Source organism: Vigna unguiculata, chromosome 1 (assembly GCF_004118075.2).
Source record: "Vigna unguiculata cultivar IT97K-499-35 chromosome 1, ASM411807v1, whole genome shotgun sequence".
Lineage (NCBI taxonomy): Eukaryota > Viridiplantae > Streptophyta > Magnoliopsida > Fabales > Fabaceae > Vigna > Vigna unguiculata.
In genome coordinates, this window is record NC_040279.1 from 20,548,437 (window position 1) to 20,609,106 (window position 60,670).

Below are 60,670 nucleotides of genomic sequence, written 5' to 3' on the forward strand. Positions count from 1 at the left end.
GGTGGCACGGTTTGTATTAGGGTGTGTTATGTGTACTATACAGGTGGCTGATTAACGTTAATTTTTAAACTTAGGGGAAATTTTGCAATTAGGGAAATTTCTTCATCTTCGTCTTTCTTGAGCTCGGATTTGCAAAGGAAGCAGCTAATACTTGCCATTTCATCATTGGATTGTAGTTGCGCTTTTCATTTCAATTTTCCAATTAATCATCATCAACAAGGTAAGTGGATTTAGGGTTTTATGGGTTGTGTTTGCTCGTGGGTTAAGGTTTTCGTAATTCTATTTTGGGGTTTGTTTATCTTTCGATTGTTGTGATGTTCTGCATGGTTTCTAAATTACCTGTTGAGACTGCACCAAATGCCCAAACTGCTGAGAATGCACCAACTACTGAAACTCAAACAACTCAACCACCAAGGAATGAAGTGGAGAGTCAAGCAGCACCACTACCAACACCAGAAGAACCATCTCAGTAATTTAGGATGAAATTACAGATTAGGAGGAGGCCATGATAGCAGCTACAAACGTCTTAGTTATTTTTTGGAATTTCTGATGTAGAATTCATTATTGATGTACTGCATTTTGACTTTCCTTAAATTTCGTTCAATTTCACTTTTGTCAAACATTGATGTAGTGCATTTTGATAAGGATGAATTAACATTATGAATTTAACTTCTTCCAATCTTAGGTCAATTTAATTTTTCCCAAGCTTAGATCAATATCACTTACTTCAATGCTCAGATTAAGATGTCCTTTTGAACATGTTGGGACTAATATCAACATAATCAAACTAATTCATTTCTTCATGTAACAATAGTACAAAATAGATTGGACTTTAAAAGATTACACACAATAACATTACAAATAATACAATAACAACACAAGTGAACCCTATTACTAATTGCAGCCTCTTCTCAGCAACCTTCAGTGACTTCTCCAAATCATTAATCTACCTCATTTGTGTCATGATGATGACATCTTTTTCATCAGCACCACCATTTGAAAAAGTTGCAGCCCACATTATTGGAACCACCACTCTGTAAATCAATAAACCAAGAATTAAAACCAATTTATTATTAACACAAAAATAAAAACAGATTGTACCCAAAATTTTCTACCAATATTCTTTGAAGTTCTTGTCATCCTCAAAGTTGTCATCTCTCCGCAGCACCAACTCGGGGTTAATCCATTTCTCGTTGAACCACCAATAGTGCATGAAGATTGGGATCGTAACATACCTATATAATGGGATTGCAGGAAGAAGATTGCAGCAACACCAATTGGAAATGGAGGAACAAGATTGTCAAAACTAACCAACTGCCAAAACATTCCTTACCAAAACCCTTGCTCACTTATTTATCCCCAAATATCTAAATACCACATGTACAATACATGTAACACACCCTAATACAAACCGTGCCACATGTACAATGCTTCGTTAATGATTTAAACGGCGTTACAGAAAAGGACCAAATAAAACACGAATGGCAAAAATGAGGACCATTTTAAACATTCGGTAAAAATGAGGACCATTTTAAACATTCTGTCAAAATAAGGACCATCTGCAACAAACACTACGAAAATGAGGACCAAAAAGGTATTTAAGCCTTATAATAATAATTTAAATAATAATAATAATAGTACTACTCTCAATATTTATAATACCAATATAAAAACAATTTTGTTGTATGATTAAAGTTTATAATTAAACTTTGAAATTATGTATTGTATTAAAATAAAATGCATGTATACAAATTATTGTCAAAATAAAATGTTGGTATATTGTGCATTACGGATCATGTGCAAAATAAAAATACAAAAACGGAGTTGATGGTGTTAAAATATGCTAATAGAAGCAAAGATATAAAAACTTAAATCAATATTTAAAATTGATTAGACATATGGAACCAATATTAATCACCACACACACACATATATATATATATATATATATATATATATATATATATATAAAGGGTTTAGAATAACATAAAATGCATATACACTGATTATAGCTAAAATAAGTACAAAATAATAACAATAATCATAATAATAATAATAATAGTATTACTCTCAATATTTATAATACCAGTATTAAAACAATTTTGTTGTATGATTAAAGTTTATAATTAAACTTTGAAATTATATATTATATTAAAATAAAATGCATGAACACAGATTATTGTCAAAATAAAATGTTGATATATTGTGCATTATGGATCATGTACAAAATAAAAATACAAAACGGAGTTAATGATGTACCTCAAAAATTGAAGTTAGATTAAACAAAGTTGCATTATAAAATAAGTAACCTTGAATAAAATGTTCACCAAATAAGAAGCAGAAAAACACTTTGCATAATAGAAACAAAGTTGGGTTAAACAAAGTAGGAGAAGAAAAAAAAAATAAAGAATGAAGACTTATATCATCAAAAAATTATAGCACTTAAGAACCCAATGAACCACATAACAGGAAATAATAGGTGTCCAAACTTCATCAACAATATGACAACCAACATACCAACATAAGTAAAAAAAATCTTTTTGTGCCCGAAAATAAGTACAAAAACAATAATATTCTTCAACCTTCTACCTTGAATAACAACAATAGGTTGCTAGTGTTAAACTATAGAGAGAAAGGCTAATAGTAATTTAGTCCCTTGATGAAAAAGAACAATAAGCACACAAAATGTCAACAACAACGGATTGAAAATCTGCAACTATAGGAGCATTTCCCCTTGAACATTTAAAGAAATTGATTAAATTATGATTCTAGAAATTGATCATAGTGTATCAACAACAATTACAACTTCTACAGTAAATCTAGATATATAAAGCTTCAATCTTCAATCAATGTCTTTTCTTTCAAAGGACAGTTCTAAACACATAAAATAACTGACAAAAGAAAATATTCTTTTCAAGCTAAATATTGGACAATATTTAAAACAATTATATATTATATATAGTGATAAAATGAGCATGGGGTTAAAACATATATAAATTTATCCCAACACTAATTACATGCTTTCATGTTCAAAAATGTAGTTCACAAATTGCTGGACATTGTCATACCTTGAGTTCACAAATATTAATAATAATACTAATAGAAAAAAATAATAATATGAAAGGTTTTAAAGATTTAACTATATGAAAGGTTTCAAAGGTAAAACTTTATTGTGTTTAATGTCACACAACTATTGAAAATTCAAACAGGAACTTAATGATACATTTATTTAGCACCTGTTGATTCAAATTCAATTGCTAACTATGTAACTGTACAATTAACCAAGTCCAAACATTAAAAATAGCCTTATATATAATTGTGCAGTCATCAATTTTATTCTAAGTGATTCTTTGCTTCAACCTTACTTCACTACACTTAAAGATATGTATTACACAATAGCTATAACCACAACAACAGTAGTGTTGAATGGGAAGCGATAAATTAAATAGGAAACTAAAGATGAATCAAAATCAAGTGAATGATAGTGGAGTAGTGATCAATGTAAGCAAGGAATAAATTCGAGAAAGACATCTAATAGCAACACGAGCTAAATGTAAAAATAATTTAGTTTTAGTTCTAGTTTGGGTGCATGCATCAATCCCAATCCATCAAAATGCCTTTACCAGTTTCCACATAACTCAAGATGTTTGATGCATTCATTTCTGATAGAGGAGAATATACTTGATAGAGAGATTGAACCATTGCATTTTTTTTCCTATTGTAATGCCAGCTTCTTCTAGCTCAAAAATGGCATTCCTTATTAAAACAACTTATCCTTATTATTAGCAAGTTAGGCTATTAATTAATGAAGCATATGAAAATAAAGGTATCATTTTGAGAAGTGCATAACGCTTGCTTGCAGCAGCTCCAAGAGAAAACCACTCATCATTAACATGTATGATGAGATTATGTACTTTTATAAAAGTTACTTTATAAGTTATGCTTAAAATTATCTTTGATTACTAAGAATAAAAAATCTTTACTTTGACCATCCTTGAAAATCAAAAGTCTAATCCATGTTTAAGAAGAAATAATTAATGCACACAAAAAACAACCAATGGATAATTAATGGAAAATTTCTTACTAACAGCCAGTGGATACTACTCCAATTGTGCCAAAGACAAAGCCTAAAACATTTTTAACTACAACAATAACATTGGATTATATATGAGAAAAAATATGGACAATTAGCTCTACATCAAGGATAACAACTTTGACATGTGGATTTGTGAACTGCTTTCGCTCTGCATCATCAGCCAAAGAATGGATGGAATTCAACTTTGTTTCCAACTTGCTAAGCAACATCTAATCAAGCTTTCTTGAAATGATTTTTTAGGAGAATCTACCTTTTTAAATGCCACCTAAAGGAAAGCAGAAAGAATAGCACACTATAATCAAATATCATTTAAATTAATGTACAATTATAAATAACAATCTTCCAGGCGTACTTGATAAAAAAGTAAATGTATCCATTACTTAGGATGAATTTTAAATTAGATGGATCCATAAAATAGTACAACAAAATGATAAAAAAACTACAGCTCTTGTGAAAACTATAACATGAAGTGAAAAGGCCAATCTTACAAAAGTTTATAAATTTCACTATAGAAAAAGATAAACATGGAATTTTCAATTACTACTAACCATCAAAGTAGGAAAGGTAGTGGAATACTAAATCTTCAGATTCTCATGGCGTTTGAAAGTAGTTTATATAAATACATCAAGTGCACATTATATATAGACAAATAGATAATTAATTACAGGAAAAAGATTACCTTCTTACATGAAATTGTTTGTCTAGAATTAACTTAAATCAGGTAAAAAGCATCATCAATTTAATTCATAAACCCTAAAATCACATAAACACAAAGAACTAAAACATAAGAGATAAATTAGCTTCAATAAATATATGTTTAAATTTATATCCCTTGTTCTATTCGTCCTGCTTTTGCTCTCCATTCTCGATATCCTTCTCATCTCATTGCACACTATAACAAAAAAAGAACATTTAATGGATATAAAAAAATTTAATGTATAACAGAACATAAAAAATAGTTTTAGAACAAACAAAAAAAGTATTAAACTGATATCGTCATGTACATACCTGGGCTAAAAGTTCCTCATCAGCCTGTATGTTGGCATCCAAGTTCTTGGTTGCGACTCCCTGCTCACTTTTATGAACATCATAATATACTCTTCCATAGGATCCCTCCCAAATCAGAGTATCTAGATCAAAGTTATATGTAACTTGTTGAGCTTTAACCGACTGAGTGCTCTCCTTTGCATAATTGAACTTATCACACTTTGTCAAATTCAATTTTTGTTTAAAATAAAATAAAAATTAAAACAATAAGGTATTTATATTGAAACTTTTCAATAACATATTACGTAATCAATCCAATTGACATGGAATTATCACTCAAACAATGCTTAAAGTGTAAGGACATTGGAGCCAACATAACATTAAAAAAAAAATTGCATGAATTTTGAACATAAGCAACAGGAAAAGATTATCATCTTAAAGTGAATATGTCACAACATATCTCATGAAATTGATATATCCTTTATTGGTCTATATTTGCTAAAAGAAAGCCTTTAAATTATGCATATCTTTGCATAAGTTTCATTCTTATCTGTTTTTATTTATTTTTTTCATCAAAAAATTAGTAAGATAGATAAAGATTACTAAAACATATATTACCTTTTGTTCAACCCATAATCATATGTTTACAAAACAATGGAAAAAAAAATAAGTTTATAAAAAGATAAACAAAATTACAACACCCAAATCAAGAAATGCATACAATCCAATAACTAAAATATAACAATAGAACAAACAACATTTAAGGAACGAACATTCAAGGAAGAGAAAAAAAATCCAAGTAAAAAATCATCTCCTTGATTCAAGTCTTCCAAGAGCATTTAGGTAATAGAAAAAAAATGTGGTAGGAAGTAATTTGGTATTGGTTTCTTCAAAGCGCATGTGTCCCTCTTGATTCTTACATTTCATCAAAATGTGAAAGTCAATTTTAAAAAAAGATTAGCACAAATAAATTTTCATGTCGACACACTATTTGCAGCAAGCAAAAGTAAAAGAAGCAAGCAAAAGTAAAAGAAGAATGAAAAATCATGTAAAAGTAGAGTTAGAAGAAGAATAAAAAAAACACTTAAAAACCATAAATAGCAAACATATCCTTGAATGCTTACCTCTCCATACAAAAGAAAATTAAACTTTAAAAAAATCCTCTTAAAAATTATTTTCGTCATGTTAGCTTCAAGATCGACTTTGGTCTTCAAAATTCTTGGATCTTCTCTTCAAAATCTCCTAAAAACTTTAGAAGAAAAAAAAAATCAAAGAACATGTCTTCAATCAATTTATTCAAACAAAAAAAAAACGTAAACACCTTTTTCGCTGTCGATCAAATAGAACAACATACCTATCAATCAAAAATTCTCTTCCGCCATCGCGGTAATGGTGGAGGTTCGAATGTGAACAGCTGGTCCATGCTTGATTTCTCTCTATATAGAAATGAAAAGGGACCAAGAGAACTTAGAGGAAAGAAGAAAGAAAGTGTATCTTGAAAAGACTCCAAACTCTTCTTCTACTGTAAAATACACAGACATCAATCAATCAGTCAAATGTTATTCGACAGAAATGAGCGGGAAACACACGCTCAAATTCAATTTACTGATACATACTTCAGTATTGACAGGGTAGAAAGAGAAAGGTAAAAACGTAGATTTTAACAAAAATCTAGACAGTAATGATAAAAACGTAAACTTTAACAAAGATCATCAAATAATGGTGAAGAAAGAAGAGAACTTTAACATCAAAACCCAAAACAAATAAACTAAATTGGACTTACAATAAAGCAAACGAAAACAACGACCAATGAAAAATAAAACAAAAAAATTACCTCATAATGCAGACAAAACCCAAACAGGCAAATAACAACGATAAAATTCAGTGGTACACTTTCAGGAAGACGATAATGTAGACTTTAACAAAAATCATCAAACAATGGTTAAGAAAGAAGACAACTTTAACATCAAAACCCAAAACAAATAAACTAAAGCAGGACTTACAATAAAGCAAAGGAAAACAACGGCCAAGGAAAAATAAAACATAAAAATCACCTGATGAAGCAAAGAAAACCCAAACAGCTAGGTCACAACAATAAAATTCAGTGGTACACTTTGAGGAAGACGACAACATAGACTTTAACAAAGATCATCAAACAATGGTCAAGAAAAAAGAAAACTTTAAGATGAAAAGCCAAAACAAATAAAGTAAAGATGGACTTACGATGAACCAAACCAAAACAACGACCAAGGAAAAATAAAACAAAGATATCACCTGATGAACCAAAAAAAACCCAAACAGCCAAATCACAACAAAAATATTCAGTGCTAGACTTTGAGGAAGATGACCATTGTATGCTTTGAACGTTGAGAGAGATAACCATGTGAAAGAATGCAGTGAAAATAGGAACGGGATATCACAAACACAAAACAAAATGTATCAATTCAGTGGAGTGTAATGGAAGCTGGCTGAAAAGTTGATTTAACTTCGAAAAGAAAGGTTTCAATCAAGCTACAGGAATAGGTGACACTGCAGTGGTACGTGAAAAAAAAAGAAATTGAAGATGAATCTGTAAAATGTCAAAAAAACCAACATAATGGACAGCTGTCGAGAATTTAAATATGGTATAAGGGTAATATTCCTATTAGTTTGGGTTCTTATATTTATAGTAGATGGGATGGCTTGGTCATAAAAAAATTATTTATATATTTATTTTTAAGTATTTAAATATTTAAATAATTTTTTAAGCAATTTATGAGATGACAATCACAGTAAAATCAAGAACTAATGTTTTTATCATGTTTACCACCAATATATGATGAATTATTTTCAAGAAAGTGTTCATATAGTCCAAGAAAACATGGCCAATATTACATTTTCTGTCATGCTATTCAACAAAATATAAATAAAAAAACTACATATTTTTGTAATGCTAATTTAGAAAAAATTGTTTATAAGACGGTTGCTTGAGTAATTTACTATAAAGATTATAATTAAATATAACTTTACAATCAAATTAATTAAACATTCAAACTATTTAAATATTATTGAGTAACATTCTAGCATTTAAAAATATGAAATTGTGAATATATATAATTAGTATTAGTAAATAATTATTAAAAAAATTGTAAAAAAAATATTGATGGGTTAAATGAGTCACCCACTTTTAAAAAAAATCATGTTGGCTTAGGAATTGAAATCTATTTTGACATTTTTAATTTTTGAAAATATTGAAGGGTTAAAAAGGTTAAATAAATAGGCTGATGAATAATGATTGTGGTTGAAAACATTTTTATTATTTTGTGTTTTCTCTAATCTCGTCGGTAATAAAATAAGGTATTTGGTGATAACACTTTCTTATACTGTTTGAAGGTTATTTTATGTGAAATTAAAATGATTTATTATGGTAAAATTTCGTTGTATACATGAGGGTCTTTTGTGTGTTGTATTGCTTCATTTTCTTTAGTCAATCCCTCTATCCGATTTTGAAACAATATTTAAACTGGTTGGAAAATCAAGTCAAAATGTTGTCATTATTATAATTAAAGAAAACAATTTTATATACTATATTTAATTTAAAAATTTTAGTGATTCTAAAAATGTAAAATATATTTTTATTTTAACTACAGATTACTTTTTATAATATTTTAAAAAGATTAATATTGTATAATAATTCGCTATTTTATAAAATTATGACTCAATATAGTCTATATATGTTAATTATTAGAATTTTGTTAATAAGAAGAGTTGAACAATCCATCACTCTTACCCTGCCTCATGTTATAACAATGTTATAACTCTTCTTTCTTTTTTATAACATTTTAAAAATTAAAAAATTGTAATCTTTTCAATTTTCTATGTCTTTCACTTTATTTCTTAAACTTCCAGTATAGATAAGAAAAAACTAAAAATAAATGTTGTTTTTCTATCGAATTCTGCAGAATTTAAAAAATAAAAAGTACGTTAAAAAAAACTGTGATAAAATATCTAAAAGAAAGGTAAAATGGTGACATTTGAATGATAAATGTATCATTAATTTATCTAGGCTTCATTCGTTCACTGGTCCTTCAATTTTCTTTCATCTTAATTTAATCTTAATTTTCTCAATTTGATTCAATTTGGTTCTGATTTTCTTTTCATCTTAATTTAGTTTTTATTTTCTCAATTTAATTCAATTTGGTTCTAATTTTCTTAAAAGTGATTCAATTTTGTCTTTACAGTTAGTTTTTCACAAACAGTGCTAAAATTATTGTCACATGTCAATTTATAATTTTTTTTAATTTCTTTTTAATTATTTCTTTAGATGTGTCATTTCACATTTGTGCTACGTGACATTGTTACATCATATTTTGCTACTATCACGTTACATTAAGTGTGTAACGTGACACAACTGTGAAGTGACATGTGTCAAAAAATAAAAATTCAAAAAGAAATTAAAAAAAATACAAATAGACATGTGACATCGACTTTAACACCGTTTGTAAAAAACAAACAGCAAGAACCAAAGTGAATCATTAAAAAAAAATCAGTATCAAATTGAATTAGATTAAAAAAAGATGACCAAATTAAGACAAAAGAAATTGAAAGACTAATGTGGCACTTTCCAACAAATACAAGAACCAAAAGATTAATTAAACATTTTATCTAATGAGTTGTATTAGTGAATATTGAAAGTTCTTGAACATTTTAGTAACTTAGAAACTTAAAAATTACGTTTAAATGGAGTATTCTTTTAGCATAATAAAATTTTAAGATGTTTTAAAATAAAATATATTGTTTAGATAGAAAATTTTGAAGGAACTAACATTTCAAATAAATATTGGATATTCGTACCGACTTGACTTTCTCTAAATAAGATTATCTTATATATTATTATAAACTATGACAAGATTAAAATCTCAAAGTCCATCAATAATTTGTTATCATATGAAAATTTATTAAAATAAAAAATAACAAACGAATATAAAGCATGTGGTATCACACAAAACTCATGATAAAAATTACACTTCACAAAACATAAACAAATTATATTTATGAAAAAATAAATAAATAAATACATGAAAATAAAACATTAAATCACTTATACGGTCCTCCTATGAATAAAATTTAAATTAGCTAACTTATCAGAATAATGATTCTTCTCACAAAAAACATGAAAAACTTTGAATTGTATATGCTTCCAAATGCAAGTGTAGACACCATCTCTCTCTGACTAACACAAAAAAGGCTTTCAATGTCGAATATTTTCGTCCTTTGGCGTTTGCCAAAACTCCAACATTGGATTGGGTGACGTCAAAATTGATGTCGGAAAATAAATTTGATGTCGTTTAACGTCAAGGTCTGTAGGGTTCGACGTTCCTTGACGTCAATTTTTGAAGAGTCCAACATCTAATTTGGCGGCAAATGAAGCAAACATACAGTAGATTTTGATATCTGGTGTGACATTGCCAAACATCAAAGGACACGTCAGGTAGTGCATTGTTTGACGTACATTGATGTTTGACAGTGTCACACCAGACGTCAAAATTTGTTGTTTTTTTTATTAATTCTTTCTGCATTTACAATTTTCCTATACCTAAAAATCAAAAAAATCCAGATATTTCATAGATCATTCCATCGCAATTCTGGATTTACAGTTATATTAACACTAAAGTTGTCTAAACTATTACAATTAACACCGAACTAAATGTTTAAAAAAAAGTTCTAATGCTAGTGGACCAAACTCCATTGTTCCAATAAATATGTTGACCACTCTTGTCTTAGTGTTTGGATAATGTCATCTGATACTCTTGAACCATTGAAAAAATAATACAACTTCATTATGTATGAATATTGTCGCAATCAAAATCGCGACGGGATGACGAACCAAAAAAATAAAATTTGAAAAATAAAGAGTTTGGAGTCGCCACCATAGTTATTATATGAAACTATGGAAAACCATAAAAAAGAGCAAGGTCTGCAAAAAACCAGATTTTGGGTCCGGGAGTCGGTTACGTGTGGAGAAGGTATTAGCACCCCACAACGTCCATCCTAAGACGGTACCTTTAATTAAATATGCAAAACTTATGTGGTTTTTTCAAAATATTTAATTTTCCCCAAAAATATTAATAAAAGAATGTACAAAAAATAACAAAACTATTTTTTTTATTTTTTGGGCCCGACGAGGATTAATCCTCTCTCCTACGTATCTCCATGTGAATGGGGAATCAGGGTTACGTAGTTCTTTTTGAAAAAGTTATTTGAAAAATGATTTAATAAATATTTTTTAATAATTTTGAAAACTCTTACATTCAAATTTTTAGTATTATTTTATTATTGGTGTCATGCGACACGAGCGGCATGACCGACAATGAAAATAAATTCTTTTTTTTAATCTTTGATTTTTTTTTATCTTTTTAATCTTTTATAATTTTTCATTTTTTTAGTTATTTAAAACTGGATGTGGATGTCACTACGACGTGAGCAACCAGATAGATATTAAAAAGTAAATAAAGAAAACTATTTTTTTATTCTTAGATTGGTATATATTTTTTAGAAAAAAATAACGAAGTCTAAAATGGATGTCATGCAACGCGAGTGGTCGAGCAAACACCAAAGAAATAGGAATTTTTTTTTGTGATTTAAACAAAATAATGAAAATTAAAAAAAATAAATCAAAATAAAAAGAAACTAAAAATGACGTACCTTCTGCCTTTTTTTTTTCTTGCTTCCTTTTATAATATTTTTGTGTGTTTGTTTTTCAAGAGAGATAAAATGAGATGCGTCTGTATGAGTGGTAATGAGAGAGAAAGATAGATTATAGAGAATCTTCTTCTTCTTTTCTTACCTCCTTCAATATGTTTTTTTTTTTTTGAAAGAGAGATGATAGAGGAGGTGTGTATGTGGGAGTGATGATGGGAAAGAAGTAGAGAAGTGTAGAGAATTTTTTTTTTAATCTTTTTCATATGACAAACTACGTATTTATATTCACATATTGCAATATCAATGCAATCTCAACCTTAATTGTAATGAACAATATAAGGAAAGAATTGGTCATGATAGCAGCACATTATGGGGATCACATCATAGCAAATCATAACACAAAATCAATTAAAATCAGTAATATTGATTCTAATTATATGAAGAGATATTGCTTTTAATTATTAGAATCATATCACTAATCTCTTATCAGAACAAAGGTTGTAGAAGATATGTTGAGTTGTTGGGCTCATGAAGAGGAGTGTGATAACAAAATAGGCTCTTCCTTTTTTTTTTTCTTTTTTTCATCTCTCTTTTTTTTTTCTTTTTTTTTCCCTAAAATTAAAGTTTGAAAAATCTTTCAAGAAAATTTTGTTTCACATTTTTTTATTATTTATTTATTTATTTATTTATTTTATTTTTTTGAAAATAAATTTATTCACCCGGACGAAATTGGGTGTTGACAAATATCATTACTTAAAGTTTGATATCATTTATATAATATGTGAAAGGTATATATATTATTACCTCTATCAAAGCATCATTAATTGCAGTTCGAATGATTTTTCTTATTCAAGACATGACATAATACTTACATTTCCATGAATCTTCTTGCTTGTTACACTAAACATGACAAAGAAAATAATCACATGTCAAGGTCATAAGTTAACCCGCAAAAATTAATAACTTGCTAAATTAATAAGTTCCAACCTTTGGGTATAATACCTTAATCTGTTGTGCTCTAGGCTTACCCAAAATTCTAATTAAATTTTGAAAATATAAAATATAGGTTAGTTATACTATAGCTAAGTAGATGATATGAAAAAAAGTAATACTTAATCTTGTAATATGTTTTTCAAAAGCAAATTTAATCTCCTAATGCATTGAATAAAACCATAAAACAATGCATTGTGTTGGAATGATGATCAATAGTTGCTAATGGGACCTACCATCAATCACAAGTAGTTAGTCGAATAATAAATAATACTTTATAAAATATTACAAGCAATAAAACCTACCCATCAATGTGCGACACAAAGTAGATTTCTCTTTTTAACTCAACCATCCTTGTTTGCAAATAAAGTTTGATGTGCTCATGTGTGTTTCCAGAAGGTCCTAGGGTTGCTGAGCCAGGGGAAGAAGAGGAGTCATACAACGATAAGTGTAACGAGAAGCAAGTGCAGATCGAAACTGTTGTCGAGGGTGATGAACTAAGTCTCCTTGAAATTATTGGGTATGAGTGGGTACTGCATGAACTTAAGGATTTCGCCACCCGTTACCGATTGGGTAATGACTTGGGCTACTTCACCGAGCAACATGAAATATTTTGGGATGACGTCGAGGATGGTTCCCTTTGACTAAGGGTTTGTGTTGGCAATGAATGTGTGTGTCATAGGCGGGAAGGGTCACAACTAGACTTATTTTTTGTTTACGCTTGCTTCTTCACTGATCTGCACATCTAGCTCCTGTTTGAGGACTTCCACCTGGGGGTCCTGAGAGAACTGAATTTTGCATGCACCCAGATCCATCCGAACACTTGGGTGGCATTACAGGCGTTTGATATCTTGTGCCGGGTGATTGACCTTACACCAACCACCCACCTTTTCCTTGATCATCTTCGTCCCCGCTTTGCACAATCTCTACACTGCTTCTTACAAGGGTTTCAAGATTGATTTTTCCAAAGTCTCTATTAGTTGTAAGGGCCTCAATCTAAGGTTAATAGAGTTGTCTTTTCTACAAAAAATGGTCTCAATGTTCTAATTTCAAATTCGTTAGGTATTATCCACTTTAGAATTTGAAACTTCTTTTATGATTTTGTCTTTTAAATATGCTTCAAATGATTGAAGGGAGAAAATGTATTTAAATTAATTTTAACCTCAAGTTCTAAATAAAGAAACTATTAGATATATTATAACATATGAAACTTAAAACCTAACAAATATATATTATTTTTTGTTAAAAGATATCATATCATTTATAAATTTATGAAAAATAGTTTTTGACATTTTTTTACAAACTTGATAAAATTTCTATAAATAAAATTAAAACGGGTTAATTTTTTATTTTTTAATTAAAATGAAGTAATAAAATAATATTTTTTTAACTAAACAAGTAGTTTGTCAAATTTTATTAAAAAAAACTTTGTAAAAAATATCATTTCCCTAAATTTATTATTTTAAATTAAGAGCCCATGTACTTTTTGGTTTCCAACGATCATTCTTCTTTTATTTTTCCTACTACGGTGAGCACATTGTTCAAATTGCAACGCCCGCAAAACGTAAATGGGAATAACAAACCCTGTGCGTCATTTTAACAAACATCTTGCCAACCAAGTACTGGTGTTGGTAATCAAAGACCTTCCATTAGATGCGCACCCACCATCACCATCACCGTCACCGTCAGCTACGCCATGGACAGATGACGCTGTCACGGAAGTTCTCCGCTCCATCTCCCGCTACACCCTCCAATCACCTCGCTCCATTGGTCGCCAGAGCGGCTTCCGCCACCGCACCCCGCTGCGGCAGCGCAACCTCAACCTAGAACACAACAAGCTCTGCAACAACACCCTCGTCTTAGGTCCCGCCGCCCACCTAGACCCCTACAAGGTCTACCTCGGGCCCCTAAAAGCCCTCGAGTTCTTCCACTGGGTCGAAGCCCGCTTCGCCTTTGCCCACTCCGAAGCCACGTGCCGCGAGCTGGCATGCCTACTTGCCCGCGCCAGCACAACCAAGCCCCTCTGGAATTTCCTCAAACAATGCCCCTACGTGACCACCGCCACTGTCACGTGCGTCATCAAACTCCTCGGAGAACAAGGCCTCGCCGACGAAGCCTTGCTCACCTTCCACCGAATGAAACAGTTCCGCTGCAAACCCGATACCCATTCCTACAACGCGCTGATCCACGCGCTATGCTGCGTGGGGAACTTCACCAAGGCGCGTTTCCTTCTCCAGCAAATGGAGCTTCCCGGTTTCTGGTGCCCGCCAGACACCTTCACTTACACGATTCTCATAAGCTCTTATTGCCGCTACGGCAGGCTCACCGGCTGCAGGAAGGCCACGCGCAGGCGGATTTACGAGGCCGGGCGTCTCTTCCGGTGGATGCTTTTCAGAGGGTTGGTTCCCGATGTTGTGACTTACAATGCCCTAATTGATGGGTGCTGTAAGACTTTGCGCGTGGAGAGGGCTTTGGAGTTGTTCGATGATATGAAGACAAGGGGTGTTGTTCCGAACCGTGTTACTTATGGGTCTTTCATAAGGTACTATAGTGCTGTGAATGAGATTGATAAGGGTGTTGAGATGTTGAGGCAGATGCAGAGGTTGCGGCATGGAGTTCCCAGTTCGAGTTCATATACTCCCATCATTCACGCGCTTTGTGAAGCTGGGAGGGTTGTTGAGGCTTGGGGGTTTCTTGTTGAGTTGGTTGATGGCGGATCCGTGCCCAGAGAGTATACTTATGGGTTGGTTTGTGATGCGCTTCGCGCTGCCGGGGAGGGTGGCTTGTTATTGGAGGAGGATGGGGTGCACAAGAGAATAAAGGATGGCATATGGAATAGGTATAGGCAAATGATGAAGGTGAAACCTGTTATGGCTCGCAAGGGCTATCCAGAGATGGAGGAACCAGTTTGAGTTTGAATGCACAAATCTAATGTTGGGTTGAATTTCTATTTGAATTTGGGTCGTGCTGCTTGTGAAGTCAATCCGGAATGTGGTTATCTTGAAATGATTGTTATTGATTCTTCTGATGCAGGTATTCCATTTGACATTGTACCACTGTTTTGCTTTCAAAACATGTCACCTTTATAAGTTGACATATCATGTATATTTAGTCCAAATAACATGTTAGTGATTTAACATCTGGCATAGATTTAGAATACGAGTAATATTTCCTTCAAAATATGAGTTTCATTTTGCACTGGAGTAACTCCATGTTTAGGCATTAGTTAGTTACAGTAGCATAGTGATATATATAATTTTAAGCTATAGCAATTTCAGCAATGCCTTTTTTTTTGGTTGCTGAATTTTCCTGTTCATCTGATCAGCGGCACCTAATTGGAAAACCAGTTTGTGTTGATGTCGCTAGTGTTGAATTTACTTGCTTATTTTCCTCTATTACCACCAGTGTCTTACAAAATTGGTAAACCAGTTTGTGTTGATGTTGCTAGTGTTGCATAGTCTTCTTTCGTATTACTATATCGGTAACAATGTAAAACATGACTTATCTTTGTCCATCCCTAGCAGTTTTCAACATTCTCCAATGGAGTGATGCATACGTAACTGACAGAGTAAAAATGATAAGGTAATGAAATGGATGGAATCCGAACCATACGTAACTAAGATTTAATCTTTAGTGTTGCATACGGATTTAATCACAATTGGCTGTTTGCCTAATTTTCAGCGTTGTACTGATGGGAGCTACTTATTAAGTTGATCTCCTGACTGACTACTCAAAAAAGATTGTTGACTCCATAATGCCTTTAGATAACTGGAAATAGAAGGCTGTATCGTCAAAATAAGATTCTTAGATCCTGTGCAGAGGGATTGGAGACTATGTTTTCTCTAATGATCGGTACCTTCGTTTTCGGCATGTTTTAGAAGGTTGTATGCTCTCTACTTTTTTCATCTAAAAAAATTAGTTTTCAAACTGAGATGCTAGCCAATTGTACTTGCTTTTTTTTCTTTTATGGTTTTTCTAGAACCGTGACTAATAGCCTATGTTATGCAGATGGTCACAAATTTGAAGCTCTGTAAACTTATTTGCTGAAGTTGATACGCAGTTGATACAATGCCGAAGTAAGAGGGATTGAAGCTCTGTAAACTTATGATTTTTAGCTTGCTTATTTGGCACAAGTTGGGGCTAATCATATGTTGCGACTAGTGTCATGTGAAGAGAAGGTTATAATACCCCTGAATATGCCACTAGTGGAAAATTAACGACGAGACTTGATATTTACTTTTGTGGGATAGTGCTCTAATGTAATTTTTTATACATGAAGAATAGTATTTTCATTACTGTAGAGGATCGTTCCCATTCATTACGACCTGGGATGGTCGCAGGTTTTCTGATAGATTCCCCTTCAATTCGTTTTACACTTCCACCTTTTCATTATACTTATTTTTTATTTTTCTACTGGAAACAAACTGAGTTTAGTTATTTGCTATAACTTCATCTACTTCTCATTTCTGCCATCTTAACTCCTTTAATACTAAACAATGTTTTGATTAAAATTATGCATACCAAATACAAATTAAAATTATGCATTTTAAAATTTAATTATATAAATTTTGAATTAGAAAGATTCTGATATAGTCCCCACTATTTTTCATATTAAAATAATAATTATATATATATATATATATATATATATATATATATATATATATATATATATATAATGAAGAACCATAAGACTGAATTACCTAGATGCTTGCGCCCATAAGAAATCACGAAGTCATCCATTAATGGTAATGGAACTCTGCGCAAAATTTCCTCCTATAATATGAGTTACTATCCCTTGATTACTTATACTACCCCAAACATCTGACTGCATTTTCCAACTAAAATGAAATATATATATATATATATATATATTAGCGTCGAAAAAGATAGAGAATTTGCAGATGAAATATTAATGATTTTTGAGAAAGAATTAAATGCATTTGTCATTTAATTATAGTAAAATTGAAGGTTAAGATGAAAAATAAACTATTTTCGCTAATTTTGAAGTAAATGAATTCCTATTTATTTATTTATTAAAATTATATATTTTTTATAAAACCTTTTTTTAAGGAAAAATCTATTATAAAAAGGTTACTTTATTTAAGAAAACTTACTTTATTCTAAGAAATCTGTAATGCATATTTCCTTTTCTTCTTATTCTTTTCTATCTCTGTTATTCTCTTAAGAATTCCTTTTCTGTCTTTTATCTTAATTTTTTTCTCCAATTTTTTTTCTTTCAAAATCTAATAACACCTTATAATAACCGAGAAATTAAGAATAATTTCTAATCGATTTCTGTTGACAACAAAGTTGATTTTTGATACAGTAAGAGTGCCATACCGTAAAACACCTACCACTGACATCAGATAGGATCTTAAAACATATCAACACCAAGCTTGGCTAACTTGCAATTAGATCCTGTAAGAGAAGAAATCAAACGAGCTTGTGCCAGATGTTTTATGAAGCAGATCTTAAAATATTTTTGGTTTGAGTCGTGGCAGGTAGATATGTTATTTTAAGGTTAAGAAGATAATCAAGTTGATTGAAGTTTTTACAAAAGAAAATGTTGTATAAAACTTGGTTGTAATATATTGAGTCGGAGTAACAAAACTATCGGTTATTATCATGTCATCAACATAGTGGAGAGAAAGTTTGAAAATAAAAACCATAGAGTTGATGAAATCCTTTTCCACTGGACATGCTTTGTAGTGATACTAAAAGTCCTATGTATTTTTGTACATTGCAGCCAACCAAATAGTATCTTTAAGTGCTTGCTTGACACTTGTAGGTTCAAACTGAGAGAGAAACAATGAGGAAGATCTAGTTTCCGGTGACAATATCAAATATAGACTGAGATGCATGAGGGACAATAACAGAAGCAAAAAGGAGTAGTGCTAGATTCATGTGTCATAGAAGTAACTAAATAATCAATGTTTCGTAACTAAATCTAATTGAAGAACAGCACAAACAGGAATTGATCTAAGTTTTATTATTTAACAATCCCTTTTCAACAACTAATCCAGATATAAACTTAATGATTAAACATCCTCTGACAGATAAATGATTGAAAAGAATAATAAAAACTTTGTTTTTCAACCTATGTTGTATTTGTAACACAAACACTTATTTTAGGAGCAAACTATGGTAAATTAAGTGATATGCCTCCATCATTTGACATAAATAGCAAACAACAAGTAATAAACAAGAAATTGATTGCTGGAAACAAAGAATATTACTTTGGTAACTAGTAAGCCAGACATCAACATAAAGAACTAACATCTAGGTGTGTAGGTCTGTAGCATATAAAAATTCACCGTTTGTTGGAGCCTAAAACGTGAGTCACTCCTAAGTCCCACATAGATTATAGTAGATAACAGCCACCTGACGTTCTTGCATAAAAGGAACCTCCTGCCATTGAAAGACTCATACCTTTCTCGGCCTTTTGGCTAAGATCAAGTGTAGTATCTGTTCTTATCAGTTTAATATCTGATATGTGGGCCAATGGTCCACACGATATTAAATTAATTTTTTAATGGGGAAGATCCATAACAGTAGCTTGCTACTGGGTTCTTCAAGTGTCGCCCTTGTGTTGCACTATAACATGGCCTGGCACACCCTCCAATCTAGTTCTTTATTTGTCTTTATTACTTTACTATGTTTTAAGAAATCCAAATTTTGTTTGGGTGAATTGATTGTGTATTGCACTTTACTATATGAAATTATAAAATATAATAGGTTTTCTTTAGAACTTACAAATAGTCTCTTCCATTTTTACACTTTAGAAAATGAAGGTATTAATTATAATCGAAATCCAAAACTTATAATTAATAAATATGATACATTTTATTTTTCATGAATTATTCATATGCATTTATATTTATGGAAGAATAAAATGATTTTATAGTAGAATTTATACTATTATCTAGAAAAATATTTGCAATTAGTAGGTTTTGTTATAAGGTGAGGTAAATAAAAATTGTGTTGGTAGTTAATCAGTCCCTTCAAATTGACAGATATAATTATTAGTATTCTTGTTACGGAATGTAGTCAAATATCGAAGTAACTTACAGTTTATAGTCCCTCAAAAACAGTGTATGCATAGAGATAAGTTAATGGCTGAACCATGGAGTGTTATTTATTTGATTTTGATTATTTATATATATATATATATATATATATATATATATATATATATATGTATATATATATATAATTTGATAATTTTTTTTTAATTTTAAATTATATCATTTTACAACTGATATTTAAAATAATGTAATATTAAATTTCTAATTCAAGACATAATTATAAAAGAACTAATTTCTAAATAACTTTTTAGTGGCAGATTTTTAAATAAAAAGTTTAATAGAACTTGATTAACATATTTGAATTTATTCATGAAGTCAAATGAGTTTTGTGGTATAAGAATAAAAGATGTGTATTCTAGTTTACATTTGCTACTTGATTTTGATTAAAATGTAATTGATTAAAAATTTTGACGGTTATTACTCTCATATTAAATTTATTTTCTCTAAAGAAATATTTAATTCCTTGTGGACTTTTTCCAATTTTTAAGTACAAAATTAGGGTATATTTGTCAAAAAATAAAACAAAATTATAGTCCATATAAAGCTTTGTTGAATTTATTATAGTACTTGTTTTAGTTCATATATAAAGCTTTGTTGAATTTATTAACAAAAGATTTTGGCATTCACTTCAAAATTAGGTGTTTGCTATAGGCCAAAGACAAAAATCAATCAGAATCTCTCTTGATTCAAAATTTATGACTATCTTTAGGCCAAAATCAGAATCTATATAGAAGATAAAGATTACAAAGGTAATAATAGAAGATAAAGATACAAAGATAATAACCACATATAAGATCTCCCTTATTGTTAATAAAATTTAAACTAAATATAGAAAAAATTTAGGCTCAATTCCTGGCCATAAACTTTAGGTTGGTTTTTGGATGTTTAATATCCATCTTCAACTATCAGGTAGGGCCCTAGATAACAGGGATGATACTCATTCCTTCAACCTTGAATCTTTAGTTTTTTGAGATAAAAGGGTATTATAACCTGCGCACCATCTTCTAGTATCAAATTAACCCTTTACTTTTCTTCTCACCATCTTTAGTTAAGTTTCTCCTTTTTTGTTAAATTTGGCTTCAGTCTCTAACTGCTTAATAATTCATGGTCTGATTTACTTTACCTACAAAATAAACAACTTATAAGTTTTGTTTTAACTAACCAACAAATAGCCCTCCGTTCGTGTTGAGCTTGATTTAAACTGACCTTTTAGGCTAGCTTCCAGCCAAGCTCAGTTAATTACTTTAAACGGCGTGCCCGGCCCCAAGACGAGCTTGGAGTTTCTTTAGTCTATCATATGCCTATAATGTTTCAATAGAGAAAAATGGTGAAGTCAAATACAAAGTAACTTTGAAAAGTCGAGAATAATGCTCAGTGACCACTTAACACCTTTCATTAAGGCCTTTCAGTAATAAAGAAAGTAATCTGAGTAATAAGAAAATTAATTAAATAAGTTAAGATATTTGCTAATCTGTGAATGTATATTTAAACTTAAACAATATGATATATATTTTAGAAAATAATAATTTTTTTATGAAGGTTGTTGTCCTTTTCAATTTTTTTTATAGACAAAATGAATTATTTCATTAAGTTTGTATATTTATTAAATTTATGATAAGTTTGTAGATTTATTATGTTTATGATTGTGAATTTTAGATAATGCAAGAAAAAGATAATTATTTACGAGATTATCAAATTATCTTTATGGACATTATGTATTTAAAGGTTTTGAACAATTTTATGGTTACCTCTTTCTTAACGAGAAAAATAGAGACGCACATTAAATTTTGATGGTTGCTCTCCTTCTCTTGGTGGTTGGAGTTGTTTACGTTTTCTTCTGAAGGTTGTCGTATCGTCTCATTCTCCCGCCTTACCTCCTCGATGCATTGCATAATCTGCTACATGGTGTTCTTGCTTGAGTGGAGTTGGAATCAAGTTTTACAGAGACCCTATGATGGACGCCAATTACTCCATTCAAAAAGGTATTATTGACCATCAATAGTAGTGATCCTAAGTCCCGTGTATTTTTCTACATTGGAGCCAACCAAATAGTATCTTTAAGTGCTTGCTTCACACTTGTAGGTTCAAACTAAGACAGAAACAACATGGATGTATTGGGTTTAAAAATACTATACTTAAATCAGAGGATGATGAGTGAGGTGTATCAGGGATAAGAATATATGCAAAAGGAGTAGTGCTAGATTGATATATCATAGAAATAATTATGTATAATTACTAATTTAGTTCTCTAATTTTTTGGTTTAGTTCATTTTGGTCCCTTTATTATTTTTTGGTTTAATTTAGTCATTCAATTATGTAAGAAAGGTTCAATTTGATAATTTCTATTAAGTTGAAGTTAATATCATATTCATATATAACATGTGTTAATTAGTGAAATTTCAATTTTTAATTTTTTTTAAATATATAAACTGCCACATGTCAGGTTATAGTCGTGTCACGTGACATGTGACAGCAGTAGTGGTTGTTTTCAATTTAGTCCTCTATTTAAATTTTTATTCAATTTAGTTGCTTATTTTTTAAAACAATCTAATTTTGTCCTCTTCAAGTTGAGACCAAATTAGTGTATAAGCTTAATTATAACTTATAAATACATTTTAAAATAATATTTTACAATTTACACATCAAATCACTCTACCTAAAGTACATTTGTAATTTTTTACGTTCATAAATTATATTTAAGTAATTAATATAACATTTAGATAATTTTGTAGTGGTGTAAGTGTGAGACTTTAGTATAAATACTGACTCAGAATTTTGAAAAAATTTAATGTACAAGAAAAAAAAATTACCATAAAGAAATCTATGTTCATTAAACAGAACATCCTCGAAAGATATATTTTTTCTCTGGATGATAGACATTTCTAATCTGTGTAATTAAGAATACCGTAAGAAAAAACACTCTTCTACCTTAAAATCAAGTTTATGAGGCTATAAAAAAGAGAAGTAAGCACAACCAAATGTTTTCAGAAAATAGAAGTCCGAATCTTAATTAAAGAGAGCAGAATATAGAATTACAAAACTTAGAAGTTATAGGAAACCTATTTATAAGATATATAGCAATGATAAAAGTATAATCACAAAACTTTAAAGAAACAGAAGTATAATGCAATAAAGTGAGACTCAAATCAACAATACGTTTATGTTTCATTTCATCAGCATTACTTTGATGATGTATAAGAGGACAAATGAGTATGTAATTTATACCATAACAGGCTAAGAATTTTGTAAAGGGACAGTAGGTGTTTAATTAATTATACGTAAAAATGAATTTTTAAATTTATATTAAATTATTAAATAAACATACTAAATATAAATTTTAATGTATAAAATTTAATATATTTAATTTTAATCTTAAAATATAGAATATAAATGTAAGGTTCTATTTTAATTCAGGATTTTGGGTTCCACCCTTAGTAAGAAGGGACCCAAGTTAGCCACATATTTCTTATTTATAAAACTTTTCAGTTCCTCACTCTAGCTTCTTCTCTCTACGCTCCCCATCTTCTCTCAAACTCATCCCTTCCAGTCATTGTTCCACATATTTTCTTCGATTCTAACTCAGTTTTTACCACTTCTCGAGGCAAAGACTGTAAATGGGAATTTTACGGATTTCTCATCAGAACGAATCGAACTTCCCTTCCTCCGGGTAAGTCAACCCCAACTTCGCACTCTTTCATTTTTTGCCTCTGAAGTTTCATCTCTGTCTGAGCTCGATCAAGGTCTTATGTGTTCTTCCCCTGTATTCTTGCATGTCAGCTTCCTAGGCTGTATTTGGGTTTTCTAGTGCTTTCCACTTGGGGCTTTCTTCCCCTCACGTTAGCGCCAATCAAGGTAAGGGAAGCTAGGACTTTAATTTCTTTTTTAAGTGTCTTGTATGTTTTTGGTCTTGAATCGTACTTAAAATGCTGGCTTGATGTTTGTGGTTGTGTTTTTTTAGTTTTGTTGTTTGGGATTTTTGGTTTTTGCATGTTGAAACCAGTGAAAACCTACTATTCTAGCTTAAGTTAAATCATTATAGCTTAAGCGAAGATCAGTTTAGCTTAAGCGAGAATAGCAGAATTCCACTTTGCTCTCTGTTTGAATTTTAGCTTAAGCCAGAATTTCTAACTTAAGTGAGATCATATTAGCTTAAGTGAGAATTGCTGCAAAATTTTAATTTCTTATTTTAACTTGTGATTGACTGGGTTAATGTTAAAAATATGATGTATGAAGCTATGCATGAATGATGTGGCATTTTTTTGACCTGTACTTAATGTGGTTAGGTTGGGATGATAATTATTCTGAGGTAACATGTGGAATGTTGATGATAAAAGAGTTTCAAAGGAAATTCTTGGTGAAGGTGTGGTTAGTGTATGCCTTGATATAGGAGATGTCTAGATAAGGAAGGTATTCTGAACTCTAATAATCACTCACACTCACGTAGAGTAGAGTGATTATGTGGTGAGAGTAGTAGGATATCTAGTCTTGGGAGGTGTTTGAACCTAAAACAAATTGGGATTTATCTTGTGATTGATTGGGTGATAACCCCTTGTGGCTAGACTCGGTATGTAACATCCCTACTTTTAATAAACTGTATTATTTACTTTGAATAAAACACTTAGAAAATCTTCTATTTTTACTCATGTTTTCGTATTTTATTATGATGTAGTTTAAACATTAAAAATATATTTTATCATGATGTAGTTTTTACTTATTGAAAACAATAATAAGAAGAAAACAAAACTAATGAAATATGTATGTGTATATATATATATATATATATATATATATATTAAAAAAATATGAGGTAAAAATGTATTAATTAAAATATTATTAAATAGGTATGTGTATTAAAAAAATCTTCTAAAGAGATAAGAAGATAAAGAGAGAAGATAAGAAGAAGAAAAAAAAGAAAAGATAAAAGAAAAGAAAAAGGAAAAAAAAGAAGATAACCTAAAGAGATAAACATTATCTTTTCATTAATGAAAACAATGATGATTTGGATAAAAAAATGAGCACATGCATGACTTATATATATATATATATATATATATATATATATATATATATATATATATATATATATATATATATGGAATGAGAGAAGTTAAGTGAGGAAGTGAAAAAGAAAGAAAGAAAGAAAGGAGAAGAGAGAGAAAGAAAGGAGGAAGATAGAGAAAGAAAAGGAAAGAGAGAAAGTTTAGAGCAAAGATTCAAAGAGATCCCAGACATCTACAAATATTATTAGTACGTCCTTCCATCAATAAGGCAAGAGGGAGTGAGGTTAAACTTGTTTATATTAATTTTTGATAAACTTATGGATTTTATATTAATCCTTTATTTATTTTTGAATAATATATTATTCTATTTACTTCCATTTAACTTATTCACATTTATTATCCTTTTCTATTTATTTAATCTATCTTTAGTTATACACTGATCCAATTTTCTTATTTTATTTAATTTATTTAATCTTCAGTTATGCAGTGATATGTTTATTTATTTATTTTATTCAATTTATCTTCAGTTATACACTAGTCCTATTTATTTATTTTATTTTATTTATCTCCAGTTATGCACTGCACTGATCATGTTTATTTATTTTATTTTATTTATCTTCAATTATGCACTAGTCTTATTTATTTATTTTATTTTATTTATCTCTAATCATGTACTGATCCTAATTATTTATTTTATTTAATCTCCAATTATGAACTAGTCTTGTTTATTTATTTAATTTATCTCCAGTTATGCACTGGTCCTGTTTATTTATTTTATTTAATCTCGAATTATGTACTGGTCCTGATTATTTATTTAATTTATCTATAATCATGCATTGATCCTATTTATTTATTTTTATTTAATCCCCAGTTATGTATGGGTCCTGTATATTTATTTATTTAATTTATCTTCAGTTACGCACTGATCCTGTTTATTTATTTCATTTAGTATATCTCCAGTTACGCATTGTTCTTGTTTAATTTATATTTTTGTTATTATATTTATTTATAATATTCTAATCCTTATCTTGTTATTTATTTAAAGTTCTTGCCTTGATTATTCTTTTATCATTATTTTATAATAAATAAATAAATATAAAGTAAAAGTAAATATTATTTTATTCAGTGAGCTTGGATAGAAGAAAATTACATGTATATTTTATTGTTATTTTATATTCTTTGTGTATAGTTTATACAATGACATGATTTGATAGTCATCACATCTTATGACCTTTGAAAATATCCAAGAGTATGTCACTTAAGTAAGAGTTAAGTTTGGTTTCAATAAGTTGAGATAAACTAGTGTCAGAATGTTTGTATTTGGGAAGTCATAGTTTGGTATATTGCGGGATGAAAGGCAAGGACCATGGTGGGGTCTAAGGAAGTTTTACCAAGTAGGTGAATATCTAGATAGTTCAGAATAATGCACTGGACTAGGATATTCATAGGCCAAACTTGGGATTATCCAATACCTGCTCGACATCCCCAAAGTTAGGTAGTGAGTATATATCTCTTTTGTGGGCCAATAAATGACTAATATTCTCGAGAAAGAAATAATTATGATTGTACCAATGTTTTATGAGAAATACTCAACTACCTAATCACTTTCCAAATTAACTTTTGATGTTCATAATGGATCATTAGAAGTGGAATATGAATCCATATGATTGGTATAACGAGATCTAGTTTTGTGGTTGTAGGTCCAATTCTAGGCCCCTAGTGTCTGCATTTTTTGTTGAGTTTATTAAGATTGATATCTGTAAGACCCGAGAAAATTAATAAATTAAATAATTACTTAATTAATAAATGCGGGTAGAAGGCGTCTTTATGGCATTAATTGTTGTTTAATGCGACGTGGAAAAGTACTAGCTCAAGTGGTTGAGAGTACTTTGATTGTGTGAGAGGACTTGGGTTTAGAGTGTGGAATTTGAAATGTAGACTTATGTTGATTGTGTATATCATCGAATGGTATGTGGGGTAAAAGTCCCTTTTAATTTGGTTATTTTTGGGTTATGGCCAATATGTGTGTTCAGAGGATTCAAACGTGTTGCACTGCATATATATGGCTTGGTTGATGATACAAATTGATTGAACATGTTTGGTTGCGATTTGGGATTGGTTTGGGTATGTTTCGAATGATTTGTGTGCGTGTACAGAGGCAAAACCCTGCAAGTCTCACCCAAGCGAGTCCATCTCGCCTAAGCGAGAATTGCAGAGCTACGTTTCTGGTTAAAAGGCCTTGTAGCTCGTCTAGGCGAGCTGTGTTATTGTTGAGCGAGTGGCACTCTCGCTTAGGCGAGATCGCAAGGAAGTGTGCTCATGTTGAGCGCGAATTCTCGTCCAAGAAAGGTTTTTGCGTTTAACTTAACATATACTTTGCGAGATGTCGTGGCCATGCGTGGTGCTTTGGTTGTATTTTAGCCCAGACGAGTCTGAAATGGGTGTTTGGGCGACTAATGGTCTCGCCTAGGCGAGGGGATCTCTCCTAAGCGAGATGACGTGGTTTTGTTGCTGATTTAAACTCGCTCAGGCGAGGTGGACTAGCCTAAGCGAGACTGAGGGTCTAGCTTGGGCGAGGGGCCCTAGCTTAAGCGAGTTTATGCGAATTACTATGTTTCTATGTGCTTGTGAGTGTGTTTGGCTGTTATACCATGGTTAGGTTGTATATGCATGTGTTGTGGTGTGTGGGCTTGAAGGACTAAGTCCATTAGGGGTCTGGGATGTGCTTGGTGGTTGGACACATGATGGGCATGGAACTGGTTGAGTTCCCGTCGGCTACTAATGGGCGAGGAGTCCTTAGTATGGTGATTGCATGTGTCGGGCACACGATGGGCAAGGGACTGTGATGTTCCCGTCGGCTACTATTAGGCGAGGAGTCCATAGTATGGTGATTGCGTGCGTGCCAGGGTCCAAGTGTGAGACTTGGATGTTTTACTACAGACGATGAGTCTGTAGGGCAGGACTATGAGCGGGATAGGCTTATAGGGTTGGACCACAAATGAGTTACTTTCGTGGGAGCACAGGGAAGTCCTAAGACCTAGTTCATGCATATGACTCATGAAGGACTGTGAGGTCATGGTTGGGTGATTTGGAAATTATGAATTTAATGATGTTATTTTGGGTTGGGAAATATATTTATATTCATGTTTTGTTTATATATGTTGTGCATAGCTCACCCTTTCTGTGTGTGTGTGGCGATGATCGGATAACTAGTTATCCGGGAGCAGATGATGTGACAGGTGGGCCAGGAGATGCTTAGACTCGGAGCGAGGGCTAGCATGGGATATTTTGTAGATACATATGTTATATGTTTATTATTTTATCTTGAGAATATTATGTAAACCTGGAAGGAGCCATTGACTTGTATTTCAGTTTTATGAATTATGGACTCCTGGTTTTATGGCTTTATGTAGGAAAGTTTTAAATTTCCCGTGTTTTGGGAAATAGTTTATATTAAATGCGACACTTATTGTATTTCAAATTTTATTTATTAAATATCAGTAATATTCCTTAGGGATGTTACAATCTAAGGCTTATAAATTACTTGACTCCTTTCATATTTTTCTTTCATATGTACCTGTTGCATGAGCAAAAGAGGAACCTGCTCAGTGAGATTTGTTTGGGATATTATTGGTGGATCTTCTGAAGATTTACTCATGGATGATTTCTATTAATATCTTTAGGAGATATTAAAAATATAGATAATCTTCTATTCTGATATAGGACTCTTAATATTATACAAATATATGAATTTTTGTAATATTTCATGAACAATTACAGAGATGTAAACTATATATATATATATATATATATATATATATATATATATATATATATATATATATATGTATATAAGAATATGAAGTTATGTTATTATTAATGTTCTCTCAAGGAAAATCTTATTGTACAAAAAAAAATTCCATATTTTTTATCAAAATAATAATTATTCAATATAGTAGTTGGGGTGTCACACAATAGAGTTTAGAAATTAACATAGGTGTATACTTCCTTAGAATTCTATATCAAGCGCATAATTCGAATATCGAGTCAAAAGTTAGTTGGGTGTTTAATTGAATGAAAACTATGAGTTAATGTTTCTTTTATCAATGTATGTGTTTCTTGGGTGATGTACTTATGTAAATACACTAGCTTACCCCTCTTTCTTTCCGTGTTTGTTTCCTTGTTATTTATTTTTTTGTAATGGTCACCAAATGTTGGTGTGAGCATATGTAAAGACTCCTGGTGATCATCAAGATGGTGAAGATGTTGTTGTGTAGTTTAGGCGTGTTGCTAATTGCTCTTTTGAATATCTTTTGAAAAACTGGTCTTATGTCATTCCTTGTTTTGTTGAGCAATCTTTTGGAAATCTATTTTATGTTTTAAGACAAATTTATGACATTGTTCTGTGCCCATGGTACTTTTGTTTCAAGTATATTTTGAAATTACGGTAATGGTGAATTCTCATGTACTTTATGTCGCATGCTCTATATTATTATAACATGTGATATTTTGTTTATTAGAATTTATTTATTAAATGAGATGTCACAGTAAATAATTTTAAATTATAATTAAATACAAAAAAGATTTTATGTCCATAATTATTATTTTTATTTTATCTTTTATAATAAATTATTTATTATTTTTTAACTTATTTATTTTTTAAAAATAATAGTTAATTTTACATGTTTTTCATAAAACTTAATAATTATGTTTTTCTTTATCATTCATCGTTAATTTTATTTTTCATTTATTTCACTATGTTCTTAATAAATGTAAATATATTTTTTATATTAATTTAATAATATTATAATATTATCACTTATTAATATGGTATTATATATATTTAAAAAATATATACAGGAAAAATATGATAACGTGTCTATATAGTATAAATAAATAAGAAATAATATTTATTTTTTTAATAGAAAATGTATAACTTTGGGTGAGTTTTTGAATTAAAAGCTAAATTTTGATGTAGCAGAATTTTGGAGTCAACTGCGATTTTAAGATTTCAAATATAATAAATATTTTCTATCCTCACAATTAGATATAAACCTATGCGTTCCAGAGTAAATAAAGTTTTTAACTAAAACGACAAAAGTGATAAAAAAATTGTATAAAGCTAAAAGCTTACCCACAAAAGTAATTTTGATTAAAATTACATTTGAGATGAACATTTGAATATATTATATTATTTAGAATTCATGCTAAATAGGATTAAATTATGTATTTTGAAAATATATGGTATAAACATATATTTTATTATTTATTAAATAATTATATATAAAATAGTAATTCATTAATACTTTAAAGAATTAAAACTTATTTATATAAGACAATTTTTGTGCATTATTATATTTCTAGTTTCGATATATACAGTAGTCTGGGTTTCAGAAAATGGATTCGCTTCGAGACAGTATAGGCTTCTTGTATCTCGTAGGTATTTGCTAAAAAATAAAGAAAAAAGAAATCAGGAATTTAGGTCTGTATTTTTCTACACGAGTCACTCCTAAGTCCCACATAGATTATAGTAGATAACAGCCACCTGACGTTCTTGTATAAAAGGAACCTCCTGATATCAAACAATTCATACCTTTCTCGGCCTTTTGGCTAAGATCAAGTGTAGTATCTGTTCTTATCAGTTTAATATCTGATATGTGGGCCAATGGTCCACACGATATTAAATTAATTTTTTAATGGGGATGGGCTTGGCACACCTTCCAATCTAGTTTAGGCTTGGGTGACATTAGTGTTAATTGCATTGGTGATATATTGTTCTTTTATTATATGAAATTACAAAATATTATAGGTTTTCTTAAAAATTTACAAATAGTGTTCCATTTTGTTTTACCTATCTTAAGTGGAAAATAAAGGTATTATAATCTAAAAATTAAAAGAAATTTAAAAATATAATTAATAAATACATATATTCATAAATTATTCATGCGTTTACATTTATAACATTCTCTTGGAACAAAGAAAATATCAATCTCAATGTGATGAAAGACCGGATTGTGATCAAAAGACACAACACTTTGATTGTCATAAAAAAGAATTGGAGTAGTGAAGGAAATTTGCAATTCTGTAAGCACTGTGGAGATCCACAATAATTTAGTGGAAGTTTAAGCCAAACTTCTTTAGCAGTAACTTGCTGCTTTCAAGACCACCAAGATATTAAATTAGGAACAAGAAAGATGACTACTCCTGAAGATTGAAGTCCAATCAACATCATAAAGTTTGATTAGGACAAAGAATGAGTAAAAGATGACGGTTGAAAGGGAAATCCATAAAACAAAGTGCCTTTAGAAAACCTTAATTCATGTAGTATCATAGCCCAGTGAGAATCATGCGGTTGGCCATGAATTAACAAACTTTGTTAACAACAAAGTTTATTTTTGATATAGTAAGACTACCATACTGGAAAACACCTACCACCAAGTTTCATAAGATAGGATCTTAAAATAGATCAATACCCAAGTTTGGATAACTTGCAATTAGAAACAATAGGAAAAGAAATCGAATGAGGTTCTGCTTTATGTTTTATGAAACAAATCGCAAATCACGAATATATTTGGTTTGAATCATAGCTAGATATGTATTTTTAAGATCTAGAAAATAATCAAGTCAACCAAGTTATAGGTTCAACTGAGAGAGAAACGAGTGTTTCTCGCCACAATACTAAATATAAACTGAGAGGATGATGAGTGAGGTGTGTGAGGGATAAGAACATATGCTCAATGATTAGTATATGATTTGGATAATTTTGGGGTGGTGCACGAATAAGACTTGAGTTGAAATACTGACTCAGATTTTGAACAGAATTTGGTGTATTGGGAAAAAGATTACCATAAGGAAATCTATGTTCATCAAATACAACATTCTTGAAATGTATAGTACTCTAAGAAAATACACTCTTCTTTCGTCATTTAAAATCAAGTTATGAGGATGATAAGGTCATAAAAAAAGGAGTACGCACAACCAAATATTTTGAAAAAATAAAAATCTGGATATTTATTTAAGATAATGGAATTACAAAATTTAGAGAAGTTGTAGGAAGCCTGTTTATAAGATGTATAGTAATGGTAAAAGTATAATCTCAAAACTGTAAAGAAAGAGAAGCAAAGTGCAATAAAGTGAGACCTAAATTAACAATGTGTCCATGTTTCATTTCAACAACGCTACTTTTGATGATGTAAAGGGTCGACATTCTCCACCCCAATCAAATTGAACTAAGTTGTAACTCAACCATTGGTTTACAAGTTTGGAAAATAATCAATGTTTCATAACTAGTACAAACAGGAATTGATCTAAATTTTATTATTTAAACAAATCCCTTTTCAACAACTAATCCAGATATAACCTTAATGATTAAACATCCTCTGACAGATAACTGATTGAAAAGAATAATAAAAACTGTTTTTCAAGCCATGGATTGTATTTGTAACACAAACATTGTGGAATTATACATGGTATGCAATGTTCCTACTTAAAAGTAGAATGGCAATAGCACTAGAGTGGTAACAAAGAGTAAAGATTTATGTCATGGCAAATCTGTCTCATTAAGTTTCTCATCCTAACACACCAACTACATTTAACTCAAGCATCAAGATAAGTTAGTAAGAACAATTCCGCTTGATCCATCATTGATTTCCTCCGGGATATTTCATGTCACTAGCCTTCAGCCACGAGAGATAGAGAGCTGCAGCAACTTCCACAGGTGCAAAGGCTAATTAATTGCATAATACAACATCAAGCAACACCAAACAATTTCTTCTTGGAAGCAGAATGCCTAAAAAACACTAACAAACACCTTGCAAATGCCTACAACCCATATTGCACATGATTTTGGTGTAGACTTACCACATCAACAATGTAATCTTTTCTTTTATATCATCACTGTAAAATCAAATCTTTTTCCAGGTCCCTTCGGCCATGCCATTCGGCTACACGCGACGATTGTCAAGTGTCAAACTACTACTGCTGTCTCCGCCGACACGGTTTGGTTCCCCCACCCTGGCTGCCAAAGCCAAAACTTCAGGGGACATTTCCCAGCTTCCACTTTTTCTTCCCCAGCTAGATCGCCGAGGATGCATTCCAGCACGGTCTGTGTCATCAACTGTCGTCCTGATTTCAGGAGACAATTCGCCATCCTTTACAGCCACACGGTCATTGCTTAATTGAGCTTCAGAATCATCAATTCCAGCACCCATGTCCCATACTGTTTTTCTTCCCATTTCTATGTCCTCCCCAACTTTCCCCATGTTTTGGTTCATATAGCCTCCACCCACCGATCGAGTAGGTAATGCTGGTTCTTTTGGCACTGTTGCCCTGAAATTGTTCTTTGACGGGGGAATGCTGATGCAGAATATCTCTTTGAAATTATTCAACACTCCTTTGTTATATGGATTGGCTCGCCGATCATATCGGTACCTGAAGTTTTCATAAGTAGTCTGCAAGAGTAAAGGAGCCAACATCATGCTGTATACATCTGAAAACTAGTTTACATCTAAAGCATGTGGATTAAAAAGAGTAGTTCTTACCTGATTGGTACTAATCAAATATAAATGGAAGGCAGTGAGGCCGCCTACAAACCACATTGATATGAAGGTGTAAACTATTAACACAATGGAGGCTGGAGTTTTTATCATTGCCTTCCAAATTGTTGTCTTTTCTGCCGTCATAATTCTTACAATATAAACCCAGCAAAACGCAAAAACAAATATACAGAGTAGCGTAGTTGAGAAGACAAACATGAAGAAGAACCGATAATTACGCTGCATAACAATGTGCAAACAATTATATTCAAGAATGACACAAAGCAAAGGATAACCGAAAAGTAATCCCGAGAAAAATAAATAATGATATCGGGGAACTCATAAAAAATGAACACAAATGCAAGCTGCAAACTTAAGAAAAAATATGGCTGAAGCACCTATGAAGAAGAAAAATAGCAGAGGGGATATGGAGTCTTAATTCAGTTCCACTTTAAACTTGTTTAAATTTTTTTTTCCATAAATAGAAGTCAATGTCTGTTACAGAGTGGATATTGTTTTTGGTTTATTGGAGGCAAGGGTAGCTCTCCTCTCTAATATCAATAAATCACACATCGCTTGTCACCATTTGCAACATGTTCTGAACCAAAGAATAGGAACATTAGCCTATATTCCCTGTAAAACATTTGTCTGATCAGCTTGAGGCACAAAACCATAGAGGATACAATTTGAAGAGAAATTTTCCATGACAGGACAAAAATTTGATAGGTTCACTAGTTAAGAGAGTTCATGTTAGTTTGCATATTGGAGTTGAGAGAGCAAGAGTTAATAAGGTAGGAGTTGAATTGCCTATAAATAAGAAGGTTTGAGAATAAGAGGAGTTATCTACGAATTGGGAACTGAAGGAGATAATCTGGTCTCTTAAAAACCTAGCACTGTTTAAAGATCACCCACCAAGCTAACACTTTATTTATAGCTAGATTATATCATGAATTACCAATTATAATAAACTTGAAAGTAAAATTAAACTAAAGCTAGATTGAATTTAATAAATTTATAAAACGAGTTTTCTCAAGAGACAACATGTACAAAATGCAATTATTGTGAACAATTTCAATGAGTTCAAAGCTGACTCAGAAAAGTCTGTCACAATTAATAACGAGATAAAGCTCCTCTTCCCCCAAAACATTATGGGAATAAAAAGAAAATGAAAAAGAGAAAGAAAATACTTAGGTTGGGAGAAGAAAGATCCAACTTACCAGTCCAATACACTGCCCAACCCAAGGACAGTGATGATCAAACCTTTCCACACAATTATTACAGATCGAGCAGTGTGAGCAACGAGGAGGTCTGTAGAGCATGCAAGTATCACAATACTTGATCTTAATAGGGATGCCATTGACCTCAACCTCCTTAAAGCGAGGCAACCGCAGTTGAGGAGTCTGACCAGCACCAACATCTAGATTACTGTCCAAACCTTCTGGCTCCGGAGGATGTGCATTGCGTGGAATTATGCCTGGATCTCGGCCAGATGTAAACAAAAGAAGAACCAAGACCTGAAAAGATTGTAGCATCAGCATAGTTTAGAGAGAACATATTTTAGGTGCAAACCATGGTAAATTAGTGATATGCCTCTATCATGACATAAATACCAAACAACAAATAAGAAATAAACAAGAAGTTGATTGCTGGAAGCAAAGCATATCAATTTGGTAACTAGTGAGCCAGACATGAACATAAAGAACTAACATCTAGGTGTAGGTCTGTATCATATCAAAATTCACCTTTTGTTCGAGTTCAGCAAGTTTATGGGCTGAAAGAGCCATTGGTCCATGAGGGGCATGTGACACCTAAGGTATTGAAGGTTTATGTGCGCAAAAGAAAGAAGCGAAATCCTGAAGCTGAGGTGGCATGAGTAAGTGGAGAGGTTGTTACATAACAGAACTAGTATAGCAGAGAGGTTGTTAGATGTGAGAGAGTATTTTCTATTATTTAGTCTGATGAGGCAAAAGGGGAGAGGGTGATTATGTGATTTTCTCATTTTCTGTTATAGGAGCTATGCTCTAAGAAACTGGAGGTTTCCTCCTTTTATAGTTTCCTTTTCATTGCAAATAACATACAATTCACAGTGCCTTCATTTTCTCTGTTTTCTTTTATCGCTATATTTTTTGGTTTGTAACAACTTTCAAAATAAATTCTACACATGTAAGAAATACAATTTTCACATAGCAAAAAGCACCATTTGTACTAATTTTAGTCCTCCAAATGCTATTTTTCATTAAATTTCAAGTTTGATATGTCATTAACAACGATAGTAGAGATGGTCCACACAAACATGAATCAAACAACAATAAAATTGCATAACCCAAGTGTACTATAACATGCTACCTTACATTGCCTAAAATGAATACCGTCAAAGACAACTGCATTAATCTTACAAGATCTATCCACATTGGCTCCCTAAATCCTATAGTTATAATTTTCCAGACACAAGTCATTTAACCATGTAGGGTTGTAGATGTATTATGGTATTACCATTTCAAACCACAGTCTAAACTATTATAAGTCATTGCTGCATCTACAATCCACCACCATAAGACTAGACTATATGACATAGTAAACAATTTTCTTGATAGAAAGCCGTTATTGTTTTATACCAAGTGAATCCATTATCTAAGCTATAAGACAAATGAATAGAATCACACAAAAAGGGAAAGGTGTACAAGCATAAGATTTTGTTTTCAATGAACTACCCAAAGAAAATGGAGATTTGAAGAAACTTTGAAACACAGGGAAGCTACCTCAGAGTCCCAAAACTGCCTCTAAAAATCTTTCTTTTAAATTGCATTTCACACAGGTATGGTCATGGCCAGATTACACATGGAGTAGGCTTCTATGCGTGTGTGTGTGATGAATCTTTGATGTTTGTGCCAATAGCTTGGAGAACTTCTTTTGATAAGTTTATGGCAGAAGAAGGTGGCGCAAAGTTTTATAACAACACACTACATATGCTTTCTTTTGGTGCCTCTAATTAAAGCAAAATATACACATTCAAGGGGAAGTCTCAATCCAATAGAGTATTTGGTGCCTAAGTCCCACATTGACTAGTATAGGAAGCTTGGTAGAGCATTTAGTGCTTGGTTTTCTCCCCTTAATAGCTAGTCATTGATTTGAGAGTGAATTTCCTAAGTGTTTGAGTGTTTATCAAATGGTATCAGAGCTGATTATCGATGTCTCGGAAGAGTAGCACTCACAATAGCTATGAAACAAGTGTTTGCAAAAGTCTTCTAAAAGATTAGTATTTGCAACACTAGGAAGGATGTCCTTCCCTCCCTTAATAAACTATTGTTTTGATCCAAAAGGAGGACAACAATCCATGATGTTTGGCTTTAACCATGGACCCAACTTCATCATTACAATTAGGATGCATTTGTTCTGCTTGACTATAACTACTCTTACTTTGACAATTTTTCCAAATGAAGATATGAAACATTAAAGATGTTAAAAATATGCAGTATTTCATTGACAAATCAACCAAATCAGTTCACTTCAATCAAGTGTGAGAGGTTGAATATAGAGGAATGCTTCTAATGATTCTAATCATAGAAGATTACCAACACAGTTGAATGACATACAGAGAAAGAAAATATCGTACACGAGAGAAAAAGACTCACATAAACTGTGAACACAACAGCAACAGCCATTATGGATATCCCCCAGTGGTCAGAAAAATCATCCATCAGTTTTCTGGCAACAAAGACACAGAAAACTGCGACAGGAGCAACAATAAGAAAAATTGTCAGCGCCAGTGATCTCACATCTGGTCCAAATATGAACCTTCCCTGAAGAAAAAATTTCTGCAAGAAAATAATCAAAACAATGATTAAGCACCCTCATAGTAATAAAATGAATTGATCCTGTAACATATTTCAAATAACAATGCAATAATATTTTTCTATTCTCTATTAAGTATAGCAAACAAGCTACAAAATGAAGGTTGAACAATAAGTACATCCAGAAACCATCATTGATCATATGATGTATTTTGATTTTATTTCAAGTTATGATGAAGAGGCTCGATGGCTAGCAGTGTTTTTGATAATAAATTTGGAGAGACCATCAGAAAATTGCTGCCTCAATGATTTCCCTATACCTTACACCTATTATTTGAGTTTGCTTAAGATTAGAGAGGAAAGAGCACAGTAGTTCATAGAGTATAATGTTTTTGATTCATTGTATTTTGCTTACTTCTTAAGTATATTATAATCATCAAATAGTATAATACCACCACATCATATACTTTGACACAAACTTGCTAAAATAATATGAAAAATAAATTATTTAAACTAATTTTTGTTCTGAAAATTTAACAGATCTCCGACGACTTTCTTTCCAAACACATCCTGAAAGTGAAATGCTTGTGATTCTCCGCAGCATAATTTTAGGAGGGAATGAAACTGTGAGAAGCAACTAAAACTAGGGAAGCTAGGAATGGATCCGGATCATCTGCAGTTCAAAAACCACTGAATATGGTACAGTTAATAAGAAGACCTAGTAGGTTGTCCCTAAGATTTCTAGTACCCCATGTTATGCTTTAATATATATATATATATATATGTATGTATGTATGCATCTATCTGTCTATAAGTAAAGATTGTCTACAGTTTTTACAAAATGCCAAATCTCTGATCCCTTCCCATTTTTTCCAGAGCAAATGAAGCTTTGGAACACTTTCACTAAGACTGTAACAGTTAAGTAACACAAAAGTCCAATCAATACTCGGTTCTAACATTGTACTGGAAACAAATCAGCTTAAACCTAACACATCAATCAGAAAAAGGAGACTGGTTGATGTGGTTTCTGAGTTACCATCACTTGTCATGTCATTAACACTGCTTCAGAACCTGGTAGATATCCATCCACACAAAGTCATCCATTTTCTTTACATTAACGAGTCTCAAAGTCAGCATATAACAACTAGAACCCCTTCCAAATAGTGACACTCCAGGCCCAAAAACCCAATACCAGCACAAAGAAAAGACCACAACAACCACCAATAATAGATGAGCTACCAAAATTTGAGATGCATAAAAGCACTTGCGGAAAGGGAAAGTTTTCTGACAGCAGAACTTTGACAACCCCAATTAACAAATTCCACGAGCAATTTCCTTTTCTTAAGAAAAAACTGTGAAAATTTGACGACTTCAATATAGTTGCTTAGGTGATTTTCATGCTGCTCTGAAGTCAGAATCGGAGTTTCACTTTCCTAATCTAATTCATATTGAACTTTAATGAACTTTTATTATGACGATTACCAAGATGAAATGAAATTGTAATCTTTGATTGAAAAACAGCAGCACAAGTATTTAAAAGTACTGCATCCAAGTCTTGTTGAAGCAAATAACCAAAAATACAAGTAGGAAGTGAAACTTACATTGCTACCCTTCCAAGCTTGGTAGACCCGCAAATCGCCGGATCCTGACCCCTGATCGGAGCGCTGCGGCGGAGGCACGACGTACATGTCGTCGGGGCAGGAGTTCTCAGAAAAGCTCTCTCAGTTGCAGTGATTTCAGAAATTGAGTACCCAAAACGGGGAAGCGAAGGAGAAAAGGCCAAAACTTGAAGGGTCTCTAGGGTCGGAAATGGAGGGCCATAGGCAAATCCGGAGACCCTTTTGGACAAAGTTTCCGGCGAGTTCAACGGGTCGGGTCGGGTCAGCGACAAGGCATGAGGGGTTGGTTGGGAGGGAACAGAAGGAGGTACTGCTGTGCAATGCAATGCAAGTAAGGGTTTTTCTTTTACTTTTTTTCAATTTTTTTTCTCTCTTTTTCTCTCTCTAATGTGATGATTGTTGTGTGTTGTGAAGTGTGATGTGTTTGTGAGCTGGTTTTGGTGATTAGCACTAGCAACAGGATTCTTCCCTCTTGGACAATTACTGTGTCACTGTATGTCTAACTGTATTAGAAAACAAAGTGTAAGTTTCCAAGTAATATTTATTTTTTGTTATGTCTTTCTATTTCATTATTGGGTCAATCAATTTCTGAATTCACTAGTTTATAATTAAGATTTTTATTTCTAAATTTAGTGTTTTGATCTCCATGTTTTACAAAAAGCTATATATTATTATGATCTAATGTTTAGAGTATAACTTTGTTTTGAATTTACTTTTAGCTAGTTACAATCTTGTAATATTGCAGGGTTTGTTCTAGAAATAATTAAAATTTATTATTAGGACCCCATGAGATGGATGATTTTGGCTAGATCACAATGTGATTGATGGAGGAATGTGGTGTGGCATTGGTCCTCTCCTCTCAACTTTTCTAATAATAATAAAAAAGAAGACAGTGACCCATTTCTCCTTTTATGTGGCTGGGTGCCTTTCGGGGATATTTGGTTATTTAATATATTTTAAATTCAGCCCCAAAAACTATAATTCTGAATTATTTTTATTTCATAAATTTTATTTTCTCAAAAGTAAATTCGGGACGTACTGATTCATATCTCGAAAAATATAGAGTTAAAAATGCTCTTACTTTGTTCATCTCCGCTTCCTATTTATTTAGATTAAAAAGAAAATGGATAAAATAAAACTTATAATATGAATTATTTAAATGGATAAAATAAAAATTATAATAATAACTAGGAATTAATAATAATATTGAATTAGAAAGGTTTCGATTTCAATAATTTTATGTTAAAAGTAAGTTAATATTATTATTATAATCATAATTATTAAAATTAATGAATATTTTATATTAAATAAATTTATAACAATTAATATTTGGTAACGGTTTATTAGTCTACACTTATTTTACCTACTGTATTCTTTGCATTTTATATTTATTAACCAATTTATTTTCATTTGTATTATTTAAAAAAACTACCCATTTAAATTGGAAGTATTTTTTATTGCAAAATTTTACTTACAGTTTTTAAATAAAATAAAAATATTTTAATTTAATTTTACTTTTATGCATTTGATAGAACATACTAGACTTTCTAATATACAATTACGACAACATAAAAATTAATAAAAAATATTTTTATAATTACTTTTATGTATTTTTATACTTTTTACGCACGAAGAATAAATATTTTTTTATTAATTATTTATTTTGTTTCTATTTTTTTCTAAAAATGTTAAGTTGGTTCTATCATTTTTTCGGTCTAAATTTGGTTTCGATTTGTAAAAAATGATGTAATTTAGTCCTATTTTTTTTTTTAAAAGATGTAATTTGATCAAATTTTTAAAATTTCTTGAAATGAATTAATGATTTTCTCATCAAAATTGAAATATTTAATAATGATGGTTTGTTTTGTTAGTGTAATTAATATGATCCTAGTATCAAAGGATGATTTATTTTGGTAGTATAATTAATATAATCCTAATGTCAAATAAGGATGGTTCTTTTGTTTTGTTGGTGTAATTAATATAATTATAACGTCAATTAAATTAAGGATAGTTTGGTTTCATGGTATAATTAATATAATTCTAATGCTAAAAGATGGTTTGTATAAGGATGATTTGTTTTTTTAGTGTAATTAATATAATCCTAATATCAAAATTGAAGTATTTAATAAGAATTATTTGTTTTGTTAATTAATATAATCCTATTATCAAAGGATTATTGGTTTTGATGAAAAATCATTTATTCATTTCAAAAAATTTAACAAAAATAATTAAATTTCATCAATCTTTTAAAAATTGAGTCCAAATTACGTCAATTTCAAAAATCGAAACCAAATTTAGATTGAAAAAACTAAAGAACCATCAACTTAATTTTTTAGATGAAAAAAGAAATCAAATAAGTAATTAAACTTTTCTTTTCTATTGTAGAAACCTAATATAATACCGAGGTTAATGTAACATCCCATTTAATCAACAAACATAATTAACGGAAATGTCGCACAAGGTAACACAATAGCGCAGTCTTGGAGTTTTAAACTTAACTCCTTAAAACTCAAGGCACACCATGATGCCATAGGAAAACAAGTTATAAAGTTTAAGAGGAACATAAAGAAATCAAAAGTCAAACTGGTACATGGGCCATAGCCTTAAAGAAAAGCCCAACAAGAAAATCAAGTCCAGCCCAAATGGACTATGCAGCGAAATCCTCTCTCCCCTATTGGCCACGAGTACCTCTCGCATCTGTTCCCATCAATAAATTGATGATCATCGCAAAAGTAGAAGGGTAACGTACAAGGCATTCAAACAAGAAAGGGTAAGCTAGAGCTAAAAAGATTTCATCAATACAATCAGATATACTTTCAAAGTCCAATATACATATATCAACCAAGCATGTTATGACTTCTCAAACAATACACTAAGACTCGACTCGACTCATTCGGATACATATAACTTGGTCGGATTCAGCGGATGCTTGCACTTGTGGTGGATACCTCTGCTCACCCCCGAGCTACTCACCCCCGAGCTATGTGTTACAAGTGTTACAATGAATCAATTCTCTCACACATAAGGTTAGTCCTTAATGAGTTTCAGGTCTCTTGCTACTCTCATCACAGGAGTCAGTCCGCTCTAAGTGAGACTAACTGACTCCTTAGAGTGTCAAGAAGCAATCCTTACCTTGAATCCTTACCAAGTTATATAGATGGGGCACCACCATGGACACCCACTAACAGGGGCCATGCAATTACGTCCCGACCACTGAAGCACGACCCTGAGGATCTCACCTAGAGATCCCAAGGAATTACGCACTGACACGGACCAATCATACTCAATAAATCAAAAAGGAATTAACATGCATATACATTTATATATTATACCAGCTCTTTATAATTTCACCTATGCCCGGTAAATCCATACCCATCCGTTATTCTCAAACCATAGTTGTGAATTCCATCTCATGCCAATACCATGCCACTTTAATACCAACCATCTCATTTATTTCTCTTGCCAAGATCACACAATCACAACAATCCAATTTGTAACCATAACTTATCTCATGCATCTCATTTCGCAAGCCTCATACATTATATAGAATACAACATAAATCAAACATTTCATTTAGCCAAACTAAGAAAAACAACGCAACCCGCAACGAATCTCGCTCAAGCCAGGAGCCCTCGCTCATTCGAGAGGAGTGCCCTCGCTTAGGCGGTGGACTCTCGCTTCGGCGAGATCGCGACAGGGACGCTGGGAGGCTCTCGCATGGCTTGCTTAGGCGAGCCCTTCTTGCCTGAGCGAGACAATCCCTCACCCAAAGGTGAGGTTCCTCGCTTGGGCTAAAACAGGAGCAACATGCTAAGGCTCTCACGTGTGCTCGCTTGGGTGAGCGTCTCTCGCCTGAGCAAGATGGTGCCTCGCTCAAAACAAGAGCTTTCGCCTGAGCGAGAGCTCGAGTGCAACCCTGACCTGTTTCTGCAAGTCTCGCCTAAGCGAGACAGGCTCGCTTGGACGAGAGTGTCGGACCTCGCCACATTTCTCCCTGCCACAAACATATTTTCATGCCCAAACAAAGATACCAACCATCTTATGCATTCACCGTAGCATACAACCTCAATCAATCACGAAACAACACAGAATAACTGACTTCGCACCAAATAAACAGGAGGGTTCTAGCTTCCCTTACCTGGAATAAGCTAGTACAGTACTTCGACACCAACCACGGAACGCAGCAGCTCTAGGAAGAGGCTTAGAATTGGAAAATAGTGGAACAGATCTTGAGATTGGTTGCACTACGAAAACTCCAATTGAGACAACTCGAGATTACACTAAGAAAGGAAGAATATGAGAGTATGGGCAACTTACGTTGAGTAAAACGAGCTTCAAACGAACTTGTCCGAGACGGGAAAGCAAACCCTAGCAGAGTGACGACTGCAACTCTTAGAACGAAGGACAGATTCTGAAGTGAGTAAGAGGGTAAGGGTTAGGGCAGACTTAGGGTTTGTTTTCCCTTTGGCCAGCCCTTAGGCCCAACTCACATGGGGCAACCCTTTTAATTTAAGACAGAAAGAAATATGACATTTTAGTGGGCCTTACGGTTAACATTCTATAGTATTTTAAAATGTTTTTTTATTTATGTTTTCACGTAACTTAGAATTTTTTTTCATGTAACTTGACATAGGAAATATATTTTATATTTTTCCGTTTAACTTAACATATACTTTAAGTCAAAATTGTATTTTGTAAAATTATTTCAGTTTTAGTATACTTTCCTTAAAAAAAGAAATTATAAATAATCAACGTGAGGTAAAATATGTTTAGTTTTTAAATTTTTACAATAAATTAAAATTTATTTATGTTTCAAATTTGATGTTTCCAAAATTTAAAATGAGTAGATACGTTATACTTTTTTAATCCATAAATTGTTAGTTTAACTAGTACAAATTTAAATTTTTATAAGGAAATTTGAGATATCACTTGTCTAAATCTGGTATCTATATATAAAGGGATTCAATTTTGTATGTTTATATTTGTTTTTCAATTTTATTCTTTAAATATTTTTTAAATTAAAATAATTATATCAATTTTACTCTTTAAGTAATTGTTTCTTTAAATTTAATTAGGTTTTTTCATTTTGACTATTTTTTAAATTTAACCATTTTTTTAAATTATAAAGCTATCTACAAAATAAATAAAAACTATTTACAATTAAATTATAGAAAACATTTATATTTGATTTTATAATTATAATAATAATAATTCTATTACTTTTTATTATCACAAAAAAGTGAACACATATTTCTCTAAATATTGATAAGTGTCATTTACAATCAAATTAAAATAGCAATTCATTTAATACAAGAGTAGATTATCCGGTGGTGTGAGGTAATTTATCATCTATTACATAAAAAGTCAACACAATTTAAATATAGATAAGTATAGACAACTTAAAGTCATGTTCCAATGAATTCAATTGTAAAATCAAATTCCAAAAACATCTACAGAAACATAAATTAAAATGAATAGTAAACTAAAGTCGGTTGTTTGGGGTTGTAAAGAGTGCTAAAAGAATGAAAATAAACAATTATAAAAGCATTGATTCTCAAATTCATTCATAGTTGATTCCTTCGTCAATTATCATATAATTATCATTCATTCAATTTCTAAACAAAATTAAATTATTCAAACAAGCGTTAATAAATTCATTAAGCATATCACTCGTCTCCAAGCATTTACGTATGAGATTTTTATTGTTTTACCTCTTAAAGTAAGCAAACGAGATTTTTATAATTAGTTAGACAAGTGTATTTATTCTTGTAAAACCCTGTAAAATCTTTTTTCTTTTCCAAATAATCCCAAATTTCCAAGCCTTTTGTTTTGAAAAAAAGAGAAGCAGAAACCTTTTCTTCCTTTCTCTCAACTTCATCTCCTCCATCTCCATCTTTGAACCTCCACTCCTCACTCTCTATTTGTTCGTTTGTAAAACCGAGACCGTAGGGTCGTTTCTCACAACAAGGCCTTTGATTCCTACTGATCTGTATAAGTTGTAGTTTTATTTTTTTAAATGACTAACCAATTTGAATATGTGTTGTTAAGTTATTGTGTAAATTACTTGGGATTATATGAATGTGTGGGGATGATATGAACTTTTAGGATACACTAATGTATAAAACTATGAATTGAGAATGATAAATGGATTTTCATGGGAAAATCCTTTTAAAGTATGTGTGCCTTGATGTAGGGACTCAAAATTTGGAAGTTTATCCTAACACTTTACTAATCATTCAAACTCATGTGGAAGAGAATGAATTAAGAGTTCAGAATAGCAAGAGGTCCTGGTTAGAAAAATCATTTGTAGTTCTAGAAACCTGTATAAGATTAAGCTTGTGGGTGGAGGTTATCTATCACCAGTGCCAAAACTTCCAAGTAGTTCTACCTCAATGTTTATCATCCAGATAACTGAGTCTAATGAGTCTTTTACGATGTGGCTTGTTGCTTATAATAGTGTGAATTACTTAAGCTTCCTAATATGATTTGATTTATGATTTATGGTTTGTTAGTTCTTTAGTTTTGCTTTCATTGATAAGTTGTATCTTTTGAAAAACTCTTGTAAGGTTTATTTGTTGCCATTTTTGGCTAGAGTTTTAGATTGTGATAGTATACTAGTTTTATGTTTATGTCTTGGATAATTGTAATATGAACTCCTAATTTATGGTTATCTATTTGAAGTATAAAATCTGTGATGTTTTTCTTAAGTACATTTACTCTATTAAATGGGATGTTACAATTCTTTTGTTCATTCATAGTTGATTCCTTCATCGCTTACCATATAATTATCATTCATTCAATTTCCAAACATAGTCAATTTAGTCAAACAAGTAGTAATAAATTCATTCAATTTCTTTTTCCTCTTGAACTAAGCAAACAATAGATTGTTAGAATTAAGCAAACTAACAAAAGCTTCAACGAAAGAACGTAATTGAATTATCAACAAGTGTTAAAAACAATTCCAATAACAAAAATTGGAATTGAAAAAGAACAGATGGTCTAAGCACACTTTGTTATAAAAATAGTAAGAACGAACCTGATTTGCCAAAAACCTCAAAATTCATTGTAAACTCACAAGAGAATCAAACCAAAGAGGTTTATCCTTCCATGCAAAAAGATAAAAAAAAGAATTGCATAAAAGAAAATAGAAAAAAGTAGTGTTGTGAGTGTAGAGCGGAGGGTGGTGATATGTCTTTATGAAACTCTTTGAATATAATCTCTACAACTTTAAATTAGTTCACATTTGATTATGCACAATTTGCATTATCATGTGTGTATCTTCATCTTTTTGGCATAAGACATTTATATGGAAAGTTCTGATATAATCCTTAAAATGATCCTACCTTTTTTTTTGCTTAAGAAAACAAATCAAACAACATCGTAGATATGACTACAAAATCACAATTGAGCATAATCATTTGTTACCATATTTGAATTTTGCAAGTTTCCTAAATAAGGTCATTCAATTCAAACTATCAAATTAAGTAAACTACTAACTCGTCCATAGCCCCCTTAGACTACTTATCATTATATTGGATATAGATGTGTGTAACCTCACTTATTCCCCAGTTGCATAAAACACAAGTTAGAACATTCAGAGAGCATCCATACATTCAAATATATGAGTTACTTACACTAAAAAACTCATAAAACAAACATTTCCTTAGTTCATCTAGTGAGGCTTAACAAATTTAGACCATCTAACATCTATCAAGGCTAAAAACTTATTTTGATCAATAATTTTAGTTTTGGTTTAGATAAACCCAATTAGGAAAAGTAGAATTAAAATAGTGGATTCGATCTCAAATATTATCCAAGAAAGTTAAGATTAAATGCTCTAAATGTGATTACAAATGTAATCATCAAATACATGATAACAGATGTAATCATCAAATACAAAGTCGAGAAAAAAGTTGTTGCAAATCATTTTCTTTATGTTGAGAGACTTCACTTAGACTTTTCCTTTTCCAGGCTTCGTTTGTTCACACATGAACATGTATATGTATTAAACACTTATCTCTTCTTTATTAAAATCTTAATAATTGACATGACTTATCAAACCTTGGTAAAAGAGCTTTTAACCAAATTGGAGCAAAGCATATAAGCATTCTAGAGTTAACATGGGGCACATCAGAATGTGCATTAGCATGAAGAAACTTCAATGCATTTTTCAAGAAATCTTCGACATTGACTTCTGTTTTGTGAGATCTTCTTAGTAGATGTAAAGATGAGAACATTTTTTGCAATTCAAAATAAGGTCATGAATATTTTCGTTAGGTACAATGTTAGCTCCAAATGTTGTGTGCATACATATCGTCTTATGAGACATTCAGTTATCAAATGAAACTAAAGAGAATATGTGTGTTGTATTGTCTAACAAGTGAAACACACTATGTTTCACATTATTTTTCTTGTAAAACTTGTGTCTTATAAATAAAGTATTTTCATGATTTTTACAACAATTAATAAAAAATGTTAGGATGTCTTTGATTATATTCTAGCTTTAATGTTATCATTGGAAGTGTGCTTATTGCAAAATAGGCTTTAAACTTGGTACACAATGTTTGAAATGAATTGAAGAAGTTGGCAAATGGTGACATAATACCATTGCAAATGGTGATATTCTAGCCGATTGTAATGTTATTGTTAAAAATTAAACTAACTTGTGTCATGAATTTTCACGTGCTTATGAAGATTAGTTGATCCATTTTATCTATTTTAAAGAGTCTTCCATATATAGGGAGAAGGTTGTTGGCATGATATCTTCCGTTAAAGGATGAGAGGTGTCAACTTATTGATGTTTTATGTTTGATTTAGTGAGATGACCAAGGTTGTTATTTCCCGAATGACACTAGTGAATGCTTAGTAATTACATTTCACCATCAAAACTCTTTCATCTTAGTGTCAACCATTATGGGTTGTTTTGTATGGTGCTCGATATTTTTTCAAGTAGCATCAACTTAATGATCAACTTATTTTATATGAGATTCAACTACAAGTAGCTTTTTCATTTCCATTACATTGTAGTTTCTAAACTGAGATTTTTATTTTATTATATAATTTGAAGTTTGGTCTAATGATTTTGTAGGACAAGCTTCATATCACTGACCAACGTTTGTTGCATTACTAATGATTGAGTTGCCAACTACAACCTATGTTATCCTTGCTTTTTTGTTGTATGTATAGTTTTAACTCTAGTTTATATGGTTGCATCACTCTCTTACCTTAATTCTTTTGTGTTTGTTTAGAGGTTGTTTATTATGGAAAATGTGTCAATCTTATCATCACATGAATAGGAAATGATAATATGGTTTCTACACTAATGCAGTAAAAGGGCTTTGGCACTCATTCTTTTTCTCGCTATTATACTTCGATTTTAGAACTGAAGCAAATCCAGACAAAGTAAAAAAGAGATGGTTTAGGCTTTTATTCTTGATCAAAGCCTAGAATTCAAGAATAGGCTTTGGTTAGTAAGACATCTAAAGCCTGAAACGATTAAAAAAAGTAATAGGTTTCGGGTAAACGCGAGCAAGAACGCGAGAGACCAAGATCAACCACTCAAACGGGAACCAACAACCAAGACAACAATAATGTTGTGATGTACCAAACGTAACATATCAAGACCAACACAAACCTACAATGTTGCAACACCTCAACCGGAAAAGATGACAATGGCCACCAAAATGCAACGACGACACCAAAATGAGAAGAAAAACAATATTAGGAGTAGTAAGACAATAATAAGAATAAAATGAAGAGATAAATGAGAATGAAAAGGAAGATAAATGATAATGAAGACAAAAACGAACCTCAACAAAGGCTATAATGGAGGAAAATTCAAAATTATAGTGACGGAGGAGAAGAATACAACGATTTTATGCAATATGACCTTTCAAAGGTTGTAAGAATTCACAAATTTATCCTATGCACCGAAGCCTATACTTTGACATTCAGTAAAGCCTTTTAAAGACTGAAACCTATAGTTGTGCAAATATTTTCAAAAATGTGACTGCGTCATTATAGGCTTCGGTTCTTTCTTTAAAGGATTTAAGTTTATATTCATGCAGTTAAGGTATATGTTTTGGTTATCCTTGGACCACTACTTATAGTTGTGCAAATATTTTCATAAATGTCACTACCAACACCCAATTTCGTCCGACTAAATAAATAATAGAATAAATAATAATAAGTTGTTTTTTCAAATAAAATAAAATAAAAAAGTAAATAAGTTTTTTCTTTGGTTTTTCTTTGTCTAAATAATAATAATAATAAATAAATAAATAAAAAGAAAAAAAGAGACTGTTTTAATCTTTTATGTATTTTCTTTTGAGGCTTTGTTTCTATTTTAGCCCAAAATACTCTATACATCCACACTTTTTTTTTTTTGCAACTAACAACAACCCAAAATTTTATATCCTCACCCCCGCTCTATGCTTTGTCATTTATGCTCCAAATCAATAAGTTAATGATGAGATACTTTTTTTAAGAAGCAGAATATGTTCTAATGTTTAGGATCATTTTTTCCCAAGAATAATTTATTTTGTGCTCTGATTTGATGACACCTTTTTTTTTCAGATGAGGAAATAACAATATGTTTCTCAAGAATATATTTTTTTCTAATTATAATTAATTTTCTTGATCACCTTTGATTTTATGCTCTATTTTTTTGTGTGATTTGATTCCCATAATGTGATAATATTAAGACCAATTCTTGCCTTTTAAGATTCGTTGTAATTAAGATGGACCTTTTTATGAGATTTCTTTAGATTTATATTGTTGTGTATATAAACCCATCAAGCAAAAGGAATAAGGAATTTTTTTTACCGCTCTTAAAAACCCAAAACCCACGGTTCACCTTTCTCTTGAGTTCTTTTCCATAAACTTAAGCACCAAAAACCCACTCCTTCACTTCCGAAATTACTCATTCAGCCACCCCACCTAGCTGTCAGCTTCATCGAGACGTTTGTTTTTGTGACAAATTTCGTTTGGTGCAATCCTTCCGGGGAAGAGTATTGATAAGATTGTATTAATCTTTATTTGCGTTGAGAATGATTGATTTTGGTCTTCGATGTTTTTACAACAGTTGTTAGTGCATACATGGTTTTTCCAAGCCTATAACCATTTAATCATTTGTTTTATTATTTAAAACTCTTTAAATCTAAAAGCTTGATTGGATTCAAAGCGTAATGGCAGTTTTGAAAAAGTGGTGCAGGTTTAGTTGTACATTCTAATTCAATCAAAATGATGATAAATAGGTGGGTCCCATTTTTTAAGTATATATTTGTATATCGTTCATATATTTGAGAAAGAATCATACATTGATGTGACATGCTTTATTTTCAATGTTTGATCATTACAACAAGATACCCCTAGTAGTTAATATTACTGTCCAAAGACTTGATATTGATGGTGCATTAGGTGTCTTGAGATGGGTTAAACCATTATTTGAATATATTTATAATTATTTATTTTCATGATGTGAGCTTAATTATTTTATTTCTCTTGCTCTAAATACAATGATTGCTTATATATCTGCTATTTTGAATTCATTTAAGAACTGGAAAAGGAATGTGGAAATTGTTCTTGGTTGCATAAGTCTAAAGCAAGGTCTTACTATGGTCTTCTCAGAGGTCAATTTAGCTTCAGTACCCACAAACATGTGGTGGTTAGATTCTGGTGCAACTTCTAACATTAGTGTTTCAATGAAGGGTTGCATAAGCTACCAAAAGCCAATTGATTATGAAAGATGGATATACGTTGGAGATGGAAAATCGGTGGAGGTGGATGCTATAGGGAATTTTAGATTATTATTGTGCACTAGATTTTATTTGGATTTGAAAGAAACCTTTGTTGTGTCATCATTTAGACGCAATTTGGTTTTAGTTTCCTATTTGGACAAATTTGTGTTCATTTGGAAACAATTAATTTAGAATGTCTTTAAATTCAAATATTGTTGGAACCGGCTCACTTTTGGCTAATGATAATATGTATATGCTTGATACGGTGGCTTCCTATAGTGAATCCTTCAATACAGAATCATGTGGTACTAAGTGCAAAATTGACGATACAGATTCAGGAGCATTGTGGCACAGGCGTCTAGGTCACATCTCTAAAAGTATATTTGAACGACTTGTATCAAATGGGATCTTGGATTCCATTGACTTTACAAACTTCGATGCTTATGTTGAATGTGTTAAAGGTAAATAGACCAAGACTTCGAGAATTGGTGAATATAGAGCTACATACGTCTTAGAATTGATACATACGGACATTTGCGACCATTCCCTACACCTTCTTGGAATGGTCAACAATATTTCATATCATTCATAGACGATTTCTCTAGATATACATGCTTATATCTCATGCATGAGAAATCTCAATCTTTGAACGTGTTCAAATATTTTACCATTGAAGTTGAGAATCAACTTAACAAAAGGACTAAGAATGTCAGGCTTGATCATGGTGGTGAATATTATGGCAAATATGATGGATTAGGTGAACAACGTCCAGGGCCTTTTGCCAAGTACCTAGAGGAATGTGGAATCGTCCTACGATACACAATGACAGGTTCACCTAACATGAATTGTGTGGCTGAAAGATGAAATCAGACTCTTCAGGATAAGGTAAGGAGTATGATTTGTCATTCCACCTTGCCAGAGTCACTTTAGGGAGAGACACTAAAGACTACAGCTTATATTTTAAATATAGTGTCAACCAAGGCAGCTGCCACAACACCTCATGAGCTTTGGGTTGAGCGAAAGCCTAGTCTAAAACACTTTCATGTATGGGAATGTCCAGCTGAAGTAAGGCCTTATAAGCAAAATGAAAAGAAATTGGACTCTCGAACAGTTAGCATCTACTTTATTGGTTATTCTGAAAGATCCAGGGGCTATAAATTCTATGATCCCAAATTAAAGACAATTTTTTGAGACAGGAACTGCCACATTCTTTGAGGATATTGAGTTTGGAGGGAAGAATAAGGTTAGAGACTTCGTCTTTGAGGAAGAATCGGTGATAATTCTATATCTGATTCATACAGTTGCTTTTGATGAAGCAAGTTGAAACCTCAAGAACAAACTCAAGATCCTCAAGAACCTGTACTTCATGAGCTAGCATCTTTTCGAATATCCATGAGAGAAAGAAGAAGAGTTATTTCAGATATTATGTAGTATTTCTCCAAGAAAATGAGGATCCTAATAACGGTGTGATGGAAGATGACCTAGTCACCGTCCGTCAAGCCATGCAAGATTCAAATTCAGAAAAATGGATTGAAGTAATGAATAAGGAGTATAAATCCATGCAAGACAATAATGTTTGGGAACTTGTCCCATTACTAGAAGGTGTGAAACTCGTTGCTTGTAAATGGTTATTCAAGACCAAGAGAGATTCCAAAGGTAATGTGGAGAGGTATAAGGCTCGTCTCGTGGCAAAGGAATATACTCAAAAGGAAGGGATTGACTTTAAAGAGACTTTCTCTCCAGTTTCATCGAAAGACTCTTTTAGGACAATCATGGCTCTTGTTGCACATTATGATTTGGAGTTTCATCAAATGAATGTCAAGACGATATTTCTCAATGGCAACATTGATGAGTCAATTTATATAGTGCAACCAGAAAACTTTGTGTTTGGTGACCCAAAGGCTAGGGTTTGCAAATTGAGAAAATCCATTTATAGGCTAAAACAAGCATCTCGTCAATGGTACCTTAAATTTCATCAAGTGATTCTCTCATTTGGTTTCGAGATGAATGTTGTTGATGATTATGTGTATCATAAATTTAGTGGGAGCAAGTGTATTTTCCTGGTCTTGTATGTTGATGACATATTGCTTGCCACCAACAATATAGACATGTTGCACAAAACCAAGAGATTTTTGTCTAGAAATTTTGAAATGAAAGACGCCTCCTTTGTATTAGGAATTCATATTCACTAAGACCAATCTCGAGGTATTCTAGGATTATCACAGAGGAGTTATGTCGAAAAGGTGCTTAAAAGGTTTGGCATGCAGGATTGTAAATCACATGACACTCTAGTTGCTAAGGGAGACAATTTTAGTCTCAATCAATGCCCAAAAGGAAATTTGGAAATTCATAAAATGCAAAAGATTATATATGCATCAATTGTAGGGAGTTTGATGTATGCCCAAGTATGTACGCATCCGGATATTGCATACATAGTTGGGGTATTAGGAAGATATTTAAGCAATCCAGGAATGGATCATTGGAAAGCAGTAAAAAGAGTAATGAGGTATTTACAGAGAACAAAAGAATACATGCTCACATACAAAAGGTCAGATCAATTGGAGATCATTAGGTATTTTGACTCAAATTTTGAAGGATGGCAAGATAGCTTAAGATCCACTTCAGGTTACAGTTTCATGTTAGCTGGTGGTTCAGTTTCTTGGCACAATTCCTAGCAAAGTATTACGGCTTCATCCATTATGGTTGCAAAATTTGTAGCGTGCTGAGGCATCAAATCAAGGAATATGGATGAGGAACTTTGTCACAGGGTTGTGCATTGTGAAAGGAATTAAAAGACCACTTAAGTTATACTGTGACAACAAATCACTGTATTATATTCGAACAACAATAGGAGCTCAAGCAAGTCAAAGCACATTGACATCAAGTTCTTGGTTGTTAAAGAAAGTGTACAAAGTGGACAAATTTTCATAGAATACTTAGGAACAAACTCCATTATGGCAGATCCTCTTACTAAGGGACTTCCATCCAAGGTCTTTCATGAGCATGTTGCTCATATGGGTGTTTTACTTTTTGAGGAATCTTTGGTCTAGTGGGAGTTAGTCACTTTTGTGGTTTATGTTTTATGTTTAAGTTTATGTATGCATACATTGTCTTTGGACACTTTTGGTTTAATAAATTTATGGTTTATTATTCAGAAATTGCACTCTATATGTTAAGGTTATTATATTGATCACATTGAGAAAAGGTTAGGATCAGTGGAAAAATAGACGTGTATAGGTCATTTTTCATGCTACACTTTTCATGATAAGTCCATATCATTTGGTTATCTCAGCATTAGTGATCATTGTCAACTTTAATTACGATTAATCCAATTAAAACTATTTTGGTTCTATATGCGGATGTAATTAATAAACGTGATGTTTTGGATATACTCAAGGTATATGATGGCCATTTTGAGCTCATAAAGTTTGACACATTTATAAGGATTTATAAGGACATATATATATATATATATATATATATATATATATATATATATATATATATATATATATTTGTGTCCAGTGGGAGATTGTTAGCAATTTTGGGTCATGCATATATATGATAAATAATTAAATGTGTTAGGGTTGTTATATTTTGTTAGCCAATTTAATAAAGTGATCTGGTTAATTATATCTATGGCTAAGAGTATATGTATATATCATGAAAATATTAACTGTGTAGATACCAGTGATATTCTAATTTGATGAAGGGGACAAATTAGGAATATTACCTTCAAAAAATAGTAACCGTCAAATGTTACATAAAGGGGTTATGGTCCCCATCTAAGAGCACGTTCAATTTTATTTTGTTCTTTTATCTTTCTCCCTATCAGAAGAGAAAATCAAGAGGAAACTAAGGGTGCTCTACATGTGGAAGACCACTAGAAACCAAACTCATCTTCCTAAACCTATTTACTGTTTCTAAATATGCTTCCACTTTGAGTTCTTTGGGTATTGGGAACTATATGTATGTTATCTGTAGGGTTTATTGCTTTTTATATTTTCATAAATCAACATGTAAGCCTTAGTGGGCCTTGTTTTTGTTATTATTGCAATCATGTCTAGGGTATATGTATCATTATCATGTACTCATAAAGACAATGAAGAATATTTTCATCTCTTTTCCTGATACGCATTTCTAGATTAGGATTAATAGTAGCAACTGCTTATCATTTTGGTTATTATTATGAGTACTAACCAATGTTGGAAAGAGTTTTAGAACTCCTTTCCTCTAACCAATTTTATGCTAAATTTTAATTACCATTAATTTTATAAATGAATTATTTTTTGGTAAACTTGTTTTAACATTATTTTTATGAATGAATGTGTAAATGTATTTAACTTATTCTATTTTAAACAAATTTATTTCTAGTTATTTATGTATAAATATAAGGGATGACAATGGAGTGGGGAGAGGATGGATTTCATTATCCATTTCCATTCCAAATTAAAAATTCATCATAATCCCCATCTCCATGTTTAACCGGTATAAAATTTTGGTCTCATCTTCTTCATGACCAGGTAACGGGTATACTTGTACCTGTGTCCATACCGCTTTCTTAGTATTTCAAATCAATTAATTAATTTTTACAAAAATGATAAAAGTCATGATAAAGAAAATATAATATTATCAAATATTTAATATTAAAAAAGTGCATTTTCCTTTCTTTAATGTGAAATATTTAGAAAAAAATTATAATAGAATACATTTTAAATCATACTATCAAATAATAATTGGACCAAAGTGAAATAATTGTATAAAATATTATACAATTACACATAAATAAAATTTTATGAACCAAAACTTCTATTAATTTTAGAAACATTAATTAAACAAATATTTTTTTAAATTATATTAAAAAAAATATTCAAATTTAAAAATATTTCAAATGTCTCTTTAATTCCTTTCTCTAAATTCTAATAAAATCTCTTCTATTACCACCAGTGCAGAATAAACTTTTTACAGCGCCTAATATGCACCGGTTCATGCGCAAACGAAGTATATGAAGACGCGGTGGCACTTTTGTAATTTTTTCGAACTTTTATGTCTCGGTTGTACATAGAACCGAGGCATAAACCCCCCAAAAAATTTTATTTTTCCCGCTGCTTTGATATTTTTAAACAGGTGGCAGACTTTTATGCCTCGAATCAAATCTAACCGAGGCAGATAGATGTTTATGCCTCGGGTCTCTTATAACCGAGGCATATTTGATTGCTTTTCGAGTGGAATATGCCTCGGTTTAAAATCAACCGAGGCAATAAGTCTTCTTAGGGTTAAAAAGAAATCGCGCCACTGTTCGTCTTCTTCACGTTAGTAGCAGCATTTTTTCTCTCTTCCATTTTCGAACGCAAGTCTCGTTGCAGAAACAAGTTTTTCGTGCCCCTTCCTCTTCAACTTCTCGCGTTTTCCTCCTCAATTTCTCGTCCAACTCCTTGATTCTTGTGAGCAACTTCACCTTCTCCCTCTCGCAGTCCTCTAATTTCAAAAACGCAGTGTTTCATTTCTCTTCGGCGTTTTTCAGAGCGGACACCTTGGATTGCACCAACTCCATGAGGTTCTTGTGCAGTGCCATGTTCTTGTCGAAGAGAAAGGAGCTGGTTGGTGCGGCGCCGTTTCGATGTCGCGTCGGATTTAAGTTGAGGATAGAGCTGGGAGCAGAAGACACTCGATCTGCGTGATGCGGTCCTTGGCGTCTTGAATTGAAGCGACGAGGATGGTGCTGAGATTGTTGATGTGGTGTGCGGTGCCGGAGTCGGTGAGAGGAAACCCTAACTTCAGAGAAGGAGGGTGGGTCAGAAAGTTTTTTTTTTTTTTAAATTTGTGATACCCATTAGGCCTCGGTTCCCTCCAGAACTGAGGTAGTAACCCTCGCATATGCCTCGGTTCATAACCGAGGCATAAACAGATCTTTTTTACTTCGTCAGTATATGCCTCGGTTGTAAAACCGAAGCCAAAAGGTCAAAATAACCGCGGTCAAATCCCTTCCCTGCACTAGTGTACATATTATATATTATATATAATATAGTACTCGAAAGAAATCATACAACAAAAATATATTAAATTAATAATAATTTGACTTTATGTTTCACACAAAATATACTAGAGGGAGTAATCGTGGATGACACTTTATGTTCCAAGAGGAAAAAATGACAAAGGAAATGAAAAGTTAAAAAAATAGTCAAAATAAAAGTAATTTGATTGAAAAAAATTAAAATAAAAAATAAAAAATAGTAGAAATATTTAGAAAAAATAAATATAAAAATACTGACGTTCCATTCTTGTGGTGATCGTGAGTAATAGGACTCTGAAGTCTGCTTAACTTTACCCATAAAATCACATACAATTCCATCGTTGTTCATTGCAAACGATTCAACAGCTATGATGACACCCCAACGTTCACTGTCTACGCTCTCATGCCACCAATCATGAATCTCTCTTCTCATTAACACCGTCCTTGCATTCAAATTCTAACCTCAAAAAACAATGGCTCTTCATTTTTTGCCCTTAAAATAAGGGTCATATCATGCATCCAATGTTTACTTAATAAGAAAATTAGAACGTGGGTCCTTTGCTTTATTGGCAGTTATCATAACCTCCAATAGGATCTTGTGTTTTCTTTTTTGCTTTTCTTTTCTTAGCTCACAAGACCAAGTAAAGTAATTGGCTCATTGGGAGCAGTTCATAACTTCACACGCTTTTCAATGCGACTCAGAAAAATATCAATGTTAATGGTTGTGTGAGTTGTGATTAACTATTATATCGACTTGTAGCATAAATTTATCATTTTTTGGTACAACAAATGTATCATCTTTTGGCTGGTTCGTTTAATAAAGAAACAATGTCCACCAATAGTAGGTAGGGTTAGAAACTTGTTACCAAAACATGAAGAAAAACAATTCAATCCTTTCATTATTTACAAAGTTTGGTAACTTTCTAAATAATTCATGTATTCATAACCATTAACGTAACTTGTGTTGCTTCCACCTGATTGTCTTTTTAGTTTAATAGGTGATCAAGTCCTACTTTCTGCGTGTGGTACCTGTAAAAAATAATAATGTATTATTAAAGAATATTAGTGTACATTAAATATTTAACTAATTATGCATTGAAGTCAACAACAAATAGTGAAATACAAAATAATACGGACTTTATTTAGTACTATAAAGAAAACAGGAAAATGCAATGTGGTTCAACTGATTAAAGCAACTATTCATTTAATTGTAAACCTGTTTTGTTGGAGTAGCAAATTAGCCAGCTAACTCCATAGGAATTTGAGCTCCTTAATTTGCAATAATGTATTGAAATCAATGCTTGTAACTGTCATTCCATAATTTCAATCTTTTGTTGATGAGTGTTGTGGTTACATAGTTGGTAAGTTACTTTTATTTTTAATTGATTTTGAATTTTATTTTAATTAAAATCTCATTTATTAGTTTTAATTGGATTTTATTTTAATTTAAATTCATTCAATAAGATGAACGATGGATGACATTGCAGTTGACAATATCAATTAAGGTAAATTTTTTATTTTGTATTAAATTTTAATTAGGTTAAAAACAAAAAAAAGGAGTAAATTTTAATTATGTTTATTTTTAATTAGATGGTGTTGCATCTCATAATACATATAACAATGAATTTTTAATTTCATTAAATTTAATTAGGTTTAGATTTTATTTGAATGGAATACATTCACCTAATAAGGTGAACAAGTGGTGCAACATAGAAAAGATGTGATTTACATAATTTTATGATTTTGTTTTATGATCCTACCGATCTTACTATATTACGATTATGTATGAGATTTAACTCGTACTATATAAAATCATATAATTTGATGATTTAAATATCAATGTTAACTACAAGGTTGATAAGATGGGTTACTGTAATTTCTTTTCGTATTACTAAAATTAGGACGGAGCAAGATAGATTGTTGTAGAAAAATAGATTAAAAATTATAATATGTTATTAATTAATTATCTATTGATTTGATACAGTTACTCGTACGATTATTGATATGAATGGTAGTCAATATGATTCATTACCCTTTATATGTAAATATTTTGTATTAACTATTTCATTTGTATACTTATTTGGTTATCATGATGTATCTATAAATAGGACTCTCCTTATCAGTAATAAGACATACAAAAAAGTTGTTAATCATTCTCTCATTCTCTATTCTTCCTATTAGTCTTATCTTTGTTAGTAACTTTATGTTATAACATAATATGCTTTGTTAAATAGTGAATGGACTTATCCACTTTAAAAGAGTAGGATGAAAATTGTAACACATCTCAACAAAGGACACGTGTACAAAGTTGGACTAGAGTGTCTGTAACATCTCTAAGGAATATTACTTTGAAAATAACGTAAACAATTAAATAAAAAATAAATAAATACGATAACATCAGTAATTTTCCTCATTTATAAACACATGTTCCCAAAACACGGGAAAATTAAAATCGCACGTTCAAGACATTGTAACTGTTCGCAATTCAAAGTTATTACAACTTATAAAAGCCCAAAATGGCTAATGTTCAAAACATAAAAACATCAAAAACTCAAGTCTTCAAAAGCCCATATGATCCCGCACTCCAGTCTCAAGCGTCTCCTGGCTCACCTGTCAAATCATCTGCTCCCGGATAATAAATCATCCGATCATCACCACACACACACACAGATAGGGTGAGCTATGCAAATATAAATACAAATTAAACATGATACCCTTCCCAAGAAATAAATTTACTGATATGCATTAACTACAAATTATCCACCCCTGATCTCATATTCCTCCATGAGTCATATGCATGAAACTAGGTCTTGGGACTTTTATTGTGCTTCCACGAAACTATCCCTTTCGTGGTCCAATCCTACGAGCCAATCCTGCTCATAGTCCAACCCCACAGACTCCTCGCCTGTAGTAAAACATCCAAGCTTTACTCAACTTGGACTCTGGCACGCACGCAATCACCATACTATGGACTCCTCGCCCAATAGAAGTCGACGGGAACATCACAGTTCCTTGCCCATCGTGCGTCCAACGCATGCAATCACCATACTAAGGACTCCTCGCCCAATAGTAGCCGACGAGAACTCAACTAGTTCCATGCCCATCATGCGTTCAACCACTCAAGCACATCCCAAACCCCTATTAGACTTAGTTCATCAAGCCCAAGCACAAAAGAAGTGAACTTAGTCCTTCAAGTCCACTAATCCAAGCAAAAACCAATTATACAGCCACAATTACCGTCTGTCACTACCTAGACACCGCTAGGCGAATACTGACAGAAAACTGCCCCGCGGTCACACTCCCACCGCCAGGCGCTGCTGACAAAACAAAACCCGTAATTCTCCGTCACCGCCTGGCGAACACAACCCTGCCGCCAGGCGCCACCTGTAGACAGTGGCCACTGCCACTGATTTAAAGTCCTGTCGCCTGGCGGCTCGTCCCGCATCGCCAGGCGCTATACCAGTAGCGCAATGCCATTGGTGTTTTGGCACTTTTTACAGGTCTTAATAGACCCCAAACATACAATATCTATCACTCATCAATTAAAACATTTCAAGACATAAAACCATCCATAATTTAATATGTACAACTCAAATAGTATCATGTCTTAGCATCCCTCATTTGATTATTTTAACAGAACAGGCCACAACCAACAATAGTATCCCTACCACTTATCATCATACAAGTTATTCAGGGTACATTACTATACCCAAAGTACTACAATATATCCAACCCATTCTCGCACCCATCCCTTTCCCATTTAATTACTTTAAACTGGTTCTCATACCCAATATACCCCAGGTTCTAACTCTTACACTCTTTTATGTATTCCACCTCAATCTAAGTAGTATTGTGCATAAACTTTGGACACCCGAACTAACACTGCGACTACCGATATGTAGGAACACCCCACACACTTACTTAATCCTTCGTTGATTATTTGAATATCCCAGATAATGAAATCCCAACCTATCCCATCTCAAAATACTTCCAATAAAACTCCAATTCAATGGGCCCCTAGCAAGAGCACCAACCAAAGCTAACCTACTGTTTTACTGACAGGTCGCCTGGCGGCAGCCTTCATGCCGCCAGGCGGTACATGAAACACTGGGCTCTACCCAGATTCTTCCTGC

General features: G+C 31.8%; 2 protein-coding genes, 1 long non-coding RNA gene, 1 other non-coding gene and 1 pseudogene across 5 annotated transcripts; 3 read left to right on the forward strand and 2 right to left on the reverse strand.

The window, feature by feature from the left end:
- Positions 1-4,084: 4,084 nt before the first annotated feature.
- On the reverse strand, positions 4,085-7,518 carry LOC114181671. The gene is made up of 3 exons (XR_003603891.1): positions 6,438-7,518; positions 5,105-6,332; positions 4,085-4,988 (listed from the first exon to the last, which is right to left on the reverse strand). It is a non-coding gene; the product is annotated as an uncharacterized LOC114181671 (long non-coding RNA).
- Positions 7,519-14,265: 6,747 nt separating this feature from the next.
- LOC114175509 (pentatricopeptide repeat-containing protein At1g77405) lies at positions 14,266-17,129 on the forward strand. Of its 2 annotated transcripts, none has more exons than XM_028060275.1 (4): positions 14,266-15,787; positions 16,276-16,336; positions 16,436-16,635; positions 16,763-17,129. In XM_028060275.1, exon 1 carries the CDS (start codon positions 14,323-14,325, stop codon positions 15,664-15,666), a length of 1,344 nt encoding a protein of 447 aa, XP_027916076.1. In that variant the 5' UTR covers positions 14,266-14,322; the 3' UTR covers positions 15,667-15,787; positions 16,276-16,336; positions 16,436-16,635; positions 16,763-17,129. The 2 variants fall into 2 exon arrangements, with proteins under 2 accessions (XP_027916076.1, XP_027916069.1); XM_028060268.1 differs by having other exon boundaries at positions 14,267-15,787; positions 16,279-16,336.
- Positions 17,130-19,182: 2,053 nt separating this feature from the next.
- Positions 19,183-19,377, forward strand: LOC114165488. Its single transcript, XR_003599718.1, has one exon. It is a non-coding gene; the product is annotated as a U2 spliceosomal RNA (small nuclear RNA).
- An 11,054-nt stretch (positions 19,378-30,431) lies between these two features.
- LOC114165547 lies at positions 30,432-30,592 on the forward strand (annotated as a pseudogene).
- Positions 30,593-32,236: 1,644 nt separating this feature from the next.
- On the reverse strand, positions 32,237-39,212 carry LOC114184861 (probable protein S-acyltransferase 7). The gene is made up of 5 exons (XM_028072215.1): positions 38,769-39,212; positions 37,009-37,191; positions 34,594-34,890; positions 33,383-33,616; positions 32,237-33,292 (listed from the first exon to the last, which is right to left on the reverse strand). Exons 1-5 carry the CDS (start codon positions 38,853-38,855, stop codon positions 32,786-32,788), a joined length of 1,308 nt encoding a protein of 435 aa, XP_027928016.1. The 5' UTR covers positions 38,856-39,212; the 3' UTR covers positions 32,237-32,785.
- Positions 39,213-60,670: the final 21,458 nt, after the last annotated feature.

Coding starts and splice junctions, on each gene's coding strand:
- LOC114175509 (XM_028060275.1), top strand. CDS start 14,323: ATGGGAATAACAAACCCTGTGCGTCATTTTAACAAACATCTTGCCAAC.
- LOC114184861 (XM_028072215.1), bottom strand. CDS start 38,855: ATGTACGTCGTGCCTCCGCCGCAGCGCTCCGATCAGGGGTCAGGATCC. Junction 37,192..38,768: donor AAGCTTGGAAGGGTAGCAAT/GTAAGTTTCACT, acceptor ATTTTCTTGCAG/AAATTTTTTCTTCAGGGAAG. Junction 33,293..33,382: donor ATTTGATTAGTACCAATCAG/GTAAGAACTACT, acceptor TTACTCTTGCAG/ACTACTTATGAAAACTTCAG.